Source organism: Lytechinus pictus, chromosome 3 (genome assembly GCF_037042905.1).
Source record: "Lytechinus pictus isolate F3 Inbred chromosome 3, Lp3.0, whole genome shotgun sequence".
NCBI lineage: Eukaryota > Metazoa > Echinodermata > Echinoidea > Temnopleuroida > Toxopneustidae > Lytechinus > Lytechinus pictus.
Genome location: NC_087247.1, coordinates 45739841 through 45811929, shown reverse-complemented (window position 1 = coordinate 45811929; position 72089 = coordinate 45739841). Strand labels below are relative to the sequence as shown.

Genomic DNA, 72089 nt, shown 5'->3' with positions numbered 1-72089 from the left:
ATTATGTCGGCTTTAAAATTTTATTATGAAATGGAAAAATATATTTATGAAACAAATATCAGAGCAAATAAGTTCAGAAATAAATGGTTTCATTTCAGAAACTTTTTCGAACAAGCTGGCAATCTGTCACATTAACATAATTATTACCAGTGTTTATTTCTTAGTAATATGTATCAGACCCCTTTTTCTTGCCAAATTTGCTTTGGCTGTGACAACTTGATTGTACAATAAGTCAGTTTGACTACATGTATATGTATTATTATTATGAATTATGTATATACCATGTTTATTTAATGTTTGTCGGAAAATTGTAAATGTTTATACCATGTAACTATACCTTTTTGAAAATAAAGAACCCTGTGGAAGGGGGAAAAAATTGAAAAAAATAAAATAAAATAAAAATGATAGAATATGATGACAGTTATTTTTGGGAAGAGTATCTTCGACAATATTCATTGTTTCACGGTTCAATGAACATTTATTGAAAACAAAATATACGATTTTCAAATATCATAGGCAAGTATTGTTTCATTTTGGTAACTGAAAATGATTTTTTCTCAACTTTTTCGTTATGTTCATGACCAATTAACATGCTTTAATGATTCAAAGGCGTTTAATTAAACAGTCACACTTGAATGAACATGTGGAATGTGATTAGCTCTTTTTCACGTTATTGGCAAAAGTGCAATTTGCAACTATGGAAATCAGTCACAAACCTCCTTGCATGGTTCATTTGATTTGATTTTTATGAAAATCCCGATGTTAAATGCCTCAGTGAGCACACAATGTTCGAAAATTATGCAAATGAGAAGAAAGTTCAAGGCATTGGCCCCATTCTGTGCCGTATCGAATGGTTATTTTGGTGTGCGCGCCTTTTGGATAGTGTTACTCTGAAGCCCGGCTGAAGCCATGTGCGAAGTTTCATGAAATAACTGTTGGCAGAAGTAACAAAAACCGTCCATGAAACAAACCCTCATATTTGTTAAAATTTTGACTTCCTCTCTCATAGACTTGTGTACATTATGGGTGCATATGTTTAAGAATAAGTAACCCCTTATTCAATATGAGGGAACATATTTTCAAGGCTGTCTTTAGCAATGTCCTTTGGCAGTAATCTTTATCAACCTATGGGCAGAATTCTGTGCAAAAATGAAATCGATTTGTTTATTTATGGATGAGTGAGCACGCATCAAAGTGGGAAAATTGGTATTTTCAATGTCACAGCCTCATTTTAAAGGGTAATAAAGTGAATATTGGGGGGGGGGGCAATTTCGGTTTCAAATGTGAATTTAATTGCTATTGTTTTTATCATCCATCATTTCTATCACCACACACTTTCCGAACTTTGAACCTTTTCATGGTTGAGCGAGCACATTCGAAAACTTAGGAATGAATACTTTTTTTACTGCATTAAAGTATTCTTTTCCTAACAATCTCTCATGATCAGTTTAATTCATGGACAAGTCAGTGGTGGATCCAGAATTTTAAAATGGGAGAGGGGCGTATAATTGGGGGAGCCACCAACATTTTCAAATTTTAACATGATCTAACAAGTTGTAGAGGATACTACCATAAACCCCTATGATGATACGTCACAATACAGGGGCCGCGGAACAGTTTTCAAAGTGGGGGGGGGGGGCTGACCATGCAAAAACTCACAATCGTGTGGTCATTTTTACATTTTTGTACATGCTTTTGGAAAAAAGTGGGGGGCTGAGCCCCCCCCCCCCCCGCTTCCGCGGCCCCTGCAATATTGTGCTCACTCAACCATGAACATACGATATCAAAATTGTGTGTGGAGTGTCTAAATGATGGATAGTACAACAGCATTAACACCATAAATTTCACCTAAAAACAATATTTGCCCAAATTTGTATTTGCACAATTTGAAAAACGACTCTTTTGACTTTCAAAAATTGTCATTTTTAATTCAATCTTTAATTACTCATGCATGACTCAATTGATCAATCTCATTTTTCCCCAGGAGTTGCTTAATGAGTGCATAAAACCACCTACGAAATATCATATCTCAAATTAATTCCGTTCAAAAGTTACAGCAAATTGATTTAGGGGGACTTACTTTTTTTGTTGTGTATAATTATATAGGGGTTGCTTTTCTCCCGACATTTAGGGTAGCATATTTATATATTACGCCATATAGTTTGCATTTCTGAACTTGTTGGACACGTGTGGTTATCAGGCCATATACACTAAGCCTTAAACATCATATAAACCTCCCTATATCATTTAGATTCATGTTGGAAACATGATGTTTCCAGGTCGTCCATCCACCTGTCCCGTTCTCGCAATATAAACTAATGTCGTTGCTGGATCAACTTCAAACTTGGTCCAAGTATTATAGGAGTGAAGATGATCTGATTAGATTTTGTATATGGGGTCACAGTGGTCATATACGTAAATTCGTATGTGCACTCTAATATGTTTGATCTCGTTTTTATTTCTTAAATGTCCACCCCCCCCAAAAAAAAAACAACAAAAATAAATAAATAAATAAAATAAATTAATTAATTGATTAATAAACTAATTAATAAATAGATAAAAAATAAAAATAAAACAAAAATAAAATAAAAATAAATAAATAAATCCCATTCAGATAAGAAAAGTATGTTGACTTTTTCCCTTACCAAACACTTCTTTCACATGAGGCAAGAACTTGTCATAGAGTGCATCTCTTACATCTGTGATTGCAAAACGACGATTGTTGATAGAATGACAGATGATCACACCATCAAGTCCTTCACTTGAAAGCCGAAAGCTGTCTAGATCATTGTATGGTAGCTGAATAAATTTAACTGCTACATTTGGGAGACTTTTGACTTTGTTTAAAAGAGCCTCGATATTGGACTCCAACGCTGACGTACAGATGCCAACTGTCACATTCTCCCTCACACCTTGACTGATATTCTATTAAAAAATGAGAATAATGTATAGAATTAAACGATTCAGTTCCCAAACTTTGCATAGTTCGGGAAAAAATCAACAGATTTTTTGGAAATGGTACAGATTGACGGTGTAGATCTCATATGCTGCATGTCATCTTTGTTTCTCTTCTCTCTTTACGTAGACGTACTCATGATAATGTAGGTTACAACATTCCGACCCAAACTCATTGTTTTATTATTAACGGATAATCATTATTACGCCAAACCCTTCTGTGGCGTGTCCTCAATTTTCCCTTATATTCTCTTCTATTCTCTGCTTTCAATACTCATCTTCTTTCTTAATTCTGTACCTGCATTCGAACATGATGATCTTGATGAATGTCTGTTATAATGCATACATGCAATGTCTTGGTGCTTGGGGTGCGAGGGTGTAAGGGGGGGGGTGTAAAAGGTGTGTGTATTATATTATATCATGTAGTCCCTAAACCTACAATTTACCCCTTTTTGTGCGGGCTTGATCGTCAAAAACCTCACTTTGCTCTATTCGAAATACAGATAAAAATCTAGATATAGTACATCGTGATTATGCAGGCCTAGATATCATTTTATTATAGCATACGATTCCCTGGTTTCATTTTGAAAGGGGTTGATCAAGCCCAGCATACGCGACAACATGAAGGCTTATTATGTTAAGATAACAATGTGCATTATTGGTGGAGTATTATTTGTCGAGCACCTGCACTTTGATATAGCAAATTCTAGTGCATACAACATGTAGGCCAACATTCCAACAATGTGGTGTTCGGAGAGTCGAGTCAGTAAGCGTACATTCGCATACATGACTTGAGATAAACACTCGTGAACAGTAGTTATATTAAAACAATTTAAAAACAGAGCAAAGGAGAAAAGAAATCAAATCTTCACCTCGTCCATATCTTCCGACAATATTATTTCCTTCGAATCTGCCAACAGTCTGCACACAAACACAAACAAAACAACGCAGATAATAATAGTGCCTTGTCAGTCATTAATTTTGTGGCGCACTCAAAGATGGTCGATGTCGAGAGGGGGAATCCCGCCCTTTCAAATATGAAAGACAAATACAGACAACTAACATCATGTTTCATCATCGGAAGCGACGCCAAGATATTTTGAGGAGGAGGAGGGCAAGACGGCTTAAATTTTGTTTCTATATTGAATTACAGGGGAATATGTTACCTGACACCCCATGACCAAATGTAGCTATAGGATAAGTTTTCTGCAATTGACTGAATAATAATGTTGTCTTTAAAATGTTAGAAAATTACCATATTTTGAAAGAATGATTCTCCGTCTTCATACTGATAAACTTTGAAGTTGTAAATTATAATAATAGATGAGATATTAGATTTTATGCTCGGAAAATTTGTGAAAGTTTAATTTTTTGCGGGGATATATATAGGGACTTGCGTTCTATGGTAAACAGATCGGTTGCTTGATCGGCAACCTAGGATGGAGGGACATGTGTTTTATGGTATATTATCGCATTCAACTAAGTGCTGCAACTATCATTGGATAACATTTTTCATTAGCTCAATTCGCCTATCTATTAGCATATGTGAAATTTATATGTTGCCAATCTTAATTCAAGAAGTTTGAAAATACGTTAACTGATAATGTTAAGGGAATTTCCATGACAATTAATTTCTTACATTCTATGTATATTTGAAAGTTACGTATTTGCCTTAATGTATGTAATCAAAATGATTAGTTGATTAACCTATATACCATATAGCATCGCTTGTATAAAAAGCCATACAATGGTACAATAAATTATTCTTATTAACAAAGTAAATTTGCATATTATCTCATTAAGCCGAACCAGTATATATATATATATATATTGTTATGTATAAGTAGAATTGTAACTGCAATTACATTATTTTATTTAGTTATTTCCTCTTTAAGGATATTCATAGCATACAATGATTAAGAATATTCCAGAATGTCTCAGTAAAGCTTTGTTAGGCATGTCTATTTAATAAGCTGAGTAATCTTTGTTATTTATGGAATGTAGACAATAGACTAGTGGCAGTGAAAAGGCCAATAGGATTAGCTAGGTTGTTAACATTGTTAATTCCACTGATGTCATTCAAGAGTCTTTTAGAAGTGGACTATTCTAGAAAGAAGGATAATGTTCTTTTTAAAGACAATACTAGAAGCTTCCAGAATAGTAGAAATTCATCTATATAAGCTGGCAGTTTCTTCAGGGACATCATCATATCAGATCAGAACTCAGAGTTTCACACCAGACTTTATGTCCGAGCATAGTTTATTTCCAACTGGAATACAACATTTATCTTCTGTGGAATTGTTTGCACGCCATCAATGAACTGTTTGCAGTTACTTTGAGAGAGGAATTCTCAGTTCTCATCGAGATCATCAAGCTGTTTTAATGAATGCTTTTCAACCCATGGATTGCTGAAATTGACTGTTAATCATCATCAACATCGTCTTCACGGACATTCCAACTCGTTACAGTGACTCTTGTTATTCATCGTGCTTCAACGTCAATTTCATCATCGCCATCATTGTGAACTTTAATTTAAGGAAACTTCGCCAACCAACTTGGATTTCATCTGGATTAAATACAGGACTATCATAACTTTGGATTGCACACCTGACACTTCAAGAGATGTAAGATCATTATTATTTTTTATTTGTTTATAGTGTATAGTTGATTGTTTCCTGTAATTAAAAAAAGGAAATCAAATTAAAAACTAAATTTTCATTGTTATTTGTTGCTGTATCGTAACAATATATATATATATATATATATTACGACATTACGACATACCATTTGGCACTAGCGTATGAGGAGGGGGTTTGGGTGAGTTTCAAGACCAAAATAAAAGAGAAATGGAAAGGAAAAAGGTAACATATGATATTATTTTCTGAAAAAGTATGCCAAAATCTACCCCCCCCCCCAAAAAAAAAAAAGATTTCTGTCTTAAAAAGGGGGCAAGCGCCCAAAGCCCCCCCCCCCCATATGTACGCCATTGATGCCACCCGTTTGAGCATGGCAGCCAAAATCATTAAAACGGATGAATATAATGAGTTTATTTTCTTCTAATCATACAATCAGATTTAAAATGATACCTGGATCTTTTTGCTTGCTTGTTTCATTAGCTCACAACTTTTAATAAATTTTCCCCAAAACGCCCCCCCCCCCCTAAATATATATTATATGTATGGGGGGGGGGGGTTCATTACGACTCTGCCATTGGGCATAGATATATTCCTCGTAGTATAGGCAAACCAATGAAATGTTGTATTTTACTTGTCTTAAGCCGTATTAATTTATACAAAATAGCTTTTGCTACATATTGATTATTGTGCAGAAAAAAACTGATGAAAGCATTTAGCCATGGTTGCTGAGGTATCCAGTAGTTCCTTCCTTATATTATGATGAACATGAATCAATAAAAGAAATATTGAACTTCAAAAAAATTTCCAGGTCATACAGAGTCGTCGAAAGTAAAAGGAATGATATTAGTATTTCACATATAGAATTATTGGGCTGATTTCTCAACATCATGCAAAATGGGTGTCGTAGATTATGTTCGGCTACTATGAAACAGTATAAGGGGGTAAGGGGAGCCAGGGAGAGGAGGCAAGAAGAAAGAGAGGGATAGATAGAGGATAGATGACATGAGAGCAAAGTACTCTTGAACTCGAAACAAAATTGACGCATGCCGCGCAGTGGCGGGAGGTCGCCAAATCTGATGCAAAAATGGAGGAAATAAAAAGAAAACAGGACGTCAACAAAATATCGAGAGGAGGGGTGGCACAGTGGTGTATGACTTCAGACTGAAATGCGTATATTCCTGCTTTGTCTCCATGGGCAATCTGCAGCTGTCATGGCCGGATTAAAAGATGCATGGAGGAGAATTCCTTCTTATGTCACGAATAGTCTGCAAGATGCCTTCTTTGGATGATAATTATGCTCAAAGTAGATACACTATACACTAACAATTCATAGGCTACCATTCATCCATTCATGTACATGTATTATGGTGTATCCGCACACGGTGTGTGCTCACAAGTACTTAGGAATCTGCCAGTGTGTTGAAGAACATGATGGACGAAGGATGAGCATCAGATACTATCCCAAATATTATTAGCAGATAATGGCTCGGAGAAATATACAGGTAAGTCAAGGGCATTTTCATTGCGTTCGTGAAATAAATATCTAAGCAAATAAATTATCCTGTATCTCTTATTTCCTCTACATAATAAATTGCACTTAGTTACTTGGAGAGATAACGCTAGAAATGTACCTTCACTTGCCATATAATCATGTATATTGTCCCATTTTACACGAATCTTTGATTTTTTTGGTAAATGAGCTTTCTTCTGGAGTAGTTTTGTTCGATATCATTTAAATGTGGCCATAATTCGGTTTGAAAACAAATTATTCTTGCCACGTTAATGAAATTTTACTAATAAAAAACTAACTGACTCACGTTCCATAAAGTCAATACTGATAAAAAAATCAGTTCTTCACATAATATGTCGTGTAGTGTGTGGCAAATGGGATAAGTAAGCTTAAATAGATTCTCCAAAGAAATTATGTGACAACAATTTTGCTTATAATTGTATAAGAAATTTTCTAAATGTTGCCAAAATACTGCCTAGTACATCACGCGTGGATAATACAAATTTTGTCCCACTAATTTTTTCTAAATGCAATTATTATTCACCATGCTCACATTTTATATTACTTGTCTTTCAGTATCACTGCGGGTTCAAGTCATTTTACTCTGAACATCAAATATTTGTATTACTCGCAAACAAAATTATCTCGTTTATGAAGAGAGAAATTATAACCAGTCAATAGAATATAACAAATGGATTCAACCTATAAAATTTACGAATGAGTAGATGACAAGCCTGATTATAATTGATGAAAATACACACAAAAATCTGCTTGGTCGATGGTCATTCGATCATACAAGGCATGGTGAAAATGAAGAGAGATAGAAGGGGATGAGGTGTGAGCAAATACAAACTCACACGCACCGCACACCCACATTTTCTTCAACATATACCTCACAACATGCAGGGTCTATGCTCATACACATCCACGCACCCACAACGTGCAAAACATATACACCGTCAACATATGTCTCACACAAGTATCCACATTCACCCTCTAACCCCCCCCCCCCTCTCTCTCTCTCTCATACCCCTTTCATAAACCTATCCTCCAATTAGCCGCCTAATAGTAATGCGGATAATTCAATAAAAAATGCGTTCACAAACTCCGAAAATTATCCGCATTATTTTTACGAGCGCCCGTCCTGAAAAAGGCGGATAATCGTCACGACAACTGGACACGCCCCCTCCGATGCGGTTGTGTTGGAAAAGGGTGACCTTGTGACCGCACCATGGCAATTATCCGCATTATTTGGAAATGCGTTCATAAACTCAAAATCTTGTCCCGATGCTGCTATTATGCGGATAATTGCAGCATCAAAATAATGCGGATAACTCTGATCCTCCTCCGATTTTACGACCAAATTATGCTGCTATTAGCCGCATAATTGGGTTTATGAAAGGGGTATCAAACACACACCCGCATTCCCAATTTATCCCCTCACGAGCCCCTCACCCACAAAAGCATACACAATACTAACCGGCAAGTTATATGAGTAAAGGCCGAGGCCACCAAAATAGAGAATTAATTTGAATGCATATTTATACAAGTACATAGGAGAAAATTCCGAAAAATTTGAATGTAAAATTTAAAAAAAAAAGAAATAACCTGTGTTACGAAATGTATATGGGTGTTGGAGATTATTAAACCACAATAATCACGGTAATGTAAGCTCTGACAAATCTCACTAAATTCACCATCTGTTCGTCTCTTCTTTCATTGTCTGACTCTGTATAAATCTAAAAGTTCTCACCCATTATTTTTATAGAGAGCTAAGTTGAGCAAAGCATCCTTGAGTTGGTTTCTATCCTTCTCCCAAGAACAACATTCGTCCTCGGCATAGATGGGCTGCACGCGACTGCCAGTCTGTCCTTGATGTTGCATAACGTACACAAGGGCAGACGAGCAAGACCGTGGACTTATGCAAAACAAATTTGTCCTCGGCGTGAGGTCAGGCGAAGTCGCACGCGACATAGCCTCTTGTCGAGGCCCTGGCAGCTGCTTCCCGAGCGAAGCGAGGGCTTTCCTAATTCGCGAAGCGAATTAGGCCTGGCGCGAGCCAGGGCCTCTTGACATCTGAACTGAATTATATATTCATGAGGAACGTCTTCCTAATGAATATACATGAGTCATGATATTACCGGTCACCGAGTAAACCAATGAAATGTCAGAGCTGTTTCGTCTTGGGTTCGGAATACTATATAGTAGTACACTATTCTGCAGGGGATTCATTTAATTGCGGGACACTAAAGGGGATATAACCAGCAAAATGCTACAAGTAGTGGTACTACTACTACTACTACTACTATTACTACTGGCCGTAACAGACCCATCACCGCCCCGAAACTTCCCGGGAGATACTGCTCAGCCGCTGGTCAGACTCGAGTCAACTCCCAGCAACTCCACTCCAGCTTCCCTCACTGCACTGCACAGCGGAGATCGATAATCGACGCCCCGGATCGACCGGTGGAATCGCATGAAATATTACTTTTTTTTCCATATCCTGTGGGTAGATTTACAAAGACATCTCGTCCTTTCAGTGCAGAGTTAATTTCATCGACTTGCAAATCCTTAAATCGGTCAATATTCAGCATTTTAGAGGCATATTCAGTGCTCTTTGATATTTCGTCGTCACTCTTCGCCAAGAATCCAAGGGTTGCCATTCAAGATGAGCTCATGAATATTTAATATGACGTCATAGCAGCTCGCGCTCTCATTGGATGATTTTCACCGACCAGTTTTTGGTCGGTGAATTGGTAAAAACAATAAAAAACAAAAGAAAGTCGGTGAAATTCGGTACAGATGTCCAGAGGCCCTGTCTCGCGGCGCTCTGCTTCGCTCTCTCCCGTGCTTTGCCATGTTCGCTCGGAAAGCAGCCGACAGGGCCTCGACAAGAGGCTACACGCGACAGAGATCTGTCATCGCTTGGCGAGGTCGCACGCGACTGGGAGACTATCCTCGCTGTTACGTAAGCGAAGGACAGTGCTCTTCACGAGCGCGGTCCAGGTTATAAAGTCTGACCTTAGCTGGGAATGTTGAAAGGACTCTCAGGCAATAAGATCATGTAAACATCCCGCAAACGATGCCAAGGACTAGAAGGCTTTGCTCTCACTGAATATAAATAATGTAGATAAAACAAACTGTATGTATAAACATAGATAACATTTCTCTCAAAAGATAAAGGAAACAAAGTTTTTAGTTGTCACAATAGATGAAAATGTAAATTGGAATGAACATATACGATATCTAGAAACGTAGGTGTGCTTTACGAAATGAAAAATATAGTTCATATACCCTTGTCACACTATACAATTCGTTAATATATACCGTATATTACATAGGTTATGTAGATTCGAATCAGTGATAGGTCAATACGCCATCACGTGACCATAGCTGCGAGGATCACATTTGTTATATTCTGGGTTTTGACGTCACCTCGGTAAATATAACTGTGTTGTGTTGTCAATTGCGGCGTTATATTCACTAAGGTGACGTCACTCGCTGCTTACAAGTTGCGTAATCAGGTAGTTTATTTGATGTACGCGCTACTGTTAACGCGTCGATTGCATTAAGAACGCGCTTGATGTATTTTCAAAGGAAATTCTATTATGACGTAGATGGATCAGAGCTGTAGCAAGAATTTCAGGTTGGAGCCAGATGATGAATGCAATCTCTGATGGCGAATCCACAAAGACTATATAAAATAACAGATATTGCCTGGTCTATCGTTTTAATAAATAACATTTCAACTCCCCTCCGAAGGTTTTTTTTTCCCTCGGGAGAATATTTTCCCTCAGCGCTGCGCACTTCGGGCAAAATATAATCCCTTGGGAAAAATATAATTCCGTCGGGGAGTGGAAATGTTATATTCAAACTCTAGGAAGGCAATATCTGTATAATATTTCGTACTGCAATATAGTTTGGGCAACATGTGCAAACACCAAAATAAATACAATGTACTTGTTACAGAAAAAAGCCATTCGAATTTGTACTGATTCGCAATATTATTTTATCACACAAATCCATTATTCCAATATTTGACGTAAATTCACTTCAAAGTTTACTACTTGTGTTCAAGTTCGTAAATAACATGTTGCCACCTTCATTCCACAATACTATGAACACATCTATTCATTCTTATCCCACCCATAACTCTTCAAATTTTCATTTAATCAACCCTAAATTGCTTATTGCACAGAGATCCATAAGACATCATGGTCCTAATTTATGGAACTCTCTTCCAGAGTCTATCAAAAGACTATCGTCTCTTTATTCATTTAAAGCAAATGTCAAATCCATGTTATAATCAGAATATTTGAAGTGAATTTTCTGTATCAATGCTTTAGTTTTTCATGAAATCCCCCTTCCCTTGACTTAATCATCACCTTTATCTCCATCATGACCACCATCATCTCCATTGCTTTCACTTTACTATTGTTTTCATCATCCTCATCCTTATCATCTCCATCTTCATTATGAACTGATGTTTTTGGTATAAACATATACACATTCTGCTGTATCAGTGCATTTAATCAATTTAATGAGTTTTAATCTGGGGTTGTCATTTTTTTCAAGCAATCTGCTTATGATGACAATACTTCTCCTGTTAATTGTAAATGTTTTAACATGTTGGTAGTGGATAATTTTTTTGTGTTTTTTAAATAATGTTTTTAGTACATTTACTCTATGATTCATGCCAAAAAACAGTAAACAATATTACGTTTTGTTTTGTTATGAAAAAATATATACTAATTAAATGAATGTATGCAGAAGAGAACATTAAATCAAATCAAATATTGAGAATGTTGATAGTATACAACAAATACAAACTCGTGACACCTATTTAAATCTCTCAAATTCTCTGAAATGTAAGGCAAGCGGTTGGAACTGCGCTGTTGAGGATTTTATTTTCATCCCCGTCACAAAAGAAGAAGAAATTCGCCACAATGTGTACAACGAAAAAAACCTATTAAACATTAGAAACAATAAGGTATCAGAAACTGTTATATTTATTTGGAGTGCAAGGTGTTGGAATAGATTTAGTGCCTTTATATCATTAACAGGCCCTTCTTTTCCCATTCCCCTTTCATGAAAGTGTAAATTGGAGTAACTTGTTTAAAATGTCTGGTGCTTGTGGCCCTTGAATGTCTGCCAATAATACAGTTTAAAGGTCAGGGGCGTCACTGTTCAAGAATTGCGAGAGGTCAAAGTGTTTCGTAGTTCATAGCTACCTCATGCTGCAGATGCACTAAGAGTATAAACATTTACATGTTCCATCTCTTTCAAGATTTATGTGGTAGTTAATCATTATGTGTACGACGAAGTGACCAAAGTGAAGATCTTTAAAATATGTACAGATAATTTTTCGAAATCAATTTCATACAGAACAGAAGTCCAACGTACATTGAAAATACAGTCACGTATGTCCTTTTAGGTATGGACTAAAAAAAATATGTTCGACACTCGACAGAGACTTTGGGAGTAACATGCCTCCCCTCGCCATTGAATATGAGTTAATTTGCCTTTTTTCAAGGCAATGCTCATTCACTCAACATAATCAAAGATTATAGGTCTACATTACAAAAGGGCTTATTTTTTACATTAGTTATATTTATGTAATCTGTTAGTAGAAAAAAATGAATAAATTAAAGCGATTTTGGGATAGCATTATAGGTATCAAGATAAATGGCAACAAATTGAACTTTAAAGAAGTAATATCAAATAGGAACGAATGCTTTAACATCTTTAAAAATGACATCTTAGAATATTTTTTTGGTCGTTATAGTGTTTTGAGGTTGTATTGAAAACACAACCCGTTCGAGTCCATCTGACATTACATGGCCACCACAGATGTTTGCCAAAAAACTTCAGTCTTTTAGTGCGTTTATCCAGAATTATACTCTTCACTTTTTATATTTTCAGGTTTTATCTACAATGTCCCCCAAGCGTCTCTTACTCTATGTCATTACATCTTGGGGTATCTTAGCATTCTGCTGGATCTCCTACCATTGCCATTGGATCAGAGGATCTTCCAGTGGGAGTGATCGATCAAAGGTTCGTCTTGTTAGCAAAGAGGAATGTACTAGGCTCCTTCAAGATTACGGAGATATTTTGAGGATAATGCAAGAGAGGGGAGCACATGAAAGGGAACAAGAAGGGTATAAATCTGAGCTCAAATTTTGTGTAGACCAACCGGCCTCTTTGATCCAACCGAATACCAGGTCTTCAGAAGACGGTGGTCAACAAAAGTTGATTGACACCAAACTTGTGATTCGTGAAGCTCTTCCTAGACCTCATTGTGTTAAACAAGTCCAAATATGGGGAACTGAACACCGACAACGTGGAATCGAGCCCTGTCCAGGACTAGCATGCGGTATCAATTTGGTGATCGACGCCAATTATGAGACATTAAAAGATAGTGATGCCGTCTTGCTCTTACCCAGGACACTCTGGAATTGGACTAAAATATTGAGTCATAAACGTAAAGGACAAAAATTGATATTTTACTCCCACGAAAGTCCACTAAATACACAAAAAGGAGTCCTTCCACCCAAAGACTATATCAACAGCGCTTATGATTACATAATGTCATACCGTTTCAGGGAGTCCCACTTATATGCTAGCTTTGCTTACTATGACACCAGTAAACCATCGATTAGTTCAAACGAAACAAGGAATTGGGCTGCTGGTCGGAAACGACAGGTCGCATGGTTGTCCTCTAACTGTCAGTCCATCTATCTGCATTGGAATAGGACTGGGTTTGTCAAAGAGCTATCCAAATATCTTGACGTGGGCATGTACGGCAAGTGCGGGGAGCAAGGAGCTTGTCCTCCACGTGTAGATAACTTCTCCGAAACATGCAATGGTGTACTACGACAGTTCAAGTTCTATCTCGCTTTAGAAAACTGCGCTTGTCGAGACTACATCACCGAAAAACTGTGGAATAATGCCTTCAAAAACGACCTAGTCCCTATTGTGTTTGGACCTCCTCGAGCGGACTACGAGGCAGTCGTTCCACCGGATTCATTCATCCATGTCGAGGACTTCGAAACGATCCAAGATCTTGCGGACTATGTAACCATTCTTGATCAGAATGACAATCTCTACAATAAGTTCTTTGAATGGAAGAAACAAGGATCCGTCGAATTCACAAACGAATCATGGCTTTTTATGCCTCAGAATATGTGCCAGGTCGTCAGTAGACTATTAGATGACGAAAAAGCAGCAAGAGCGGGAAAGATCAACAAACCAATCCTGCCGGATTGGAAAGAATGGTGGCCTCAGTCTTGTCGCAACATTTCAGGGTTTCCCATCAAGATTACGTAGGTGACAAACAATGCAAATCGTCAAGACGTAATTTAAATGGAGTATCTAATCGATTTATAGGCATATTATCATGTGGTGAACAGATAATAATTTGTATGTTTAGAAATCTGTGATTATAATTCATTTTTTAAATATTACTTTATTTTCATTCCATGTAATTTCCAATAAACAGTATAATATATATCTAAATCTAGAAATTCTGGTTTGAATGGTTAAGAAGAGTCATTCACTGAAAACTTAATGAGGCATTATACAAGTTTATAATCATAATTATCTTGTTTATTGTTGCTGTTATTTGTGCTGTTGTTACCAAACTAGAACTTATGAAAGACTGCCAATGTTTATTAGAAATGAATGAATGTCCTGTATGTGTTTGCACGTGTGTACGTTGGTGGGGGTGGGAGTGTGTGCATGTGGGAGCTTTAAGCGAAATAGAATACGAGTGGCGATGGTAACATTGTGAACCATAATTATCTTTGTCTCAGCTTGGTTTAGTTTTCTTAGTATATACTTGTTCACGCATTTCATTCAATCATTAATTGCTTCAGTGGTTTGTACATAATTTGTAGACTGTTGTTAACACAAAATGAAAAGTTGTAAATTTTGTTATAATTATCAACCTTGAGTTTATGTACTCGGTTTTGGATTAAATTTTACTTTGATAATAAAACATGTTGAAGAAATTGTGTACGTATGTATATTTGATTTGATTTATTGTTTTCTTCTGCATCCATAACATTCGTATAATACATTTTTCATAACATAATATGCTAGCATTTTTGGCATGAATCATAAATAAAGAGTATTAAAAAGATAATTTCAGACAAAAATGATTAACTATATGATATTCACAATTTGCAGGAGAAGGATTGTCATCATAAACAGATTGCTTGAAAAAAATTACAATCCCAAACTTATACTAATTGAATAAATTAATACATTTATAAAGCAGAATGGGCATACATTTTCAAATACGAAACATGACTTCATGCAATATTATAGTATGAAGATGAAGATGATAAAACTGAGGGTGACGGTGATATGATGATGTTGATGATGATGATTATGATGAAGGCCATGGAGATGATGGTGGTCATGATGAAGATATTGGTAATGACTAAATCGAAGGAGGAATAAATTCACGATAAAAAGGATATGACACAGAAATTTTACTTCAAATATTCTGATAATAACATAGATTTAACGTTTGCCTTAAATGAGTGAAGAGACGAAGATTGTTTTACAGGCTCTGGTAGAGAGTTCCACAAATCTGGACCATGGTGTCTTATGGATCTCTGCGCAATAAGCAATTTAGGGTTGATTAAATGGAAATATGAAGAGTTACGGGTAGGGTAAGAATGAATAGATGTATTCAGAGTATAAAAATTGTGGAATGAAGGTGGGAGCATGTTATTTACGTAATTAAACATAAGTAGTAAATTTTGAAGAGTATTTATGTCAAATACTGTTAGAGTCTTTAGTTTATGGAATAATGGATTTGTGTGTGATAAATATTGGGAATCAGTACAGATTCGAATTGCTTTTTTCTGTAATAAGTATATTGTATTAATTTTAGTTTTTGCACATGTTGCCCAAACTATGTTGCAATATGATATATAAGACAATATTAATGAATTGTAGAGTATGACAAGAGTTGTATGTGGAATTATGTTTTTCATTTTGTAAAGTATACCAACGTTTCTAGAAATACTAGTAGTTATACAACGTACATGTTCATTCCAATTTAAATTTTCATCTATTGTGACACCTAAAAACTTTGTTTCTCTTTTCCTTTTGAGAGGAGTATTGTCTATGTTTATATTGTAAGGAAATTCGTTATCATGTGAGTGTGTATGCTTGAAATATATAAAGTTTGTTCTATCTATGTTGAGTGAAAGCTTATTACACTTAAACCACAAAGATAGTTTTGGTAATTCACGGTTAATTATATCTACTAAAGTTTCTAAGCTATTATGTGAACAAAAAATGTTGGTGTCATCTGCAAATAATACATATGATAATAAAGGTGTTACAGAAGTCAAATCATTGATATATATTTTAAAAAAAGCAAGGGGCCTAGGATTGATCCTTGTGGAACTCCGCATTGTATTAACTGAAAATCAGAAGGAATATTATTGTGAATTACATATTGTTTTCTATTGGACAAATAACTCTTAAACCAAGATAGTGTAATTCCGCGAATTCCAAAATTTTCAAGTTTTTTAAGTAATATCTGGTGGTCAAGAGTGTCAAAGGCTTTGCTTAAGTCCATGAATACGCCTATTATATGTTCTTTTTTTGTCATTGCATTTGTGATTTTATCGTATATTTGTATTAAAGCCTGATCAGTCGAATGTCCTTTCCTGAATCCATATTGGTTAGAATTTAGAAAATGAAAAGTATCTAGAAACTTATAAAGTCTATTGTAAATAATCTTCTCTAATATTTTGGAAATGCTGGGAAGAATAGAAATAGGCCTGTAATTTGTTATTTCATGCGGATTGTCTTTTTTAAAACAGGATTTACCTTTGCAATTTTTAGGGAATCAGGACATATTCCGGTGCTAATCGACAGATTAAAAATATGACACAAAGGAGAGGCAATATAGTGTATGATCTGCTTAAGAAGGAAAGTACCAATTCTATCAATTCCCTGTGATTTGCTTGATTTGAGATTTTTTGTTATTTCAATTAATTCCTGAACATTTGTTGGGTTAAAGAATAAAGAAGAGTTAATGGGTGTGGGAAGAAATTTTCCAAAATTTTCATCAGTTCTGTCAAGTTTGTTTGCCAATGAGGGTCCTAAGTTAACAAAAAAGGAATTAAAGGTATCAGCTACATCTTCTGAATTTATCGCAACATCATGAGCTGTGAAATTATCTTTGGGTAATATTTTGGGTTTCTTGCCAATCAAATCATTTATAATCTCCCATGTTGCTTTCATGTTTGATTTGACTTTGTAAAGCTTCTCGGAATAAAATAATTTGCGAGAAGCTCGAATTGTATTGGTTAGTCTATTTCTGTAAGTTTTGTATTTATTTTTGTTTTCGGGTACGTATGGATCTTAAAATTGCTTTAGAAATCCATGGCATTTTTGCCTTCGTTCTTTTGACCAGTGGTATCAGAGGAAAAATTTTCTCGTAAAATGTCTGCAATTTATTGTTAAAATTTGTGTATGCAATGTTTAAATTAGACTCATGAAATACATCCAACCATTCTTCAATAGCAAGATCCCTTTTAAACGATTCAATGTTATTTTCTATACATTGTCGATTTGAGTATATTTTCTTTTGGAATATCATTATCGCAAAATGAAAAAACCGGCAAATTATCCGATATATCAGATATTAACAATCCGCTGGTAATATCTCTGTTTAATATATTTGAAAAAATGTTGTCGATAAGTGTTGATGAATGGCTATCAATTCTGGTCGGTTTATCTATATGGGGATAATCGCCAAATGAATGCATTGTGTGTAGGAATAAATCATGTTCATTATTTTGGGATAACAGGTTGATGTTAAAATCACCCATTAAATATATTTGTTTCTCTTCTTTTCTAATAGTATGAAAGCACGTTTCAAGGTCTTCACAAAATAAATTTACTTTATCATGAGGGGGTCTATAAATCAATCCAATAATTATAGTTTTGCTTTTTGGCTTCGTGATTTCTATGAATAAAGTTTCACTCTGTTTTAATGATATTTCTTTCCTTACTTTGAATTATAAATGTTCACTGATGTAAAATGCTACACCTCCTCCTCTTTGATCTTCCCGGTCACGCCTAATGAGATTATAGTTTTCCAAACTGAATATGTTAGGTGAAGTATTGTGAAGCCATGTTTCCGTGACACCAATAATGGAAAATTTGAAATTGTTTAAAGTGAAAAGTAATGATTCCAATGACTCAAAATTTTTATTCAAACTACGAGCATTAATATGAAGCAAACTGAATTTATGTTCCATGTCTCTAAATCTAGAAGTAAAATCTTCGGTTGAGTAATAGTTATTATCAGATGATATATTGTTTGTATTGAAAATAGAAAAAATGTCCATGTCATTACTCAGGAGGATAATTTGATATTACCAAAAAAATTAAGATTATTGGTATGATATGTGATTTGTGTGTAAATTTTCTGTGTCATAACAGCAAGATGGTGGTAGTAATGGTGATGAGATGAAGAGAGGATGAAGTTTAAAAAACTAATAAAGGATGAATGTGAAATCGAATTTGCTGTTGGTGATTATGATGATGATGATGAAAATGATGACAATGATGACAATGATGATGGAGGTGATGATTGGAGAATTGAAATCCTACAACCGGAACCTGATAATGAATATTCATAATCGAAATGTAATGAACACTCTTATTTCTGAGTGCCTCAGCCATGATTTGTATGCGAAGGAACCTTTTAAACACAAAGTATCAGTGGCACTGTAATAATAAAGATACAAAATAAAGGTTTCGATCCTATCGAATAAAAATATACATTTATATATATATTGATATAATTGGTCATCGACATCACGAAGTGTCTCAGAGGTCAGAGTCAATACAGAATCAAAGAATAATTTTAATTTGTTAATTTCTAATGAGATGTCAATTGTTGAATATCTCGTAAAATTTCAGTCTTTTATTTTTCTTGATCGATCACTTGTGTTGGTATTCAAAATAAAAAAAGTAAATTCTAAAAGCTAGAAATTAAACACAAGTTTCTCAAAATTAGTTCATGACCTCTGAAAACATAAGGATGGCTCGTGAAAAGGATGATAAATTAGCACATAATGTCATGTACAACCAAAGGGTGGTGCCATAATGGATATACTGCATGCGTGCTGGTATAATCACATAATGCATGTTTGCATATAGGGCCTATACACATAATGGCTGCATACAGTGAGTATATCCATTGTAAGCTGTAAACGGCGTGAGAAACAATGAAAAAGTATAGTTTACAAACTAAAATTACATCATACCCAAGCAGTGAATTAAATATTTCCAATAGAAGCATAAAACCTCAGTCACATTTCCCCTACGGCAGCAGTATACGGCGAGTCGAAATCAGCCGTTTTAACATTTTTGTTTAACCAGCTCCATAATTATTTGTTTGTTTTATTTTTTTGCCATGTATGACAAGAAATAAATTGACAGAATATAATGTTACATTGATAATAATAATAATACATTGGAACTAAGGAAACACAAAAAAATGTTTGAAAAGCAGAGTCAATTAACATCGTATGTAATACCTCGGTCACATTTGCTCTACGGCGGCCGTACGGCGAGTCGAAAACAGCTGTTTTATTCATTTTTATACAAACCACCTATATGTATTGCTCGTACATAAAATGTTAAAACGGCTGTTTTCGACTCGCCGTACGGCCGCCGTAGAGCTAATGTGACCAAGGTATTAGTAACTCGTTTAACTAAAAAATGGCTCAAAATAAGCACTCATAAAAACCAGAACAAAAATTAAATTAATACAATAACCAAAATAATGCCGCTATATCATAGTACGATACAGACATCACTCATATCTTAAATGTAGGTGGTTTGAATAAAAATGAATAAAACAGCTGTTTTCGACTCGCCGTATGGCCATGCACCGTAGGCATGGTAGGGGAAATGCGACTGAGGTATAAAAAAAACATAGTCATGTCATGACAGACTGTATGCATCGGAACGTGATTCTTTCAAGCAGAAGAATAGACTGAATTGAATATTTCAGTTGCCTAGATACATAATTATAATGGTCGTGGTGGAAGAAGCATTATATATCCCTTGTAGGAAACACTGTATGATATAATCACGTTTTGATGCATGTAAAAAAAAAAAAATTTGTACAGGGTCTATGTATTTTGATTAGACTGATCCTTTATACTGCATGTATACCTAAAACAACGCAAAATTACTCATATTCTTACAATGTACATGTTTTGTGTGTGTGTTAACGTATCGCTTAAACAAACACGAATCACCTTAATATCATTTTCGGTGATTTTACTTTGGATAGAGGTATTCGTAACCTCTAAGTGAACATTCTTTTTATTTCCATTTGTTTACACCAAAACGTGTTTTAGCCCATACATCGATTAAACAAGTAGGACTTGATATTCAAAATTCTTTATCTTTTCATACACTAATTCTTAACTAGTTTTCACTTAAAAATAATCTGAAGGAGTTACTCCTCTCAATATACTCTTCATAATTTTACTTCAAAATAACCTGCATAATTTTAACTTACGTGAAAATTATCTTAGTTATATTGACGATGTAGGCATATATATTTACATTCATTATCATATTCACATAAACGCAACAGGAGCATAATTTTATGCTTCTTTTCTCAAGACAGAATTCCGAATGATTCATTTCAAACCATTATAATTCAACGGATTAATTATGCAATATAATCTAAATAGACTCATGTGGTAGTGAGGGTGTGTGGGTGTGTGTGTGTGTTTATGGTTTGTTTCTAAGATTATTTCTTTCGTTTCTTGTCAAATGTGAATATCATTTTGTATGGTAAAAATGAACGAAACAAACACATATGCCATTGAAGGGTTTTGTTTTTGTGACTAGAGCATTTGATGGATGCAATCGGTAGAACATGTAAAATGGGGCTTTTATTGTAGGTTACACTCAACTACACATCCCGTGTACAACAATTCTACTTCCTCTGTTACAGCTAAAATACTAGTAGGCCAGCTACATAGTTGTCTGCAGTGATAACAGAATATTGTTGGCGAACGATCAATGGTAAGTACAGAACAATATTTCTATCAATATTAGGTTGTAAATACAGAAATGTCATCATGATGGAACCTGTACCTACTTCAACTTTTGCTTATGACACAATGTTATCGATTTGTTGACTAATTGGTTGTTATTAATAATGAGGCTAGTTAAATTAGCCTCATTTTTATCTCATCTACTGTGAATTGGAATTCATTACATATTTCACATAATGAGAATTGTTTCATTTTAGAATAAACTTTAAACGTAATTTGATCATTCCACTCACATTTTCACCGGTGTAAAATCCGTATTTCATACTCTGAGTTTTAATTTGAATCACATATGAAATGTGTGATCTATTAAAGTTTGAAATATTTGGGTAAACAATAATACATGCGGCCATGAGACAATTATTCTTTGACTGTAATCCATATATATGTGCCAGAACGTGAATGATGTGACCTGTTGCTCGATTTCTATACCTATTATAGCACTTTTGTTCACTCATCTGGTTTTGATCAAATGCATCAAAATATCTATAATCGTGTAGGAATTTCAGTAAAAAAATTATGGTTGCATGACGTGACAGGTAACAAGATATCAACAAAACACGACTTTGTTGTGAATCAATACGTTAAAAAAAATCGGACATTGACTTAATTGCATGTGGGGGTGATTTTTTTCACTGGGTAATCAAGCGTCATGGGGGGGAAGGGGTTACCGAATTGCATATAGGTTCAATTTTCAAGCCCCGGTTACCATGGTTATGTCTTTCGCATGGTGAAGTTAAGCGTCATTCCCAGATGGGTGTACATAATCATATCTGATTGATGGGCCTAAACGCGTGGAATAAATAACTATACACACGTACAATGAGCTGACTCCGGGGGATTTTTGTTGTACTTTTAAATCAAAATTAAAGGATCTAGTAGACACCTTTTTAAATTCTTAATGTCTTATTAGTAATTTTTTTTTTATCCTTAAACCCACCATGGGAATGTATTATATTTCATAATTGAACATTTAAAATCACATTACACGTGTTTACATATTTCTTCTTCAAAAAAATATTCCAAATCAAATTCTCGACAATCTTTTCCTGTGTTATTTTTTATAAGTATATATTTATAAATGCACCAAAAGGCAATTGTACGGATCGAATCTAATCTTGTTTCTTTGTGAGCTTTAAGAAGATGCATTTCTGTTATTTTGTAGGTCAACATTGTATTCAAACTTAGCTTTTGTTAGTAATTTGATTTTTTATCGAAATTCCACAAAATGAATGATCTTCATTGTGTTTTCTGTGTCCAGATGATGCGCCATGGCACCAGGTACAATCATAGCCGTCTGTTAGTCAGTAAGGTCTAAAATAAAACATTTCATAACCAAGGTTTCAAGTCTGACCAATGTAGACGTTATAGAACTGCCTGACAATGATCTTGGATTCGATCATCTTTCAGGATTTGATGGTGTAATAGTCTGTCATTCTGTCAGCACTTGTCACTTAGCAGTGGATGATGTTGTGGACATTCTATTCGACAAGTTCCTGCTCACATTCACGAAAAACTCTGGTAATAAAAAAAATGCAAAAAAATTGTTGGGGTGTGTGGGGATGTGCGTCGTTTTCTGTATGTTAACGAATTAAGAAGTCTTTCATCTATATTTGGTACCCTGATCTCCTTCTCTTTCATCTCTCGTTTGATGGATTATAAATTTGGGTATGGAGGTTGACGGTTACAAAAGTCATCGATATGAATTGTGGGATTCTAAAAAAGAATTATATGTTTCTAAAAATTAGTACCGATGAATTTATCTTTGACTAGTATACTATTTGACTGGTAGATGGATGAAGTAGCCATTCTTGGATGAATAATTTTGAATTGGTATACTGTATTACATTTTATTTCAAGTAGTCAAACCTGGTTGAAATTGTACTTTTTTACATTCTGTATGCAGGCGCAACTAATGTCTGTATTATTGTTCATGATTTCCCTATGGGACCATCCGACTCGTCTCTGGAGGATCATGCTACGATTAAGGGTGCTTATACGAAGAGCTTCCAGAGCAAACTATCCTCAACCTTTGATCATGAGCATGGTGATTGTCCTCATAAGTTATTGGTCTGTGGTAGATTGGACAACCAGGTGGACATGGATGAAGCAGAGTGGACACAACTTGAAGACTTTGTGAGACAGTGTCAGATGCAGTCAGCATCCGCAGAAGCTTCCAAGAGGGCCAGCCACGTCAGATTGTTCAGAATGTTTCTGATGCAACTATTGATGGTAATCTTAGCAGGGACGTTCCTTGTGGTTGTATTGACTATCAAACTGTACCGTAGTTTGGGGACTGCTGGGGTATCAATCTTCATAATATCATTGATTAGCATATTATACCATTGTTACATTAAAGATCAGGCATCTCAACTCATAACGAAATGTGGATTTGGGGTTATTATGGTAGCAGTAACTTACTTTATCTATCTTCTGATTAACAATGTGTGCAGCATGTAGTTAATCCGAAATGTATTGTAGGCCTACTGCGCAACTGACTGCTCTTAAATCATAATTATGAAAAATGTTACTATCTCTCAAATCTTAATGAACATGTACATATCAAAGACGAAGTAGTAAACAATAACAATGTCTTATTAAATATCATTTTGTTCCCTAACCCATGGAAGACTAGCCTTTTGCCAAGGCACTCGGCTCTGATATTTGAAAAAAAATGCGTCTGAATACATAGATTAGCATCCGAGGCGCGGTCCAGCCATCACTCCTGTTAACGCACATTGCCCTAGTCTATTTTCCAAACCCTATATCGGGCGGACAAGTAGCGCGCAAGGACTTGCCCAAATGCTAATGAAAGACAAGCAGCAACAGCTGGAAATGGAATATCGACCTATATTTTCCTTTCAATGTGTACTTTTGATTGAATACATGTATGTATCTTTTGTGTCCCGATTTATTTATTTTCATTATTTTTTACAGGGGATGCTGATGTAAATTTGACAAGCAAAAAAAAGGTTTCACGACAAAATGAAGGTCATTTTGGTCATGAGAAATTTGACAAGCAAAAAAAAGGGTTTCACTCCAAAATGTACGCTTCCCAGGGCCATGATGAAGACCCTTTAAATTGTTAAATTTTCAAAAGATTAGCATCAAAAGGAGTGTGAACCAATTGCTATACGTCCGCAGCCTCTTTCTTCCTGTCACGCCTATATAAACCCAGGAAAAAGGAACAAACAACAAGAACCTCTCTTGTATTTGAATTTATGCAATAACGAGAAAGAAAAGTTTAAAATTAATATTGATTTAAGATAGCATGAAACAAATTTCACTATAGCCTATTTTTTCAAATTTCCTGCACTTAATATTTTCAGCTGTTTTACATTGTAATTTATGGTAATTTTGTAGTGCTAATTTACTGAAAACTCGGGGTTTATTGGTACTTTACCAAAAGGTTTTGAGATTTTTTATTGATATTTTGAACACTACTTTGAAACGAATCAGGGATTACAATTTTGTAGATTTAAAAGTTAATCGCAACATGTGTAATTTGCACGAATACCAATGTCGTGATGGTGTTCATCCATGTTAAAATAGTGTTATTATAATAAGATTATGAGAATGTTATAGGATTAATTATGTACGGACTATAGGCCTTGAAAAAGGGCCAAATGCATAAAATTTGCCCTTTCTGTCGTTTTCCCTTTTCTTTTATTTTCCCTGGCCATTATTGTTGGAATTTGCTTGAATAATAATGCATAGAAATAAGATATTTATTAAGAGGGTAACTAGGGTTAGATAGCACTTTGCTTATGTTCGCACGAGCGCCAATCATTAGTTGGGTTTGTTGATTAAAAGCGGAGCGTTGTGGCCCAGTGGATTCGTCTTCGGACTTTGAAACAGAGGGTCGTGGGTTCGAATCCCAGCCATGGCGTAATTTCCTTCAGCAAGAAACTGATCCACAATGTGCTGCACTCAACCCAGGTGAGGTAAATGGGTACCGGTAGGAAGTTATTCCTCAAGAAGCTGTGTGCGCTATGAACGCCTAGCTTAGCCGGGTAATATAGGAGCGCCTTGAGCACCTAACAAGGTGGATATGTGCTATATTATTTAAAAAAAAAACAATAGCGACATCTCTCTGATCGGAAGGGTAATTCCGGATTTACATCTCGGTATTCTATTCATGATAAATGGTCAGTGTTTGATTCTTACAGTTCCTTGACGAATCAAAAGCAAAGCAAGTTTTTATGCTAATATTTATAAGTGGTATCATTTATGCAATGGTGTGAAGTAATACCTAACCCTCTGCTTGTTTCTATGCTCAAATAAAAAGCTTGGAAGCAATTATCATGTTTTATGAATTCAGTATGATAATTATGATATAGTTCTAGATTAAAAGATTTGGACACTGAAAATCTGATCAAGATCAATATCGGATGTAAAATAAAGTTACGAGAGCTTTTATCTCAAATTCTACACAATACGTCATGGTCAGAGAGCCAAGGATATACACACAATTTACACTATTCATTTAATTCAGTGGCCTAACTACGAGGGGCACGTGCCCCTCCCCCTATCGGCTGGACAAAAAAAGAGGGAAAGGAGAAAAAGAGGGAGAAAGAAAGAGAATAAGTAGTAAAGGAATATATATATACAGTGCGTCCCAGAAAAAAACTAAACCGAGATTTATCGATGATTTATCATAATTTAATCACAAATACAATAGACAAGTGACCTACCATTGTAAAGCTTAGAATCTCCTCTTTCATCTGAAATTACTTAGATTATTTCTCATTCACGCATGAGTGAGCAAAAACAATTTGAAGAGGGGATACCAAAAAGTCACTTGGCGGGCTGTATCTGGGCTTCAAATAGAAAACCACATTTAAAAAAAAGTTCAATATCTGCTTTTTAATTTGATACCTCAATTACAGAAAATTGTCAAAAAATAACAAAGTTCTGGTTATTTGAAATAAAGCTTGAATTCCATAAAATGAAGAGGTTTTACAGGCTAGCGTTCCGAGTCACTCGACACTCCGTTTTGTTGACGATCAGCCATGCATTTTTGTTTAACCGTGCGATAGCTTCTGTGGGAAACCGGTGAAAACACGTTTATTTAATGAAATTATGGAAATACAAGCATTGTTTCGATGGAACAGAACTTTTTTACTTCTTGACCATTTTCTGTGATTAAGGTATCAAATAAAAGAGCAGATATTGAACTTTTGAGGCGTGTGATTTTCTTTTAGAAATTCAGATACCCCCCGCCAAATGAGTTTATGGTATCCTTTCTTCAAATTGTTTTTGCTCACTCATGCGTGAATGAGGATTAATCTAAGTAGTTTCAGATGAAAGAGGAGATTCTAAGCTTTACAATGGTAGGTCACTTGTCTATTGTATTTGTGAATAAGTTATGATATGTATATATATTTATATATATATATATATATATGTATATATATTTATATATATATGTATGTTTATATATATACAGTATATATATATGTGTGTGTGTGTGTGTATATATATATATATATTATATTATATTATATTATATTGTATTATATTATATAAGAAACATTTTTTTTCATAACTTTATGAAACATAGGGCCTGTGTGTTCATCATTCCTGGTGCTCGCATTGTCTGTTTTTAATGAGATATATAATCCTGTTGTACTAAAAAAAATCCGTTTCAAGTCAATATACACCAAAAATATTTCCTCGCACTTATTATTGTTTTATGTAGTGACATGCTTCCAGTCCGTGCTTACGTTCGCCCTAGTGAATTGGTGAGATATGTCTGCTCTTTGTTAATTCCTAAAAACAGTCCCTAAAATGTTCATTTTTCTGGTCTGAATGTCTAAAATTTTCAGCTCTCGCTCTTATCGTGAATTCTTACAAACAAGCCTTAGAATTAAGACTTTCGAAGCGGGGATACCCAATGGGGATTCCCCGGTGACCTCGTTGACATCGAGCGGCTTCATTACGGAGCTGGATACGTGCACGCTCGCCTTTTGCTTGTTATTGAAGATCATACCAAGGAGACATGACCACACAACGTAACTGGTGATATACCGTCATCAGTTGATCACTGGGCAATTGATATCTGAAATTCTCTGAAGGACGGAATATATTAAATAAATGGTGAGTATATGAATTCTATGCAGCGGCGGAAAAAAATGATATCCATGCACTGGAAAAGAGTGTCAGATCAGTGATGAGATTAATTGCTTCCTTGTCTGCATTTCTAGTATTGGTGTGTATGATTGGAATTTGGAAATGGAATCCAATTCAATGAATAGGCCTATATATAATCTTTTTGAAGATGTCTTATCTATATTAGCCAGAAGAAGAGGCACATGACATGATGTTTAACTTACATTTTAGATAATTGCAGGCCTAAAGACAAAACGAATGTAGAAGCTAATATGTATTGCCTAATACTTTATTTGTGTGGCGTTTGGGCTTTGGCTATTTGGTGCGAACAAAATGATATTTATATATTCTCATAACGAATTATATACAAAAGCAGCTACTTCCCTATGGGTATTAATAATCATGTGTTTAACTGTAGGCCTATACGTTGTCCGTGATTCTAAAAAAAAATATGTCGAGTGGCAACATTATATTGTATACACGCCCGGTAAAAAATTCCCAGTAGTATCTCTGTCACCTTTTATAAGTTTTATCCTAATTAGAACTGTTATGTTGTATGCTTCGGTCAGTCGGTGTAAAAGTGATATGTGCATTAAGCCTATAATCCATCGTTATTATCACTACTATATCATGTATATTGTTATTCTACTTATGAATAGAAGTGCAATATGGTCATAATTGATAATAACGATGATGATGATAATGATGATGATTTATAAAGTCCTTGTTGCCCGATGACACAAGCGCTGCTATTATTATTACCATGCATGCATGGCTTTAGCTGCGCATTCGATGAATTTCTTACCTATACCGGGTACCCGTTCATTCACCTGGGTTGAGTGTAGCACAGTGTGGATAAATTTCCAAAATATTTTAAAGCTTTCCATGTGGTTGTTTCTTATGATAATAAAGATGATAATATAGTCTATTTTCACTAGTGTATTCAGGGTATAAACTTCCTTATTCAATTTCGTAACTTTGCAACCAAAATTATCATAATTGCTGTAATTTTTGCCATAATCATGTTTGTCATGTTATTATCATTATTATTATTTTTTATTATTATCATTATTAATATTATTGTTATTATTATTATGTTACTTGTGTTACTATTATCATTTTATTATTCATAATCATAATACATGTCTCGTTCTTCCTATTGTGTTATAGTCTTACGAAATGTTCAAGGAATGGGTATACATTATTCATTGTGCTCACTTTCGTTTGTACATTAAATGGTGTCGTGCATGTTTTGCTGATTACTTTACTAATGATCAGATAAGCAATGATTCCTGTGATTTCGGTCATTTAAGTTTCTTTTGGGATTTTTTGTTTGAATTGCTTTGTTCCTTTGTTGTTGGTTTTTTTTTTTTTTTTTATCTTTTGCTTATTTTTATTTTTTCATTTTTTGTAGATAATGGCCAATCCAACCGGAAAAGAGAGAGAAAAGGCTGTAGCCATCTGTTCGTCAGCATCAAAGTCCAACATCAAGGCTTTCATCACAATGGTTTCTAATATGAAAAACACAACAGTCAAATTCATTCAGCTACCATACAATGATCTAGACAGTTTTCGGCTTTCAAGTGAAGGACTGGATGGTGTGATAGTCTGTCATTCTATCAACAATCGTCGTTTTGCAATCACAGACGTCATGGATGCACTCTATGACAAGTTCTTGCCTCATGTCAAACAAGTATTTGGTATGGAAATATCACTTTCCTCGTAAATGTCTCTTATGATAATGATGATCATACAGTCTACTTTCACTGGTGTATTCAGGGTATAAATTTCCTAATTCAATTTCGTAACAGGGCAACTAGAAATTTAAAAGCTTGAAATAGAAATCATAAGTGCTATAGTTACTAGCTTTACAATTGACTGATTGATTTTATTTATTTTCATGCACAAACCAATGTTCCATAAGAATCATCTTGTTACTCACATAAAATTTTCATAATCCAGAAAATATAACAATTTACATGCTAAGATTCCAGGGGCTAAATTGCGAATTAAAAAACTCAAACTTATGTGACTCGAGGATGTTTCGCTAACGACTTTGGTTGCGTATTTATTGCCAAACTTTGATATCCTGAACATACTCATGCAATATGTATGCTAATAATGGGCCTACTTTATCTATGGCTGGAGTGCCGATTGGTGAAATTGGTTAATGATGAGAGGATTGAGAATTTAGTGCCACTGTCAATATAATACATCAAAACATACAGTGTTATCTGAAGATTTTTTCCTAAAAGATGTCAATATCATAGTAATTTTCAATCAATTAATCTGAATCTAGAATGAACAACATATGTTTTCCCAATATTCTCCAACAGGGAAAAGCAATGTGTTTGTCATCGCTCATGACTTCCCTTGGCCCATGAAATCTGCCGGCTCTTCGACTGCAGACCAGCATGCGAAGATCAAAAGTAGTCACATGGAGAGTTTCCGTGACAAGCAACCAACAACTTTCGAGTGTAGCCACCGGGCCATAATATGCGGCAACATGGACAAGCAAGTTGACATGGACAAAGGTGACCGTGAACAACTTGAAGTCTTCGTGCGCCAGTGCAACGTTCAGGCTCAGAGCAGGGGGCCTAAACGCATCGTAAGAGTTCATGGATTTGAAGTAGATTTGAGTGATCCTAAAATTCTTGGCGGTCTAGCCGTGTGCTTATTACTGTTAATTATCTTCTGGCGATATATCAAACCGTTTCTGTATCGTACCGTTGAGGTGGTTGCATACTATTTCTTTGTTTCCCTCTTTGTACCTGCCATCTGCAGGGTATACCATGACCGCGGGAAGGGTCCTCAGGTATTCAGAGATGACAAGTATTGGAAAGCGATTCTATCCACATTGACTGTTGGTCTCATTTATACCCTGGTAAGAATGAACCGCGCAGGAGGTGTGCTAGCTTTCCTATTCCCCGTGATACTTTTCGCTGGCATGGTATACCAGAGATGGAAGCAAGGGGCCCGAAAACCAAAACTTCCGAGCCTCCCATCTCGTGGAACTTTCCAATGGTCAAAGCCACCATTGTGGAAGTTCCCTTACCGATTCTGGCGCCACTTTATTAATGCTGCCATTGAATATGCTTACAGTTTGGTTTAGATGTCAGCTCATTCGGTTCGGTTATATTAATTACAAAAATAATTACAAGTTCGAAGACTAACAATGTGAGTTAACATTTAAACAAGAATAGACGAACAAGGGAAAACGATACCAATTACTTTATTGAATTTCGTGAATCAAGCTGCATGGTCTATCATCTAAACATAAAAATAGAAATAATTACAAAAGAAATACATTACTAGTAATTGGATTGCGCAAAGCAGAATGAATATGGCCTATACGTTAACATTGTAGATTTGGAAATGCGATAATAAGCATTTTTGTTCGATTACGGGCGTTATGTCTGTATAGACCCATGCACACCCTGTAAATGTAGCTTATAGACCATGCATTTAAAAAAGAAAGAAAATTGATTGACTAGTATGAAAATTTATAAATTTGCATACTGAAGTATGCAAATAAGCCACTGATAGAATTGAAAACACAACTAAATCTATGTCACTTATATTTGTGTCCCATGGTATTAGTAAATCTGTGGTTTGGACTGATACAGTTTTTGTCTCGCCTGAACGAAGCTCGGCAGAGACCTTGTAATCATTTTTCCTAATGGTCTGTTACAAAAATGTTAAAGTTTTTATTTAACTTGCTCTCATTTCTTTATTTCTGCATCAAATGTGTTCTTACTAGGTACAAATTGATCCTGGGTAATACCACATTTGTGGTGATGAAAATGGTGAGGTTAAAGGTCATCTATGTGTCAAAAGGTCAAATCATGAGAGGTCATGTACATCATTTTTTGGTTACAAAAATGTTAATTTTTTTGTTTGACTTTATATTGCTCTTATTTTTGTGTTTCTGCATCATTGTGTTCATACTTGGTACTACTGATCCTTGGGTAACGTCCTTGTTTATAAAGATACCACTCCTCATTAAATACGTGCTATATCAGTGAAAAAATCTGAAGTGTTAAAACAAGAATTGAACCATAAGCTTTCAGCTGCTTTTTAGTACAATCAAAATAACCAAAAACTTGCTGTTGATAATTAAATCCTAACATCACGCAACATAAATTACGTATGATGCTAGTTATGCGATACACTTTTGAATCAGCATATAATCTAAAGTGTATTTTTAGCATAATTATATCAGTTTACAAAGAAAACGCATAGTGAAAGTATCAAGTATATTCTTGTCTCTGCTTGAATATCAGTTTAATTTCACAGTAATTATAATTATGATAGCTTGGGTAAACGACATACAGATATTGAAAGTAAAATCTTGAAGATTGTTCGATGTGTATTTTCATTTAATAACGTTTTGGTTTGATTATATTTTATTTCACATTATTTTATTCTTCATGAATTAAAACAGATATACTTGGCAGGGCATCATGCATTCTAGCACGCTTTTATATTGATTTGTTTGTGTGGATATTATTGTATGCCTACTTCAGGCGCGCTGTGAACATCAAAATGTATACATGTATATATATGTAGTTCCCTTTGTACTATATCCTAGCTTATTGTAACTTCGTCAAATGTTTTTCTTTTTGATAAACTTGCTGTTGATTAAAAGTAACAATATTGTTTACAATGTTTATATATATGTGTGTGTGTGTGTGTGTGTGTGAATGTGCGTGCTTACCCACACTGTCCAATGAGGTCTTACACTAATTTGTATTTCACATTTAGAACAGTGATTTGAGAACGTTCTCGGTGGAGGAACATACTACAAATGGTCCAATATCACAAACTGTTGTATGTACACGGTATATACAATTAGAGAGAAGATCACCCCCCCCCCCCAAAAAAAAAAAAAAAAAAGTGGAGGTCGCTTCGGACAAAAAGAAAACTGATAAGCATAATGCTCAAAGTTTCATCCAAATTTAATGTAAAATAAGAAAGTTAATTTTAAAAAAGCTGGTTAACCGAGGATCAAATGAAATTTTGCTATACAAACATATTTACGACATAAATGAATCGGGGGAAGTCTGTACCTCGACCGAAAATTTATTTTGATGAAAATAAATAATGCAGAAACTTTTATTAAATAGAATATAGGATAAGAAGTCAGGACATTTCAAATCACAAAAAATATGCCTACAGCAAGACACAAGTAGTATATGTATTTGTAATATATAAAAATATATATGTATATATACACACATATATATATATATATATATATACATATATATATATATTTATATATACATATATATATATATATATATTTATATATATATATATATATATATATATAAATATATATATATATATATATATATATATATTTATATATATATATATATATATATATATATATATGTAGTTATATATATATATATATATATATATATTAAGCTTTACAAAACTACATTATAGACATCGATATAAAGCATAAGTAAACTGGTATAGGGGGTGTTGGTCCTATGACACGTTCATAATTGTTCTCGAGAATACACATTTTGAATCACAGGCAGGACTGAGGTCCATAGGTCGGTGAACACACTCGTCACCAAGGATTTTTTTAAAGCCCTATATTTCCAAGTTTTTTTGTTTTTTTTTCATCTAAAGAAAAACTACCAGTTTACTTATGCTTTATATCGATGTCTAGACATCGACATAATACGCCCGTCTGAAATGCGGAAAATGGAGTTATTAGTCAAGCAAGAAAACTGGAAGGTTGCAACTTCACCTTTGACCTTCTGACCTCAAAATCAAAAGAATTCCTGGGATCTATGCTAGTATAATACACACCAAATTATATGAGCCTCGGTTATGTTAAAACGAAGTTATCGCGTTTACAAGGAAAAGTTAACAGACGGACGGACGGACGCCGAGCGCGATACCATAATACGTCCTGTAGGACAGGCGTATAAAAATCTGTAAACCTCATAAAGCATTCCCTGGTCAAAGATCGCATGAAAATCCAGATACATATGGCGAAAAAGACCCTACACGTGATTTTACCCTTTATAGATAATTCTTTTCTGTATCATATTAGTCGTTCTTTTACACCCTTATTACACTATTGTGCATATTGTGTCTCATTTCCATAAAAGTGCCCTATTTGTTAATTGTCAGTGGCCTCCAAGATAATCAACGATATATGCATGAATCTTTTTGAAAACGGGTTGCTTCATGGCCCCCTCCCCTTCTTAAAGGGGTACTCCGGGCTGATAATATTCATATATAGATAAATAGAGTAATATTCACACAGTAAAATTCTGAAAATTTCATCAAAATCTGATAACAAATAGTGAAATTATTAAATTTTAAAGTTTAGCCAAAATTATTGTGAAAACAGTTATACACCTTCATGAATATTCATTACGTGTACCTATGATGTCACATCCCCACTCTCATTTTTCTTAGGTTATTACATGGAATCATTACTGTTTCATTTTTTATATATGTGTGAATGATATTTCTCCTTTATAATGAAATAAGTTGCAGCAATGAATATCTAGTGCACTAAATCAGTTGCCAATCCATTGTTTTTAGTTGTCAGTTGAGGGGAAAATACAAAAGAACGAGTGGGGATATGACATCATCAATTTGCTCATTGAATATTCATGAAGACATGCCTTGAGCTGTTTTACTGGAAATTTTTTAAATGCCATCACTTTGTTATTCTTTGTCCGATTTTTATCAAATTTTCAGTGTTTTGACTGTCTGATTTTTCTCTATCTGTCCAAATCGTATCATTCTCAGTCTGGAGTATCCCTTTAATTCTATCTACATTACATACCTCTCTGATCCAGACGCCTTTATCGCTCTCTTCCTCAGTGCCCCCCCCCCCCCCCGAATACATTTAGACAAAAGTTTCCACCAGTCAATGATATTCTAGTATAATAATAATTATAACGGTATATTTACCCAGGGTAGCCACTTCAGTTCCGAAAACTGTTCTCCCAGCGGGCCCTGCTATTATCGTTAACCGGCTAAGCTATAGGCTACCTATCCAGGTGCACACAGCTTTTTGAGGAATTACTTCCTGCCGGTACCCATTTACCTCACCTGAGTCGAGTGCAGCACACTGTGGATGAATTCCTTGCTGAAGGAAATTACGCTATGGCTGCATGGGATATTAAACCCACGACCCTCTGTTTCAAAGTCCGGAGACTAATCCATTGGGCCACGACGCTCCTATAAATGGATTACTTTTGTTACTGTCGGTCCTGTTTGATGTATTTGCATGACTTTCTTACGTAAGTCATGCTTGTTTAGGTTTCAAAAAATATAGATATACATTGTGTGTTTTATAATGGTTAAAGCATTCCAATTTTTGTCAGATGAGGCAGTTGCTCCAGTCTCATTCTCTAAATCATAACCTAATTGAATTATCTATGTATTCTTTTTTTATTCATTCATCCGCTTATTTACTCATTTTCATAAGTCATAGACTACATACATATAAAATAGGAAAAGATGACCCTTTTTAACTTCTGATAATGCAGAGGGGAAGCATATAGGAATATTACATTGATTTTATGATAGTTTCTAATTTAGTGTTGCTAATATGAGATTGAATCAAAGCAAACAAAATGACAAAATGAGTGAACACAGCAAGAAGCCAAGTACAAGTCAAACAATCATTTTAATTGCAATTATCATGATAATACACATAAAACTTCTTGTCACAAATGAATTCACACATTTTGCAATATCCTACATTTATATATAATAAGTACATCATTAACTGTGTCATTAACACTTACCAGTGTCAAATTCATAATTAAAAATCAGAGCAAATTAATAAAACTTGGGTCAAATTTATGTTGTAAAAAACATTGAATGGCAATCACATAGGTTTTGTAATTGGCAATCAAAGCATACAGATAAATCATAGATTGCCCTTGTTTTAAAACCTAGAATTCAAGTGAAATAGCAATGAGGTATCAATGCACCAATGAAGGGAGTAGAATGATGACCAATAATAACATATTTTCAATATTCTGGGATGCTGCTCTGACACAAAGTTGATGTAATTCCACTTTGCTAAGGATGGTATCATAATGAATATAAAGATGTAATTCACCGACGAAGAACACATTTTTTCACAGTAGAATCTGCATATATTTGAATAATCATCTAAGTTGTAGCACTATTCAGAGCAGATAATTGTAAAGTGTTATTTACCTTTTCTGTCTAATTTCATACAAATCCCAAATATTGTTGTGGTCCCTAAATATTTGACTTGGGGTAGACTCACCTGTATACTAGTATCCTGATGGTCAACGGAATAAAAAATGGTAGAAAACTTGTGTCAAAATGTTCATGCACCAACCATTAAACCATTAACCAGGAATACGATTCAAATAAAATGGCTTTATGTCAGTTGCAGAATACAATTAAAGCAAGGAAACTTCATACCCAACACATTAAAACTTTATGTAAGGTTTTGATTACAAGATGCGCTGAAGAAAATCCAATAAACATATACCCATTAAATATTTCAGGGGCATAGTCATGTACACTGCAAAAATTGAAGTGCTAATTAAGCACTTACAGTGCTCGTATAGTGACTGCACTACGAGTGCTGATTTTCTATTTCAAATTTAAACTAAAAAATCAGCACTCTTAGTGCAGTCACTATACAAGCACTGTAAGTGCTAAATTAGCACTTCATTTTTTTCAGTGTAAATGATACAAAAGCCTTTTAAAATATGATCCTACCCTGTTTAGACTACAAATGAATTTAAAAACTGTGATTCTGCACTGAAAAGTTCATTTTTTTGCGTTTTCAGCAAATGTGCCTTCAAAGACACATACAATACATTATCATTCAACATGTACAAGGAAAACAGTTCATCTTAATATACAAGATAAATATTTCTGATTACAGAGAAAATATATATCTTTTTTAAAACTATAACAACATAAACACAGCCATTCAGAAATTGAGAAAATGCCTGCATTTCCTGTTCAAGATCAGAAAGAAACATCTAATACACCAAATATAAAGTGGTGATACATGTACTCTGCAAAACATGTAAAAATAATAGCACATAAAATGGATTAAAATTTATCACAATTTAGCAATAGCCTCCTTACATTTAAATCCACAATTCTTGATTAAAATGTTACGTATTACTATCACCAAAACTAAGCCAATATATCCTCCCAATCACAAAGATAAATCAAATTTTGCTAAGGCAAGTTTTGAACATGAAATTTGGTGTGTATGATCAATTGAAATTGAAATTATAGTTTGTTATTAAAAAAAAAATAATAAAATAAATTGTCCTGCAATAAAGTCATATGATATCAAAGAGGCTTTCATGTCCATTTGTTTACACCAAGTTCTTACATGGAAAACATTGTCACTGTTTTAACAAGATCATTATATGTCTATATTCTCACAAAATATAAGTCTTAAGCAGTCTCATGGATGATTCCTCAGATATTGTTCTATCATGGTATCAAAAATTGAAATTCAATCACAAACTTTTTAAAGCCACAATACAAAAGCTAAACTCAAATTGTTGATTTAAAAAAATCCACTGAAACACTCCCAGATTAGTGTGTGAAAATGGGGATGACATTATTTAAAGCACTTGTTTCAAAAGAGACCAAGAATACTGACATGACAAAATAATACAGCACATCAAACATGCTGTGTACAATGAGCCAGAAAATATATGTAATCCCGGTTTTATGCTAGTTCTGCTATCTCATGCAAAGTCAAAGGTCAATGATATTCTATGTGACTTTGATAAATTGCGCCTTGTACATTTCATGAAGCAAATTAAAAATACTTACAATTCATGATACGCAAACACAACTGACATCCTTGAATCTGATTAGCCAAGAATTAATTTTTGAATGAAAGTCACTTGCTAAAAGACACTTCATGAATTCAATGACACTGTTAATGATAGGATTTGGCAAGAACATGTTTGGTGGTGGGACTAATTCCATCACAAATGGTAGCCAACTGGTGGTTATTTGCAACTCACAAAGATATAATTATACACGTAACATACATCTACAGTATGAGCAACACACTTAATGTCATTAAAATTACATTCAAATCTACTATACTTGATTCTTGCTACTGTGTAGGCACAAGAATTGTTGAACAGTCTAAAATGATCAACATTTCTAACTCTGAATTCTGATATTCAAAGTGTGCATAATTCTGATGACAATCGTCTAACCATCATTAATGTTTAAAAATATACATTTTTGTAAAACATTGTATAACCTTTCACTGTAAACCCAAGAGAACCCTGGATACTAGGAATGACTATAATATAAAGCTTAATAATACGATGAAATACTAGTATCACTCTCACTATTGTATGACTTTTAAACATGTAACATTATGACCCGTAAATATTGGTCCATCAAATACATGTATTTGATGTTAATCTATAGATAAAGTAATGTTTGTGATGCTGGTTAATTCCTGTTGATTCTGCATGAATTTGTGTATACTAGTACATGTATGTATATTAAAATTAGGGCAGGGTTGTACACTACTACCAGCATTTTTCTCCATATAGACCTCAAATAACAGCAATATGGAAAGATAACTCACAGCAGCATAATGTGTACATATTAAAGGACATCATTCTAGCTTTACTCTTCACTTACTTTATGTACACAGTACAGTGGCTAAATCGTCTGTCTGTTGAACCAAAGGTCGTGGGTTCGAGTTCACCCCGGTTAGATGACTGAAGCCTGCGTTGTGTGTAAACAACTCTACCTTGTTCCATAGATGTGGGCTATGTTACAATGGAAAAGTCCATCCTTCGGACAGGAGGTTAAATGGAGGCCCCTTGCAGAGGAGAGTCACCACCTTTGCACATTAAGAACCCACTGCACTATCCATATAAGAGTAGGGGAGTCCCCTGTGTAGTGGTCCACCTGCACTCCCTCAATCAGTTATATTGGGAGGAGAGACCCGCTGATCACAGTGATTCAGTTTGCTTTTCGCCCCCAAGGCAGAGGTGACACCAAACAAATAATAATAATCTTCCACAAGACTAAAAACAACTCAGGCCAATTTTCATTTTCTTTTCTAGATAGCAAATTCTGGAATAAAGTACCAGTTAATATACAATTGAAGAAATCAAGAAAAAGTTTTAGGAATTCTCTAAAAAGTTATTTGTTTTTATAAATTCACACCATCAACATGTAAATCTACACTAGATAATCAATACAATTATGATACTTAAAAAAAAAATGTTGATGATCACCCTTTACAAGGAATGTATTGCAATTTTAATGTTTGTTTTGTTTTGTTTTCCTTCTTAAATGTGCATTTTGTAATATTTGTGGGGCCAGGCTCAATAAGCACTTGTGCTACTTTCTGGTCCCAATTACCATGGTATTCTTATACATGTGCAACTGTTATGCAATTTGTTTCATAACCTGTAAACGTGTGAATATTGTTGGTAAATAAATAAATCAAATATCTGATAAGAGTTTAATAATAACAATAACACAGCACTTGATACCATCTGGATATTACATTGTGTCTGCATAAGTTTTTGCTTCAAACATCTTTAGATAGTACAATGTCAAAACATGCACACCATAACCATGAAATATCATATAGATATACAAATCATTTTACATTTGTAATTACTTTTGTGGTAGGCAGTATCAGAAGTGAATAACATTATAATCATGCTCTCTGTAAGATGCCAACGACGTAGGCCCCAATTCTGAACTCGGGTTTTATCTAAATTCTGGTCAAAAGTTAATTAAAGGTAGCCAATTGTGACACATCTAAGACCATTAACGTTCAGTTTGCGGAAACATGACGCTTAGTTCATTCGGTTCAGTTCAAGTATCTGGGAATAATATTTAATATATTTTTCATCATCATTAAATGCATCAACCAACTTTAACATGCATAAAATTTCAGAATATACCAATCCAGCAGAATATTGAATGCCCGTATTGAATGGTTTCAATGATAAGTTCCTATAAATTGAGTAAGCTGCAAGATCATTCTCCACTCCCAGGGGGATATTCCAGTCAGTTGCTGTATGAGCTGTTCACATTGCTAAGCAAATACAATGATTTCTTTATCCATGTAGAGTGGTGATGTGAAGAAGAATAATAATAGTGCACATCAGATATATACACCCTTGAAATTTTATAGTTGTGTGTAAAATGGGAGAATTAACAATTTCAGCAAAAATATATCAAAAGAGCTTAGATAGTCAAACAGACACATCAGGTAATTTTCATTACAATTTTTTTTTTCTTTCTAATTCAAGCACAAAATGAAGTATTCACTATTATTCTAAGAATAATCAATAAAATAAAAAGAATATGGTCAGTGATCAAAAGGCACAGGAGAAAAGTCTCTACTGGAAATTCAATATACATACATATTCTAAAATTCAGTCCTGTAGAAATTTTGGTTGTACAGCTTGAATGTTCAGGAAGAAGTTTCTATTAAATCCTAAATGCACTGATGGACAGGAATAGCAGATTGGAGTAACAAATATCAAAAATAATAATAATAATCATTCAAGTAAATCTGAATTTTCCCTACTATATTTTTAAAGTTTAGGTGTAACTACGTTTAGTATAAAAACTTCATATCAGTTCCAGATAAAAATACTCTAAAATGGCAAGGGCAAATATTTTGAGCACATGTGTACCAATAAATGAACAGACTGTGCATAGAACTAGAAGGGATTATTATTATGATGAAACCTTCAGGCTCTCAGTACAAAATATACAAAATGTGCAAAAACATTTTTTCCTTCACCTTTATGACCAAACGACATGTTCAAACTTGAGAATACAATCCTGTCACAAGTCACATTTTCCACATAGTAATAGTTGAAGTTGGTCTGGTTGGTTTCTAATGTCATCGATAGGAACCACCTGTAGCATGAACAAGAAATGAATTCTTTCCTTCAAGTCATTAATTTGTAAATTCATGTCTTCCTAGTCTGATCAATCATTGACTTGATTTTATAGCACACTGTATTCACCTTAAGATAGTTCAGGGATCTCACTTTCATTCAAACTTTCACATGGTTGAAAAACTTAGTATATAAAAGACTTGGTTCTGTTGGCTAACCTCATTACAGATGGATTCCTGTTGAGTACATTAAGATGAACTACAGGTCCTTCAGATAATCCAAAGTTCATAATGGTAACATCCAAATGCATTCATTGCTGCTCAATCAACAATGAGTTTACTTCATAAAAAAAAAGTATCCAGCTTCATACACGTCTTCTCACTTTCCAACATTCAAAAGATGCCTTCCTTTCCCTGAAATGCCAATGTTTTCAACTCCTTGTGACCTTTTAAAGCTGCTTGACCAAATTTGGCTATATCAAGACACATAGCAATCCTTTATGAAGTCTTCACATGCATCAGTGAGTGTTTGGATTCACTATCAGTGACTCTGTAGGACAATCTGTAAGTCTTCAGGTAAGTTCAAGATGATAGCATCCATGTGTGCTCCTAGCTGTTTGATCAACTCTGGCTTCACCAAGATACTGTTGTCCCGGACACTAGCCTGCAGGGCAAAACAGAGCAGTTTACATATTAATAACTTTCAAATTTCAATTTTTCTTTTTTTTTCCAATTTTTATTAAATCTGTTTCATAAGTTCAGGAAACCAACTTCCATATTTAATGAGCTGTGACCTTTGACCTGCGGACTCCGAATTCGAACTTAGCCTGTATTTTGGTGTCATTTACCTACACACCAGATTTTTTTTTAATCCATTAATTATTTTTCAATTTATTGCGCAGAAACCAACTCTCATATTTAATGAGCTGTGACCTTTGAACTGCGGACTCCAAATTCAAACTTAGCCTATATTTTGGTGTCATCTACCCACACACCAAAATTTTTTGTAATCCATTAAATATTTTCGATTTAATGCACGGAAACCAACTCACATATTTAATGAGCTGTGACCTTTGACCTCACCTGCGGACTCTAAATTCAAACTTAGCCTATATTTTGGTGTCATCTACCTACACACCGAAAATTTTTAAAATATTGTTCGAGTTATTGCGCGGAAACCAAGTGGGGGACGGACGGACAGGGCCAACGCTTAATGCCCCCTCCTGACTTCGTCTGCGGGAGCATAAAAACCATATACTGCAATTATAAATACTTGCCATATAGTGGCATTGGCAAGTCCAAAACCCTTTTCTGTATTGCATACAGATAATATCAAAGGCTATCATTTTATCTACTAGTACTTCAGTCCTTTGATAAGTGAAGATATAACAATAATATGGACATAAACCCAAGCCAACTAACCATCTTCTCTCGAAGCTTCAAGAGTAGATCAACAACCTCCACCTCTTGCTTGTCTTTCGCCCAGTCAGCGATGTCTGCCTCACAAAGAGTCTCTAAGTGGAGAGCTGACAGCTTACAGTTCACTTCCTCCTGACGCTGCTGAAACCAACCCTCAAAATTCTTTGATCTAAAGAATTTCCTGTGACAAGAAGTAGTTCAATATGTTGAAATCAGATGCGTATGATTCTATATTATAATCTCCTGATAAAAGGATACTGAAATGTTCACAAGAGACTCGATTCAAAAGCGTAGGATGTCAAATGAAGAAATCATTGAAAGAATATATTAATGATACTAAAGATGTTTTCAATATGTGCTGAATTCCAATATTAAGTAAATAATAACCATTGGTGAAGGTAATGGGAAAACTATCACAGGGTGAGCTGGATGTAGTTATCGTTTTTTAAGCACAGCTGACGAAAGATAGAGTCATTAGGGTTCCATCTTGCTCGCCTAGGAAGTGATAATATATCTCATCACCTGATATCAAGATGTGATTACTAGCATTATATTCCACATTTGAAAATATTCAACTACAAAGGAAGGAAACATTCTCTACAGGATATAAAAATAAAAAATAAACTTTGATTCATAGAAAAGCACTAAAGTCGATGCTTTATTATTATTCCGAGCATGTATGTGAATGACAATGAAATTGCGCACACACATCTAGATCTTGCCCGAGCAAGGAAATTGTGATGTAATAAAGAAATATATCGTCACTGCATGTGATGGATCAAAAAATCAAAGGGAATATTAAAAATAATCACTTAAAACATGTTATAACTCTAAGGGCTGAAGTGATCCAAGAAACACAACAGTTCTAACACTATGAGTGTTGATTGATAGGGAAACTACACTTCATCATGTAATTGACTTTAGATCTGAGAACTAAGAAAGTATAGTAGCAATTCTGAAACGCATGTTTTCAAGATTCAGTAATTGCAGAATATGAGAGATTATATCAACAAAGCATAAAAATGCTCCTTATCTTCTTAGGACACTGAATTCAAGAGGGTAGAATTCTGAATTTGAAAATAATCACACAAATTTACAAAACTCTGAAAACAAAAAGGTGTAAAAAATGTTCTCAAAATACTCTCCAAACAAGGCAGAACTTGAAAACTAAAGTATATAACTACAAATTTCAAAAGCCAATTTTGAACTCCAAAGAGATATTGAATGTTTTGCCATTACTATTTACAAATTCTCATCGGCCATCATATTTGTTGTGTTAAATATGACTATGCAATAATCACAGCTGTCTACATCTAAACATTTGATCAGTAAACCATAAATTGACTCAAATTTATAGTTCGAGAAAAACTTATGATGATAGAACAGTAATCACTTAAAATTCATACCACAAAACTAATTTTTAAACTACAAGCACTGAATGCATGAAGTATGATGACCTTTCAATTAATTGAACTACATTTAGCTCTGAGCAAAGTCAAAAGGTTGACTGACTGAGAAAGGAATGATGTATATTACTTAAATCAACCTTCCTGTAATGCACATCATGTATCCTGCCATTCAACATTCCAAATCAACAATCTTGTTCATTACATCAGACCACCTGTCAATCTAAATGCGAATTTCACCATGTTCGAATGCCTGCACATAGATTATACTTTAATTACATCAACAAGATAACCTCTCCTTCATAAGCACTAGTTTGCGAGTTCAGATTTCAAAGTACAATATACTAAGATGTCATAAATGCATTAAAGTCCATTGCTTAATAACAGGGCTGTGGAATATATTTATGATGTATTTAATAAGGGAGATTTGTATTTTTTCTTAAAGAAAACAGTTATCTAGCATGACCTTATACAAAAAATTATTTTACTTGGTGAGTGTGAAAAGTAAGAAGTACATAAGAAACAAGTTGATATCAATGGTTGGGATGTACTTACTTGTAGAGTCCCACCCAATCTCCTTTGAGTCCTGATGTGAGTTGGGGTCCAGAATGTTCTAATGTCTTCAGAAACTCTTCAGCATCAAATGGCTTTAACCTTGGGGGATGCTATATAGTGATATATACATACAATGTATGCATGTTACAATACCTCAAAACAAGGGTAACTTATTAAATGTATGTCCCAGCCTTCATAGATAGCAATCATGTGTCCCATCGCACAAAAACTTGCAATTTTTAAACAAAAGTTCCATATTAATACAGCTTAGGTTTCCATAGCAAACAGTTACCTATTTGGCACGAGCTGATAAAGCTACAATATACCACAAAATTGGCTTGAAACTCACCCATTATGTTATCATAAGTCAACAGCAACCTATAAAAACTTGTTGCTTGGGGCCTGGGACAGATTGGGTCATGACAGGTTTCACAAGAGCACAAATAATTGAAATAAAACTGTCAGATAAACCACCCAACCCACAGCTTAATTGGCTCATATGTCAACACACCTTCCAGGGAGAGATATTCCTTTGAAGAGGCATGAGACTAGCTACATATCTTTCAAGTGGAATCATGAAACTCTGTGTAAGCTCAAGGAGATGTCTCCGGAGCATGGCATCCTGGACTTCTGTAGGTCTCCTTGTCTGCATGCCCTGTGGGTAGTCAATATAAGAATCACATTGGAATTCTTTCAGAAACATGCAAATGATAAAGGCAGTAAGAAACCTTGTTCAAGATTCTAATAAAATAAAAATAACTTTTCCAGCTTCTATTGTATAATCACAACTGCAAATATTACACAGTAATATGCTGTGTTTTACATACAAAGCAGTCATTCATATATCAAAACATTTATGGTAGAAAATGTATGTCTCAATAGCATTCAACCATACCATAGAATTATTCAGGTAGGCATAGCACTCTAAGGCATGGAGTACAGTCAACCAAAATTATTTGTCATTTTCGTTTTAAAGTTAATGACTTTCAGGTGATATGATATGATTACACATTAGGAACAGATATGATATACCATACCTCTTATTCTATCAGAAAACATTTCTCCTTTTGGCAACATTAATTCATCCTTTAACAGAATCTATTTTTCATGTCACTTCAAGGATTCTTGACCAAATGAATTGTTCATGCTCACAAACTAGCAGGGTTTTTTAATGTCATGTGCATTTCTAAACTTGTGTTATACCAAAATGTAAGAGTCCAGTGGAATGCACTATTGAAGGTGTCTATTTATTCAAGGTTCAATTCTCTTGGAGAAGTTTGTAATGTCATGGACATTACACAGGGGCGGATCCAGCTTTCGCCAATAGGGAGGCCAAAACTTTTTGTTTACCCATATTTTCACTGATTGGCCGCTCAAAGTTGATTTTTATTTCTTTCTTTGAAGGAGTAGTCCTAACAGTCACTTCTTAGCTTTATTCTCACAAAACATAAATAAGTAATAATCTCATACAAGCCCTAATTGAATAGTACGAGCGCAAAGCGCAAGCTAATTTTTTAAGGAAATTTCATGCATTTTGTCCTGAAAATTGAACATTTTGAGCAATGATTGTGATTGTGAACAAGATGTGTATGTAACTAAATACTTACTACTTACTAAATACTTTTCTTTCTGTTTTTCAGCGTTTCTCTCAAGTTAAAAGGACATTTTTTGGGGGGTTGCCAAAAAAAAGGGGGGCAGGCGGGGCCGGCTCGGCCCCTCACCCTTGGACCCGCGCCTGTTACATCACTCATCTTGTCAGAGATTTTGATTGACTTACCTTTGCTAATCTCTTAATAATACTCTTGTCTTTGTTCAGGAATGGTTTATACTGTGTGTAGACACCTATAATAAATAACATCAAACAATGAATGGTTATCAGTTGCAGAAATATCTCAAAACACATACAACCAATGGTTATTGGTGAATCATAAGAAAAATTACAGTAGAATTATTAAAAACATGATCTGTAATCAAAATGAAAAAAAAAATGCCGGCCATACACTTCAACTCAATACAAGGAATATGAAATTCAATGACAGAATGAATAGCAATATTCTAAATGTTTGCGAAGCAATACTCATTCATACCATGTATCAGGTGTAATATAAATAGTTCATTTTATCAGTAATTCTATTTTTTCTCTGCTTGACTTATTCTCACACATCTGTCTAAATATTTACACAAGGAATTTCAGTATATATTCTTTGTCTTTTATTTATTAGTCACCTGGCTTTGACTCTAATGTCTTGATACTCCCTGGCTTCTTTGGTTTCAGAGCTTTGGAATTCTTATCACCTGCAAAATAAAACAAAATAAATTAATACTTTATACATAATATCAATTGTTAATTGTTCACTAGTTTATTTCACGTAACACCTAAGAAAGCTTTGATACTTGTAACCAGAGGATAAAAGGCTTCCTGTCATCCCAGGTAGTTGTGGTAATGAAGATTACTGCCTTACTAAAAAATGGAACATCATTATGATCTGAGCTTGGTATTGAATCTTGATCCACTGAATCATAAAGACCACTGCCAGATCAACTGACCTATTGAAACTCCTTTTCATAATGTGCACAAAAGTGAACAAATCATTTTTGTGTCTGAGCAGTTTAATACTACATCCAATGTCTAAAACAATGGACTTCATCAAATATTAATAATACAACAATATTTCTTTTTAATAATACAAAGGCTACAACTTCTTGTTACTAATACCTTGAACAATCTACAACACTATTTCCTGGAATCATTTTTTCCACAATGCCTATTTGAGGTGCAGTTTAGGTGAACATGTGGCATTCGTTAACAGGAACTATATCATATTTCATTTTCCTATTCAGAAAAACAAAGGGAAACTTTCAATCATTTATTGATTTTGATTTTCTATATCTGATCATCTGATGACAGTTTGATATTTCATCCTTTGCTTCAAGTATTGCATGGTATTCTTGTACATTATGTCTCTGTTATAAAGCTGTTTTAGCAAAATCAGTATTCTTGGTAACTTAGTAACTTTTTATCTCACTTAAACAATTTCCACATTAATGACAATGAAAAAAAAAAAAAATCACATTCTATTTTTCAAAATAGAAATCTGAAATAGAAATACTATGAAAATTTATTTTGCCCAATTGATTGTTGACCCGGCAGTCACTGTGCAGCATCAGATTGACATTGCTCTATCCCTAAACTTGCCGAACGCTTAACAGGGTAGCAGCAACTCCCAACTTTTAACTTTTTTTTGTCTAATGTGGCCATGAGTTTTTGTGGTGGATGTGGCTTGGATAAATTTACAATGCAAGCTATAAACCTTCTTAGAATACAATATTAGGATCAAATCATCTGATAGACAAACTAAGAATAAATGACAATCCAAGTTCATAAATGTAACTTGACAATTCTCTGACAATGCTTGATACCCATCAAAACAACAATGCTCACCATAAGTTGGTTCTCCTATCCGTACTATGTGTGGCCAATGTTGTAATGTCTTGGCGAAGAATGGATTCGTCACTCCAAGAATTACTGAAGGCCTATAATAATAAAAGGTTGCATAAAGCAAAAGTTATATCTTTTTAAAAATCATTCTTCATAGACATCACACAACACAGTAATTTTAGCAATTTCTCACTGGCGTACCCTTCTAACCATGAGCATTTCAATGAAATGTATCTTATTTCTCATGCCCATTGACAACGCAGCATAAAAACCATTCCATAAAGGTTTCCTTGAAAGACAATTAGCCACTCCAAGTAAGTACAATATAAACGATACAGCTGCTTTCCTGCAAGGAAATAAATTTCAATCATAATTGAGGGACTAAATATAGAATGATATTGCATATATCAACTCATAAAGAATTACATACAATTATATGTAAACATGTTAACTAATAAAGCTCAATACATACCCACTAGAAACCAAATAGGTATGATATCCATATTTCTACAGCTTCATTTACACCTAGTATGAATATTTTGCATGATAGTATACATTTTCTTTCATCTTTCTATGAACCTTCACTATTTTTTTAATCATATGATTATACAAAACTAAAAATGATTTAAGATCTCTTCTAACCAACATTTTGGTTCCACTTACGGTGCTTGTGTTCTTGTTGTATACTCCTTGAATTCACTGTCATGGATGGTGAAGTACGGTCTGAAATCACACATAAACCTTAGAGGTGATATCATACTGACCATTGCATGGACTGTATCAGCACACATACCAGGACCTGGTGCCATCACAACTAATGTCTTTTATATAGAAATAGAAAAGTAAAATACAAGAGAGATATAATACAAATCATATTAATCATCCTTGTTTACCCCTATGCAATCTGCTAACCCTGCAACCATTGTCACATTCCTAGAATTAGAATTTTCCTGAAAATCGTTTCACATGCTCATTAATATTTATTTATTTATTGTAGTATTCTTTATTTTTAGTATGATAATAGCTCTGATGCTGGACTTGTGCTCTGTGTTTTCTTGAGAGCATTTTGTGCTCTAGAACTATTCTTAAATCTAACAATTATATTTAATACTTTACTTAACCTCAGGAGGTGTTCTGTTAGACAAAGTTTTGAGGCAATACACAAGAAATCAAGATTAATGCAGTTTGGAAATAATATAGTCTGCAGAAAAAAATTGTACTTATAATGACCCCTCAAAAAGATACTGACTTCTAAATTGTCCTACTCCCATTAGGTTTATACAGGCATCACCAAATTCATGTACCAATGGGTAAGAATGTTGCTTACAAAGACTTGCTTAGGAAGTAAATGTTAGGACAATTCTGGCTCGCATTCCGTAAACATGATTGCACGTTTGATTTTTAAAAAAAAATGTGAATCATGAATGCAAGTCACAATAAAAGCCAAAGAATTAACAAAGGAGGTTTGAATCCTTGGTTTTAAAAAGGATGGTTTATGGTGATTTTATGCATTATCATGTTTAATTCAGTGCATATCTTGAGAAAGAATGTGTGCTTTTATCACAATGATTGTTACTTAAGCCTTGAGCACATAATCAATGAGGATTTGGTGCTTTAGAAATACTCTATATCATTAGTAGTAGTATTAAAGTTACAGCCAACTTTTTAAAATTTAGTCCACTATTTTTATTATTTAATTTACATAAACCACTCGCTCATTAATGTAGTTACCTCAGTGACAGGCATGAAGTCAGTGAACCGTGACAAAGAGTATATTCATTATTGGGGGCTCTGAACAACACATACAAGCTGAATGAATTGTAATAAGTGCATGAAATCTACATAAACCCATGGATCAAAAGTCATGTTTCTAAATTCATGCCAATGGGATAATACAGCCTATGACATACCTCTCCAGTCAAGACAAGCTCCCATAGAAGCTGTATGTGAGGTATAACTGGATGAAGGCATCTGAACATCTCAGGCTCACTGATGGAAGGCACAACTGTAAGAGGCGATCCCATCAGCTGTAATCAAGCATACAATGAAATAAATTACAGACTTTATTGCTTTTATAATGAAGAAGAAGAATGGAGGGGGGATAATTGAATAGAATACCTTGGGCATATTACTTTTGATTTGTGCTAATATGATGAAGTTTAAGACTGCAGTAAAACTACTTTGGTTCGTTCTTCAGCATTAGAAAGTGCATCCATTTAAGTAATAATTCAATGAAGAAGGGTGGTCACTTTTAAGGGGTTGAAGTACTGTCATACATAAAGTAGTACGTGTGTGAACAGTAGTCAAAGTCTAACAGCCAACTGCTATAGAACAATGTTTCTAAAATGTTACCTTTTAAGAAATATAGGACCCACACACGTACACCACAACCTTTCATATCAAACATAATGTGCTATTCACTGATAAATTTGCTATGAGCCATTCAGATGAAAGGATTCTGTTAGCTTATAATAATAATCGATGGCAATCTATTTGTTTCATGAAATGCTCCCAAACTGTTTCCTTACCTCTACCTGTCCCTTGGCAACTGCTGCAGCACTGGGTTTGTCTTGCCTTGATGGGATACGAACTTGAAGGACACAGCCCATAATGGGTAAGTGAAGGGTCTTTCCTGGGCAAGGTGATGGCCATTGGTCAATATCATGGCAAGCTGAAAACAAGAACAGACATAGAGCAATGACAGGTGTTCTCTAGACATTGTGATAGTCATTGGTCTGTATAACACTAGCCCCCAAACAGGAATGAAAATTGAATAAAAATAAGTCGGTGAGAGTATTAGTAAAATTTACCCACGTGTACAACTTACACTGTACACCTACCTTTGGAACCATTATAAAATACTTGAAGGTGATGGCAAAGTGTGTGGGACATTGCACCAAAGCCCACACAAATCAGTGTGTATTATTTGTTTCATAAATAATGCGGAACATTGATATTTAAAAAATAACCCTCATCTCCAAACCATAATATGCCAAAATATATTACCTGTCACCTGCATTCATTCATGTAGGTAAAATTGGGTGTAGTCAAAATTAATAACTAGTCACATGAACATTCTAAACCAATCAATTCATCAGGATCCACTTTGTCATCTCATAAAACAAACTAAGAAGTGACATAACGCACTGTAACAAATTTTACTATGTAGTTCATTAAACATACGTACCTGCTTCTATTGATGGTTCCCCATTGTCAAAATACTCTGGAGCTACCAGGCTAGCTAACTGGGTGAATAACGATGTGAAGGGTAATCGACTCAAGAGAACTAATGACTGAAACGAAAATAAAAACAAAAGAATTCCCAAGAAAATAATTAACATGTGTTTAACTTGTTACACATACAGTACATTATATGTACCAAAACAAACTCAGTTAAGAACTTAATCAACTTTTGATTAAATTTTTTTAGTAAATATCATTGTTCCAGTAGGGATGTATCTTTGAAGGTTTCAACCTTCATATTTGTGAAATCACTTTTCATAGACACCTCGACCTATTAAATAGAACACGTGTTCATTTCTTTAAAGTAACAAAGATACACACACAGGGTTCAAACAGATATTGGAAAACAGAATTTCATGACTTTTCCATGATTAAATTGCTGCTTTCCATGACTTTTCCATGATTAAATTGCTGCTTTCCATGACTTCCCATGACGTCCCGGGAGTAATGTAGAATTTGGATGTCACAAAACTGGGAAAAATGGAAATCATGAACACCAACTATAATAGCAGAGTATGATCAGAGTATGAGAGTTGAGAGACAAGACAAACTGGAAAGCTGCCATAGCCAAAAGGTAAATATATTTCCATGACTTTTCCATGGCTTTTCACAAATTTTCCAAATTTCCTGACTTTTCCCTGACTTTCCATGACCATTTTTCCATTTTTCCAGGATTTCCCATGACTGTGGGAACCCTGCACACAGCCTATGTCTAACCTTTGGGAATCCAGGCCTTCATATGAAAAACAAACATTAAATCTACATTCTGCATTCAGTTTATCCTTTTTTTATGTGTGTGTGTGTAAGCATCAGTCTTGTAAAATGATGTAGCATCAAAATTACAAACAAACAAATTTTTGTCATTTACAAAAAAAAATAGCTCCATGTTATTCCCATAAGGCAACATTACTTTCAAACTAAGTATGCTTTAGTGTCATTTATATCTACAATATACATGGAACTATGGGGTACATGATGGAACACTTAAGGGGACAACCTATTCCTGAAGTTCCTAATTATATAAGAATGAATAAGAATAAGAAGTATTTTTTATCAATATGGGAGTACTATGGACGTAGAAATTTATTTCTACCTCTTTGGATTTAAAGTACATACATACATCCAATGTTTCTGATTATTAGATAATGAACAACATTTTCTTTCAACCTAATAAGGTTTTTACCATAAATAATTCAAATATATATCAACCAGTAGATATCATATTAATTTCAATAGTGTATTATGAATAACAATATATGAATGATATTTTGAAATGCAAGATCAGTTACTTTTGATTCTATGAAAAATATGTCAAAGCAGTTGGTTCATACAGTAGAGTTAAAACAGGAAACTGGATAACCCTTTGACCTCAACAAATGACTGAAAGTTTGCATTGCTGGTTACCATGTTATATAAACTTAAACTCATTCATAAACCACAAACATTTGTTGAGGTTTTTTGTACAGGACCCAAATCACTTGTTTTATTGATAAATACCACAAACAGATGTTTCATTGACCACACTGACTTTGAGTGTAAACACAGTTTTGTCAATTTGTGTTGATGGTTGCATGGGATCTGTCTGTGTCATTGATGACCTTTTCTTCCAACCCTGATTTGTTTGAAATAAATATATGCAACAGCCATACACATACATTGTATGAGAACAAATTCAAGTACAATACATAATCATGTGCATACAATGTACGTGTACATGTATGTATGTATATTATATGCAGTCATTGAATGTGTCACTAGAAAGACATGTCTTCAAAAAGAAAAGTTGACGACAACACAAATAGCTTATTAAATATCTAAAAAGTAAAAAGTAAAAAGTAAATTTTTGTTTCTCAATGTAGAATGTATCATATGGACTGTATCTTATTTATTTATTCACTCATTCATTGTTCATGTTTATACATGTATATTGTATATTCTTATTTTAATTGCATTGGTGTATTCTTGATTTCTTTTAAATCCAATCAATTTTTGTATAGCAAAAAAAATGCATTATCTGTATGGCCTACGTGTAGTTTGCATATTGATCAAGTATTTCCCCCTTTTATAGAAACAAAGGTTAAAGGTTTTATACAGAAAAGTGTATTCCCCTCCCTTCCTACATGAAAATATTTGCAGAGTTACCTGTACTAATAAGCAGATATTAATTAGCTGCATATTTTTAAAATTTTATTCATTCTGAAAAAAAAAAGAAATACTGAAACAGAAAAGAATGAAAAATTAATAATGAAAAACATCCAAGCTCCAAAATACAATATACAGTATGTATCCTAGAATTCCAAACTATCCTGCGCTATCTGACACCCCTTGTTTGAGTGGGATTCAATATCCTTTGGAAATCTTAAAGTGGATCCATTATTTGCTGGAATATATTACATTATACTTTATAAGTGGACTGCAGTATCCAATATTAAGAGAGCTTAAAGAAGACGGTGGTGCATAAATGCATCCATGATGTGAAGCTAGATGACTGTAAATCAAGATTATGTTTGTCACCTGCCTTACATGTGTGCGCTGTTGCCTTCAGGCGAGATGCAATTACTCTCCATATCGACTTTCTATGCCAACCCAGCACCATCAGTATGGTGTGTATTTGTTAGCAATACAACTAACCTTTCAAATCTTGAAAGCACTATTCATCACCATGTGATGAGATTGAAAAGGGCATAACACCAATTTTAGCAGTGTTGAAACATTACTGCTTCAATACATCAGACAATGTACATACTATACGTACTACAATGGCATTTTCTTATTAAAAATATTGTATTCATTTTTTAATATCATGGGAATAATAATAATACTTAACATAAGAAAGATGATTTAGTTTGTAAGCTCTGATGAAAACAGTTACCGGTAAGTAATCTTCTTGAATAGTGCTATGTCATGGTATCTTTTATCAAACATCCTTGTGAGATTTAGTGTACAGAGAAATTGATGTTAAAAATTTAGTGTTAGCCTGCCGAATTCACTTGAACAAAAGAAAATTTTGCTTCATAACGTTTTTTTCCCCCCATCTCAGAGTTCTGATCCTATTCATTATTCCAACTTACCCCAATTGGTCCTTTTTTTTTCAAGTTTAACAAAAGTAATTGCAGTGGGCAATGAATCGGAGAGAAAGGCTTTTAGCTTGCGGTTTAAATTGCTATCATACTGTTTCAATTCTTTCTTGGGTTAGCCTACACGTACACGGACATGTACATGTATGCTGCAAACTAAGGGAAATATACCTTTAGATAGAAACCCGGGGACACTGAAAATAAGCAAGAAACATATAAACATGGACAATATTATGATTACTACTATTAAACAAAACAGGCCAGTCTACCCTCAATAAAATTAAATAGTATGTTGCTTAACTTCTAAGAGGCAATTTATTTTCAACCAGAATCAATTGGGAGAGAAAAAATCATACATACCACTACAGTACAAGCACTTAAGTTGTAATTTTGTTTGATTCTGTTCACATAAATTTTATGATCATTAGATCATTGGAATCTATGTTTAAATTTCTCTTGTACATTAATCAAATCAATTGCATGACAGCTGGTGGAGAGTCATGGAAGTTTTCACATAGTATTGGTTTTAGCATTAAATTATCATTCTTACTGTAACCTTCCTGACATGTCATGTAGATGATATATTGTAATGCTTAACTGGCAGATTAATTTTACTGCTTTATTATTCATTTAAAACTGACATTTGAATAACTGCATTTGTACAGATACTACAAACCCATTTAAATTCACTCAAAACAATAGACTGATTAGCATTGGAGCAACATCAACATTAAAAAAAAAATTAGAAAGAATTATGATATACATGTAGGGGCTATTCATCTGAAAGCTCACATTGAATTAAAACGGATGGAGACAAGACTGTTTCAAGTCACCTTAGAAGAAGTTTATACATGATACATCCATCCACATCCCTTTTGCTACACAGTGAACCTACATTATGACAAAACATGTTCCAATAATTATCCAGAATTCTGGAAAACTTCCCTGTAGAAACAGACGCGATGTGGTTTGTTAATAAACCGCATCATGCAAAATATGGTTTCTCATAACCACTTCTGGGAGGTGGTTATTGCCATGTTTATCCATTTGGAATGTGAGTTAATCGGATTATTCGCACTGTAGATTGGTTTGTAGGATGGTTTAAGGACGATACGGTTTTTTGATTCCAGAAAAGATGAACCGTTTTTAACGATTCTCTGTAGAAACATGCCGTATGGAATGAATAGGCCTAACAATACACTCAATGTCTGAACTGGGTCAAGACTGTGTTCAATGAAAAATAGATTTGATTAAAATGAAAGCTGACAAGAGCACCTTATGGTTCTGAACCATTCTCTGCATGCTTCCAGCCCACTGCTATGCTCAGGGCATACCATTGCTAATGAGTTTCATTCAATGGGTGTGTACATAAAGCCAGGAATCAATACATGATGGGCTACTGAAAGTGGGCTAATTTTATTTTTTTAAGTTTCTGATGAGGGGGAAATAAAACTATAAACACTTCACAGGGGAACAAACGTGACATCTACTGAGGGCAAAAATGCTGTATGCGCCCCCTGTGCCCCCCCCCCCCCCACTCTCCACTGTGTGAGGCATGTTGGTACAGTAACTTTAAGGGTGTGTGTAATGTTGGTTTCCATTTTTAATTGGCAACATGGATCATGGTTGAAAACGTCACTACAAAACACAGAACACAAACGCTATCAGCAATGCACTGTCCAGTGTTGAAGATTTGAAGCTGATTATACCTTGATCGTCTTTAAATTTTCCGCTCTCGTTAGCACAGCTTGCTGCGCAGTTTGACCCATCATAAGAAAGGTCAATTCTGACACATACTTGAGTAGGCTTCCACTGGGAGAGAAAATTCTAAGACGTTTCAAAACCCAATGATTTTCAGTGTTGCATTCACGAGACTGAAGGTCGTAAAATCTGAGCTGATCGTGTTTCCAAACGTACCTTTTTTTACTTTTAAATTTTCCTCCAAATTGCGATCTGAAAGACGTTTACTTTTATGACAGGGAATGGGGGACATTGAACACCCGTATTTTTCTCATTATATCTGCATTTTATAATTACATTATCAATCATGATTCATATTGAAGTGTAAATTTAGAAACCGACATCGGTTTGTGCATGTTGCCTTAAGGTCAAATATGTACATGTAGGCCTCCAGCAGACCAGGTGAGCTAGACCAATAATAATAATCATAATATGTCCATTTATATAGCAGTTACTTGTGCATATACTCAACTGCGATTTGATACTTGGTATCATATTACCCCGGTTGTAGCTAAGCCGCCATATTAATAGGTGCTAAAGCGTTCAAGGAATAAATCCTATTGGGTACCCATTCACCTCACCTGGGTCGAGTGCAGCAAAATGTGGATAAATTTCTTGCCGAAGGAAATTACGCCATGGCTGGGATTCGAACCCATGACCCTCTGTTTTAAAGTCCGGAGACTAATCCTCTGGGCCACAACACTCCAATTGATATATATAAAATAATAAGCCTAACTGGAATGGTGATGAGACCAACAGGTATTGACAAAGTTGAATTAGACAAAGTGGCTTATTATCCACAAAAGAGTCACAAATGGAAACATAGTTTCACAAGTTCAGCAGTCAATTAGAATAAGGTGTACTGATGCCTTTTACAAATGTTCAATAACACAGATCTTTCTGTAACAGCAGATCCTTATCAGTTATGTACACAGACATGCATAATTCAGAATGGCTGTATTTCATGCCTGTTGGTCATATATTTATAGAGTTATGATTCAGCAGATCACGATACCATTTCCAATACCAGTAAATAACATCATGACATTTTCGTTACAACAATACTGATATCTGATTAGGCCTAGTACCTTATGAAGAAATTCACTGTCATTCCCTTGAAAAAAAAAGCATAATCAATCTACAACAAGTGGAATGCCTCTGGCCGTCTCACCTGCATCACGCGATTCAATATAGCAGCAGTGCTGATTTTGAAAACTACTATAACTCGCACAAGATGTTCAGTGATACTTGGTTACTCTTATTTCCACGTTTTATGAACTAGACCAATACACTTATAGAGATATGATGGCAATTCAACAAATACCCCCAACGTGGCCAAAGTTCTTTGACCTTACATGACCTTTGACCTTGATCATGTGACCTGAAACTCGCACAGGATGTTCAGTGATACTAGATTACTATTATGTCCAAGTTTTATGAACTAGACCAACACACTTTCAAATTTATGGCTGTAATTCAACAAATACCCCAATTTGGCCAAAGTTCATTGACCCTAAATGACCTTTGACCTTGATCATGTGACCTGAAACTTGCACAGGATGTTCAGTAATACTTGATTACTATTATGTCCAAGTTTCATGAATCAGATCCATAAACTTTCAAAGTTATGATGGTAATTCAACAGATACCCCCAATTCGGCCAAAGTTCATTGACCCTAAATGACCTTTGACCTTGGTCATGTGACGTGAAACTCATGCAGGATGTTCAGTGATACTTGATTAACCTTATGTATAAGTTTCATGAACTAGGTCCATATATTTTCTAAGTTATGATGACATTTCAAAAACTTAACCTTAGGTTAAGATTTTGATGTTGATTCCCCCAAAATGGTCTAAGTTCATTGACCCTAAATGACCTTTGACCTTGGTCATGTGACATGAAACTCAGGCAGGATGTTCAGTAATACTTGATTAACCTTATGGCCAAGTTTCATGAACTAGGTCCATATACTTTCTAAGTTATGCTGTCATTTCAAAAACTTAACCTCAGGTTAAGATTTGGTGTTGACGCCGCCGCCGTCGCCGTCGGAAAAGCGGCGCCTATAGTCTCACTCTGCTATGCAGGTGAGACAAAAATTGACAATTTGAGGTGCATTTCCATTATCACTTAAGTCAAAAAATTTATTAAAAACATGAAATTACCTTTTGAAAGTAGCCTCTCCTTGAAGTTTTGTCCTTAACTTGCCGAAAGTAGACATACCCGTATAAATGAGCAGCATCAATCTGATATTTCAACAGAAGATAAAATAAAGGAATAAATTGTGTATTGTACTAATCTGAAAATGGTGCATAAAAAGAATAAAGCAACTGTACATGAATCTGCACAGTACCTGTTAAAGCTAATGAATGAGACAACAACAAATATTTGCTTGAAACAAACAGGAATGACATGAATGGCTCAAGAATGCCAGTAAAACCTCCATGTTAATATGTCAGCTTAATAAAAAAAATATGAGGGATGGACATTGTCTACAGAAAATTTAATAAAAGAGATATCAGGATTAGCATCTCATGGACTTAAAGTGTGTGTAATTGCTCGATTTTTAAAAACAAATAGAGGAAAGGTTTTAGTCTTAGTCAACATTCATCTCACTTTTAAATACTGAAAAAAAATTGAATCATTGCCCATTCAGGCATAATTTCAAAAACGCTTTAATTCATTTTTTCCGGCATCTTTTAAAATGAAAATACAGAGACATTAAAAATGAAGTTAATCTGAAGTGCCATAAGGAAAGAAGTCATATTTCATTACCATCAACTGTGCGACAATGCAAACGGCACTATTTGGCATACTGTATATAGGGTAATTAACCCTCCATCAATTTTGTATTTAGGTTTGCCATGATTAAAAGATATTTAGGTGGCAAAGGGGTTAATCTTTCAGTAGCAGTGAAGTACCAGAGGAGTAATCTCAGCAAGTTCTTGACCTTCTCTCTGTGGTGGATGAGGACATTAATAATACAGCAGCCATAATTCACAGGCACACTCTTACCCAAAGGGGATTCCACCCCCATGAGGGAAAAAGTCATGCTAGTTCAAGCACAGCATGGTCATTTACATTCAATACAGTAATACATGTACTGAAAGTTCCCCTTCCCTTTTGAAGAAAAATAATTTTCCTTATCATGAAAAACAAATGTATTGTACCATTTGTATGTAACCATGCTTCACAAAAATTAATGCATGTGTGTCTTATTCAATGCACAATGGAATTATCAATCAGTTTATGCTTATTTCCCATTCTTCTACTATTGTAATATTAGTATCTGCATTAAACTGCTTTGAAATGGCTTTTAGGTGTAATTTCTTTCTCACAAACGATTCCACACATAACTGTATACACAAATCTCCTTCCCCTGCAAGGCAGACATATTTTCATATTCATAAAAGAACTGACAGAAACTATGATGCAAAACAGCCCATATCTTGGAAGTCATCCCACTGCAATCAAGGATCTAGATTGCATTTTATAATAACAAGATCCTTCCCTTAATTAATTGAGTTGGACGCTGCTACTGCTGGAGCAAAAAGAGTGGTGCTTTTATTAGAAATTCCATTTTACAGAGCCTGGAAACCAAATCCCCATTCAATATTGATTGCCTGCTGGAGGAATCAGGAAAATATAAATTGCCATGGCACTGCTTGGATAACACATGTTTATCTTAACATCCAAAGCCACTTCAGTTTGCCAGTTTGCTAGTGACAGTGTTATTGTTATGAATTTTGAGTAGTGGCAAATGTTTTCAATTTCTTCAAGTATATCAGTCTATGAATAAATAATTTATCATTTATTCCCTGTTCTGTCAGGTTTTGATTAAAACTGAGCACTAAATCCACTGAGAATCAGGGAGTTAATTTTCAATTACAAAAAAATCCAATCAATGTACAAATAGAGCTGTTTAGAGTTTGACAATTTTTCCAAGTAAAATCTTGTGATTTCCAGTACCAGTACACATAAGTACCTCTACAGTGGAGAACACATGCATCATCTACCAGCCTGATACATGAAGATATTTTGGCAGAAACCACTGAAATTTTTCATTCATCAAAAGTATAAACATGTATGGTGTCAGAGAAAAAAAAAAGAACTAAGAATAAATTCATTGTTCTTATGAGAAGTCCAAGGTGTACTTGGTTGTACAATATACTGTACAGGTCTAGAATTCAACTGAACCAAACACAGATGGATGACTTGCATGCTCACTAGATTTATGACACATCATTGGTCCGATTTTAGCCAAACCAAGCCAGCTTTGCTTCCCTGATTGAATTTACCAATACCCTTTATATTTCAAAATGTAATTACTACACATAGACATTGATTTCTAATTGGCTTCCATCTCCACTTCATCACCAACTGACAATGTTATCTCACCTGTAATGTAGGAAGGCAATGCTTGTTGTAATCTGTACTTCTTTTACTGTGTATGAAATTTCTTTTGTCTGGGCAACGTCTTATCCTGAAGCTAAACTGGGTATCTCCCATACATCCTGAAATTAATAAAGTATTGAAACACATATACAGTTTTGAAAAAATCTGAAAATTCTTCATTTCCAAAGTTTTGATTTATTGCCAGATAAAATGAAAGAAAGTTTTTTTTTCTTTCACATTTTGTTTAATCTGCAATAAAATGTCTGGTCTTTATGGGTAAAATTTAAATCTAAATGCCTGAAGTAAATAATTCAGTCCCCTATGATTTGTGCTTTTTTGTATAAAGCAGTCCTGGTATAAATCCACTTCTTAAGCATGAACTAGGATGATAATGTAGGATACAATTCATGTGCTATATAATATATACATGTGCATGTAGCTAATTTAGAATAAAATGTGTAAGAAAAAAATAAATAGTCAATTTAAAAAAATCAATGAAAAATGATGCAATTATCCTCAACTACTCATACCTGGCCAGGTTAATTACCCATATGCATCATTCTCAGCAGTAAAGTCTTTAATATAGGCTCATTTGAATAACAAACAAATTCAATATTCAATACATTCATGTTGTAGTAATTATGTTACCCGGTACCTTTAACCTTTCCACTAAAAAAAAGTTTAAATTTCTACACACAAATAAAATTATTGGCTATTTTATTCTTTATATATTACAGCAAGAATAAAATGTTGTATTGATAAACAGGGTAAGTACCTGTAGGTACATGTAGGGATATTCTTTTGAAATCCTTCTTGTAATCTGCATACACACCACTATTCATAAAAGCTCTATTACACACAACTGCTATAATATCTCAAAACCTGGCACCTCTATCACATTTAAGCAGTACACTGGAAAGTTTTTTTGGGGCTCAAGCACGCCAGTAACCCTAATACAGAGTATGGCGCCATGCTGGTGAACTAAGTTTGACCAAAGCGCGCATGAGCGGTACAGCTGCTCCTACCAATGATCTCCCCCACAGATCGTACGTACGCAGAGTTACCACATCGCACATCCAGTGCGGTCTGAGTGAAACACTTCCGGGTTTTCTTATGATGATCGTGATCAACACGATAAGCGATATCGATAGCCAACAAAAAAAAACATAGGGTAGGGTGGGGTTACGCCAATGCAACAATTTTTTTTAGCCCTAATACTTATCTCAAAAGGTATAGAGACTAACCAGCACCCAGACAATGGAAGACAACAGACAGTGCTCGCCAGTTCACTCCCCTTTATGTAAACATTCATATAATGTAATAATGAGCACCACTTATGGCGAGATCTACCAAACCATACAATAAGAGATGCTATTAAGTTGTTCTTCACATCTTACCTGAATTTGAATCCGGAAAAGACAGGTAGCATATATTCATTTTCTGCAAGAGAAAAGACAATAGACTGATTTTGTGAATAGAATTGCTTTAGGAATTGTTAATTTCACCTTCAGGAATTGAAAAAAAAGGAATAGTTAGTATACTTGAATGTACAGCAAACTAGGAGGTACAATGGATTCAGGTCCTGTCTGAAGATATGATTATACATAGGGCGTGTTTATGCTTCCACTTTTCAGGCCAGAATCAGCGTTTTCATACGTGATTAGTCCAAAACATGGGTGCGTCCATGTTAACTTTCATTTAAAACTTACAAAAAGGTGCATAACAGAATGTTGTTTGACCAGAATCAGGGTTTCTGGGAAAGTATAAACAGAACCACGATCACAAACGTGTTTAAATGATGTCATTTGGTACATGCTTCCGGTGAGATGAAAATCTGCAGGCAAATACAGTGGCATGGTTCTGACAGGGACTTACCTCCACGGAATTACTCTCATCTCCCTGGTTCTACATGTAATAATGACTAATGTACATTTGCATGAGTGATTATTATTAAGTACTATCACTATTACGACTCCTCTAATTTGTCATTGCGATGACCAGGGCAGGATGATATGTCGAGGGATTTACAAAAAACCCAGAACATGATTTATGAGGAGACATCGCTGAGCCAGAAGCCCCAGTAGCATAAACAAATAGATGTCTTATTATTTTTTATGTATACTTAAATATTCTTTATTTTGTCTTACTATTATTCTCACCATGGTGATAATTCTATGGCTATGTCAAGTAGCTCCATGCAATTACTAAAAGATTTGAAATTGTTTAAATAAGTTTAAATAATAGTCGACCATACAACACTGGGAAAAAAAACTTTCGAAAAAGGGCACGCCCAATTTGACCTCGCTTGCATGCTCAACGAAAATTATGATGCAAAGCCAGCTGCAGATCATGATTTCACCTCTAAAATTCTAAGCATATACAGCACTCCCAGAACCACGTTTGCAATAGGTGTTCTGAAACGACGTTTGAAAAGCATTTGAAAACGCTGATTCTGTCTCTGCAATGGAAGCATAAACACACCCACAGACATGTGTCTTCCAAAGGAAACAAATGAATCAACTTAGTTTCTCTCCCACTCTCTCCTTTCCTTTCTCTTTGTCACCTTCATTCAGCTTTCTTAATTCTCTTTCCCCGTCATTTCCACTCATTTTCAGTTACAAGTAACTAAATTTATTTATATATTTTATTAATCACATGATACACCCCTTTATACTTATGAGTATTTTATTATTGTTTAGTTATTAATATATATTGTAAATCAACCATTGGAATTGGGACAGGAGGCTTCATGCCACAGTAATTAAGTTAACTTTTTCTGTCCCTGGCGTTCCAATGGTTGATATTTCTTATTTTGTATTGTTTACACTGAAATGTATTTTTGTATATTATTTGCCGAATAAATAATAATAATAATAAAAAGAGATCTCTTGTCTTATTCAACTTCTTTATTTCCCCAATGCTGTTTTTCTTTGGTAATGAAGCAATAAAATCAATAAATGTAAAACAATATGGTGTATGTATTACTCTGCACAATTATTCTTACCTCTTTTTCTGTAAGCTTGATGTGTGATGGATAGATGAACTGTAATAATAGGAAAGAAAACATGGTTACAATCATAGGCATAACTAATGATTCCTACATGTATATAACATAATTTGTATATTTTTAGTATAATGTGTATATATTGTGAGGTACAGGTAAATTGTAAAAAATGAAAATACATTGTATATATCTTGAAGCAAATACAAACCAATGGCGCCATCTCGAGTCCTCAACTACTCATACCTGGCCAGTTTCCTGACCCATAAATAATGCTAGTGCAGAGACACCAATCCCAAGAACCTTCTGATCTGGAGATTCTCCCGCCTGGATCCCCTAGCAAACTGGAGACTCCAACTTGATGTGCGCAAAGCACACATCACGAGCGCGAAGTCCCTTACGGCCGGGGTCCAGGTCTCGCTAAAAGGGTCCAGGAAGCTCTAGGATTCTAGATGCTCTCTCATGCTATCTCAGGCTAATTTTTCAATATTGATGGCAACAGTGGCGTAATGAGCCAAAAATTTTGAGGGGGCTCGATATGGTGTATCGCGTAAAATTAATAAAAAGTTGCGAGCGAAGCGAGAAAGCACAAAATTCGACACTTTAACTTTAAAAATCCAACTTTGTGATAGATTTTGACATCATATTAAAAAATGATATCATATTTCACCCTTCTCTCTTTCCTTTTCTCTTTTGTTCTTGGTCGTGATTTTTTTTTTTTTTTTGGGGGTGTACGCCTTAGAATGGTACTTAGTAATTAACAATTCAATTAATCAAATCACACACGTAGGCCATAGGAGGACCTAAGGAGGGATGATGCTAGCTAGCTAGCTTGCACCGCTAAATTTACGAGTACGAGATCGCGCAGGGCGTTGACGCTCTACTTACATTTAAAGGGATGGTCAGGGCTGAAAATATTTTTAGCTTAATAAATAGAGTAGAATTCACTGAGCAAAATGCTGAAAATTTCATTAAAATCGGATAACAAATAACAAAGTTATTGAATTTTAAAGTTAAGCAATATTTTGTGAAAACAGTCGTCATGAATATTCATTAGGTGGGCTGATGATGTCACATCTCCACTTGTTCTTTTGTATTTTGTTATTTGAAATTAGATTTATTCAAATTTTTTCCTCAGAGAACTAGAAAACTTGGATTGACAACTGATTTAGTGTATTAGATATTTATTGCTGCAACTTATTTCATTATAAGGGAGACATATTATTCACACAATATGAAATAATGGAAAAATTTATGATTTTATGTGATAACATAAGAAAACGGAAAGTGGAGATGTGACTTCATCAGCCCACCTAATGAATATTCATGACGACTGTTTTCACAAAATATTGATAAATTTTAAACTTCAATAACTTTATTATTTGTTAATCGATTTTGATGAACGTTTCAGCATTTTGCTCAGTGAACTCTACTCTATGTATTAAGATATAAATATTTTCAGCCCGGACCATCCCTTTAAGTCTTAACTTGAATATCGGCTTGGATATGAAAATTTGATTCCAGTTAGTTTAAAAAGGTGTTTGGGCAGGAGAAAGATAATTTTAAGCAGGAGAAAATGCATCTTAAGCGAGAGACACAGGGCCTGGGCGGGAGATAATAAATATCGAGCGGGAGAACGGGAGATTTTGCGAAAATGGGCTTTCGGCGGGAGATCTCCCGCCAAAAGCGGGAGAGTTGGAGTCTCTGCTAGTGTAGTCTAGTAAAATTATGATGACATTTCAAAAACTGAGCCTTGGTTAAGATTTCAATGTTGATGACGTCGCCGTCGCCGCCGTCGGAACAGCGGCACCTACAGTATAGTCTCGCTCTGCTATGCAGGTAAAGTAAAGTAAAGACCAAATGTCTACGTCTTTGCAATAAAAAATCCCATTTGATGCATACATGTATCTTATTTAAACTTACAAATATTTAATGGGCATAAAGGTGATTAATACCCCCATCCTATGCTAATACCATGGCAGTTTCCTACACTTTTAGAAATATTTCTAGCATGTCTTCGCCCAGGGATGAATATTCGTGCCAACTTTTAATCAGCGATAACTTATTCTCTTCAAGAATTCCAACAACCAATTCTGTAATATTCCTTTTCAAAGGCAAATATCATAACTTTTCATCTCTAAAGCTGCTGATTTGAATTTTGATACAGTACCATTCATTAATTCTGACAAACAGTTCTGAATAAAACATATTTCTGGTTTAATTGTCAAAGCTTTCATAACTGGCTGATCTGATAAGAGAGATACAAATCCTCTTCATTATTATAATTTTTTTTAATAAACATTCATTCAAGTGTCCCCTTTCTAGGTGAGCATTACGCCGATGAGATACATATGCTTATATTAATTCCTACACAAAGTCCTTAAATTTTTCCCCTTTCAGCTAAGTATATCAAAAATTTCAGCTCACCCTCGTGCTTGCATTAATGTTGCTTAGTTAGATACGCATCTTGGGATTACCTCTCCCTAATAATGACCCTATTTAAGGTCTAAATATCAATAATTTTCTGCTTGCATTAATTGTTTAGATATGCATCATGTTAATGATTACACAAGTGCTTTGAATATTCAGTTTTAAAATCTTAGTATTGAAAAGAAAATTAGGCTCACGCTCCGCCCTTGTATAGGACGATTTATTTATTGAGATACCTATCATCTCTAGGAATTCATAAAAAGGGTATTTCTAAATATTCCTTTATAGGTCTGAATATTTTCAGCTTGCGCTTCACACTCGCATTCATTGTTTATTAGATACGAATCATGACTATGATTACATAAAACAAACTTAGATTATAAAATATTCGTCGTCTTAATGTATTGATATTGAAAAATATTTGCACTCGCATTGAAATCAAGTTTCATTTTGATGGGCCGAGTGTTTACTAAGTGTAGTATATATGAATTATATATGTATATATATATATATATATATATATATATACCTGTATATAGGCTGATATAATACACTTTGGAAGGGGCCCGATTTTAGCACTTGCCCCGGGCGCCGTTTGTCCTAGATACGCCACTGGTAGAACCAAACAGAACTGCTGAATAACCATTTTTTTTTTTTTTTTGCCTGCTTTCTTGCTTAGAAAGTACCATCCGCCTGAAAAAGAGTTCTAGAAAGAAAAAATAATCAGAAAAGTGTAAATATTCTTTTTCAGAATGAACACTGTTAAACTTAAAAACAAGTCAACAGGACAAGAAAATTTGTACATTTCTTGAGTACTCTTGATAAAAAAAAAAGGAACTGATGGTAAGCTATTTATTTTTAAACTGTGGTCTTTTTTCACTCAGCTCAGAGTAACAATGAGGTCAAAACATTACAACATTGACCTCATAGGCCACAGTATCGCATATATGGGGTGGTGCATTCGCAGAAAATTGACATCTGCAGTAACACACAAATGCACAGCCACACAAGTCGCCAAGTGCACTGTCTAGTGATTCAATTTTTTTTCTCTCTCTTTTAATTATGAAATTGTTAAAGTGAAAGTAGTTATTGTTTATTGCAGTTTACATGTAAGAAAAAATCACAAATTAGATCTACATGTATATCTAAGGTAACAATTTTGATTAAATATCTGTGGATTTTGCACGATGTTTGAAAGTCTGACTACTCTGCCATCTACATGTATTGGCAACCTTATTGAGGTCCCAAAGTCTCCTAGAGTGTTTTTTTTTTTAATCTATGATGGGGGGACCTAAAGCTACACACTTTGTTTACAAGCAATAAAAACTAGGCCTATGTCAGTTTTAACATTTGAACAAATTGTCTTTTACTAATAATACATGTATGTTCAATATTCTAAAGATCCTCAACCAAGAGGATAATACCACAAAACTCACTAATACGAAAATCCTGCCATGTTTTCCAAACACCTCTTGATTTCCCCCCCCCCTCCCCCCGATGTAGAAGGGGTCCTACAGCTAGGCACTCGATTTATCATGCATAGAAAGTATAGTATAGAAAGTATTCCTGTGCCTCAATTTCTAAAATATGTTCATATTATTATAGGAAAATATAATAAAATTAAATTGAATATAGACCTCTAGCTCCAAAATTCCAAACAGTTGCTGGTTTTCTCTGCACGTAGTGATTTATTGCAGCCTCTGTAGAAAAACTGAATAGGAATTGTTCGTCACTCTGCAGTCAGTTCCACACACAGAGTGCACATTTTGCCATTAAAATTACATGCGAGATGAGTGGTGCGTAGCTTAAAGAGCCGCGTAGCTTTCAGACCCCTTACCATAATATATCAAGATCTAAACCAAAAAAGTAACGTTACTGTAAAACTACATAGATGCACTGGTGCTAATAATAAAATGGGTGTGCAGAAACATTGCTTCTATTTCAATGTGATTATTTCTACCCAATATTGAAAAATGTCCTTGTATAGCAACAAACCTCTGAATGCAGTGCATACTGCACTTTTTACATGTATTTGTCAAATATGGTAGATCTAGATATATTCTGTTTAGTCTCTAACAAGTATTTTGTACAAGTTCTAGAGGGCCCTAGACAGTAGAGGCACTGGTCCAAAAATTGGGATTGTCCCAGAAAACAAGGATATCCTCATATTCATAAACCAATACAAAACATGTCTTGATAAATTGAGATTGTCCTTGTTTATGGGGACAGTTTGTTTATTCACTTACCCCTACGGGACATAGACGGCAAATATGGGGATATAGCGTGCTAAAATAGATCAAAGTGACCTCAATTCACCCCCCAGATCACTCACACTATTGCGAGGTTAGTATTAGTACACTAACCTCGCACCATGAACCGCGTTTGGCAGTGGATTTCTAACTAGTGGGTCACGTGTGCTGGGATCTTACTTCTGGTGTCCACAACACACGACTTCTATGGCTTGATTTTTCCGTGCGCGGCGGCATGTAATGAACCCTTGGGTGCCCCCAGTTCACTGTCTATTTTTCACGCCTTGCCGTCTTCCAATAATCTTGTTAGGCCAAGTAAAAAAGGAAAGTAGTTGATAGTCCTCACGTGCATCTACATGTATTTTGGCCGCCGCATGAATTTTTTTACTATACTATTTTAAAAAATTGGCTAAAAAAATATCAAAAAGTGATGTTTCTCATTCGCACCTGCTTCCTTTTTTTATTGCCGCATCAATTTTCTTGATATTTATTATTTTCATGGCTGCTGAAAAGCGAAAAAATACACAAGATTGGCGAGCGATTTGCTCTCATGCGCTCTGGGATTTCGCTTGCAACTTCCTAAAACAATTGCAAAGTCCGATATCGCCGTAACTAACACACTTTTTACACCTTCATATGCAGTAGGCGTATAAAGGTTCATAGATAATTAAAATAAATAAATACAAACCGATTTCACCCTCTAAATATGGATTTCCTAGGGAAATCCATCAGGGTGTATAAGTCTCACTTATGCATGTATGGGAAGGGTTTCAAGGCTCCACGATGCAAAAGTATATGTAAAATATCATCACAGAGTCCTCAAGGCTAGTTAGTATACTAATACTAAACTCGCAATACGTGTGAGTGGGCTAGTCTAGATCTCTCTAACTTGACATGCTTGACTACTAGTTAGATCCACTCACACTATTGCGAGGTTGTATGCTATACGAACCTCGCACAACCAAAGTGCTTTTGTAGTGGATTTTAGAGTTGTCGTTAACATCGCTTCATAACGTGAATGATGTTAGCCGAAACCCATTCCGCTACTCACCAGGGCTTTTTCTGGTAGAAAGCGTTCCATTATCAATTTTTTACATATTTTTTTAATTTAAAAAGGACACAAAAAAGAGCAAAATCGCTTACCTCCACCTGGAAAGTGGCTTCGCACGTCTCTTCCACGGAAATAAAAGGAAGGTCGTTGGTGGCGCTAATACAGTTCGCAACCTTAATTCAGCTTGGTGGTATTTTTAAAACTAGATTCATGATTCATTGTATGCGCAATTCCAATAATTGTTTGATAAAATAGAGACCCCAATAAATGCAATAACTTAAAAAACATACTTTTTTATTATTTTTGCTGACGATAATACTTTTTGGAAAATATTTAAAACGATGACAAATTAAACAAAAAATATAGAAAATTCTATGTACCTTGAACAAAGCCCCACAAGTGCTACCGTTCATTTGTCAATTAACGTTCCACCAAAGTCTTTACAGTAAAAAGATTGAACACTTTGCCGACTTCGCGTAACGCTTTGCATCGATTTACGTGTAAGATAATTTCTGTGTCTAGTCTTTCAATTGTAGTGTCTTTGATATGAAGATAAATCGCGCGCCCTCTTTCGCTCATTAGACGAAAAATTTGAGAGCTAGAAAGGTAGCTCTCGTATTTTGTCAACGAGAAGAAAAATCAACGCCTAAATGACGCATTTTGAGGGATATTCATCAAATTATGAGGAATTGACTTCACATCGTTTCGTAAGTTTCGTAGGAGGACTTCATTCTGTAAGTCCTCGTATTAATTTTTCGTAAATTAACGTTATTTGTTGAATGCGCCGTGCCTTCAATTATTCTGTAGTCGGCGGCTGAGATGTAGCCGTGGGTGAGTTAGATCTAAGAATCTAAGTTAGATCTATTAGTTACTATTAGTTCATGTAGTTAAGTTAGTAGGATGGGGGATCGGGTGTCCGGACAGTTACCGGACACTTTATATTTTTGAAGCCTTCTTTTTTTTCCTTGGAATACACTAAAAATACGAATTCAATCGTTGTAATCATCTTCTGTTTTGTTCTCTATAATATTTCCTAACATTTTGTACTAAAAATTAATGAAACTTCGCTTGTAAATTTTTCCAAATGACTTTCTAAAATTGATCGTCCGCCACACAACCTGTCCGGACACACAACAACTGGGTATATTAATTATTATTAAACGTCACGATTTGAATTTCAAATTAAAATATTTTGAATTTGAATCTGTTGTGAACTACCAGTAATTTACAATGCAAACGTTTGCAATCAAATCTCAATCAATAACAACATTTCGGGTCTATTAGTAGGCTAGGCCAGGCCAAGCACCATTTCTGTCAGTTTCAAAGCACACACCCCGGGGGGGGCACTCAGTATATAATGCATAGTGGGTATGTGCCGCGGAGGGGACCCCCATTTTCACACTCAAATTTCCGTTCCGAGGCATAGCATTTTTGTCTTATTGACACAAAAAACAAAGAAGGCCGCTCCAAGGCATAGCAATTTGTTCTTATCGAGAAAAAAAAAAAGAAAGAGATCCGCTCCAAAGCTTCGCATATTTTTCATTACGTTGTTCCGGTCGCATTAATCCGCTGCAATTTTGGTGAAAAGCGGCCGCCGAGCGCTGTCCGACCATCGTCTCTGCGCTAGCGCACCCGGCGAAGGCCGCGCTGGATGCATCATGCACGCATGCCCGTTCCATAGGGGTACATACGCACGTACTCGCACGCTGGCGATCCGTTCCAAGGACCCCCGTTTTCACAAAATTGTAGTTCCGAATTCCGTTCCGAGGACCCTCCTTTTTACAATAAGCCCGCTCCAAGGCCCCCGTTTTTTGTCTCGCCCGCGGCACACCCCTACCACTTTTTTGGTCGAGTGCCCCCCCCGGGGCACACACACCTTTCACACTGCACACCCACACAAATACAAGTAGCAGCCACCAACAGCGGAACAAAGGAATGGGACTGCCGTGCAGTCTGCATCTCAAGATAATTCTCACTCACCTCCAGAGCTTGTCCGAGTTCTAGATCAAACGTCACAACACAAAAACAATTAAACCATTCTGAAAATCCATCCCACGGAAGGATCTTCCGATTTCCATCACTCAAATCTTCTGACATATCGTTATTTTCTGCGTCGGAAAGATGACGAAAACCAACTTTGTTATCCCCTTCCCGTAAAGTGGCCATTGTTTCTTTCTCTGACTATTGTTGTGATATGATATCGATCGGATACGTTATCTGTGCATGCGCAAAAAGCGATATGCGTGCCTGTGGTAAAAAACAAAAGAAATAGTGCATTCTATGAGTGAGGGACATCATTTACTTAACTGTCCCATTTGAGTTGTGCATATCACTGTTTTGTGAAAAATAAGCAAAACTTGAAAATGTCATAACCGTTTCTTATTTTACATCCGATTTTGATGAAATTTTCAGCATGTTGCCAGTTTGATTTTTCTCTTATTCAAATCAACATTTTTGTAGGGTGGACTTGACCTTTAAAGAAAAACGTTGATTTGAAATTCTAACAAGCATAACGATGAGAATTTCATTAAAATCGGGTGTAAACTATAAGAAAAAGTTATGACATTTCGCTAACAATTTATGCACCAATTAGTAATATTTGATTTGATTTGATTTGATGTATTAACAATATTCACATGTTTACAGGTTATAAAACAAATTGCATTAGTTACAATGGTAAATTGGAGCATAGCATGTGCTAATAGAGCCTGCATGGCCCCATGAACAAAAACGAAACAAAATTAAATTGCAATATACATGTACCCCTTTTAAAAGTCAAGTCCGTATAAGATATAGCCTATGTTGATTTGAATTAATAGAGAAAAATCAGACAAGCATAATGCTGAAAATTGCATAAAAATCGGATGTAAATCTATGACATTTTGAAGTTTCGCTTATTTTTCACAAAATAGTTATATCCATAAATAGTCACATGCAAATGAGAGAATCGATGATGTCCCTCACTCACTATTTCTTTTGTTATATATTGTTTGAATTATACAATATTTCAATCTTACAGATTTGAAAATAAGGCTTAACTGAACCGTAAAATGTTAAACATCGGTAATTCCACGGGTTCAGGGAGAAATAAAACTTTGTTTCACAGGACAATGAGGAGAAAATTATAATATTTCATATTTCATATAATGAAATACAAAAGAAATAGTGAGTGAGTGATGTCATCGTTCAGTTCCCTCATTTGCATACCGACCGGGAACTGTTTCGTGAAATTAAGCGAAACTTAAAAATGTCATCACTTTCTTATTTTACATCCGATTTTGATAACATTTTCAGTGTTATGCTTGTTGGAATTTTTTTAAAATTCAAATCAACTATTTGTTGGAGTGGACTTGTCCTTATTAAAGGAGAGAGTTGATCGATGTCCTTCACTCACTATTTCTTTTTCAAACGAGAGAATCGGTAATGTCCCTCAAGCTATTTACTTTTATCATTGTTTTATTTATACATGTTAGCCCCATCAGTAGTCTTGTACTGTTTTCCAGGGGGCCCTGTAAACAAATATTTACAATATAACAGACAAGCAAATTATACATAAGGAAAAAAACAAACAGAACATGCAAAATAATCAAAAGTGAATACATAGAAAAAAGAAGATGGTACATAATTAAGTACAATGTAGGGAAATAACGTTAATTCATCTAGATTTCAATCGGCATTACAATACAGGAAAAACAACCCCCTTCCCCTACATTTCATTTATTTAAATTCAGGTAAATCAATGTGATTGCTACTCATTGTGAATAGTATATACGAAAACTTACTTATGGAAAAGAAAATATGCACATCATCAATTATTTTCAATGAAACTAACAGAGAAACTCAT

The 72089-nt window shown here is 34.7% G+C and overlaps 4 protein-coding genes and 1 long non-coding RNA gene across 6 annotated transcripts in view; 3 read left to right on the top strand and 2 right to left on the bottom strand.

The window, feature by feature from the left end:
- Positions 1-4148, bottom strand: part of LOC129255567 (uncharacterized) — an 8488-nt gene extending 4340 nt beyond the window's left edge. The window contains exons 1-2 of one of the 2 annotated variants that reach the window (XM_064097162.1): positions 3828-4148; positions 2646-2925 (exon numbers count right to left, since the gene is read on the bottom strand). In XM_064097162.1, coding sequence (XP_063953232.1) covers positions 2646-2925; positions 3828-3836 — 289 coding nt within the window. In that variant the 5' untranslated portion in view covers positions 3837-4148. Of the gene's footprint in view, positions 1-2645; positions 2926-3253; positions 3335-3827 lie in introns of those variants that run through there. The other variant, XM_064097163.1, reaches the window with a different exon arrangement.
- Positions 4149-6671: 2523 nt separating this feature from the next.
- Positions 6672-16176, top strand: LOC135153612 (alpha-(1,3)-fucosyltransferase fut-1-like). Its single transcript, XM_064097161.1, has 2 exons — positions 6672-7093; positions 13024-16176. Exons 1-2 carry the CDS (start codon positions 7073-7075, stop codon positions 14425-14427), a joined length of 1425 nt encoding a protein of 474 aa, XP_063953231.1. The 5' UTR covers positions 6672-7072; the 3' UTR covers positions 14428-16176.
- A 4934-nt stretch (positions 16177-21110) lies between these two features.
- On the top strand, positions 21111-25656 carry LOC129256277 (uncharacterized). The gene is made up of 3 exons (XR_010293091.1): positions 21111-21189; positions 22480-22739; positions 23125-25656. It is a non-coding gene; the product is annotated as an uncharacterized LOC129256277 (long non-coding RNA).
- A 1240-nt stretch (positions 25657-26896) lies between these two features.
- Positions 26897-31983, top strand: LOC129256279 (uncharacterized). The gene is made up of 3 exons (XM_054894525.2): positions 26897-27317; positions 28744-29029; positions 29666-31983. The coding sequence occupies exons 1-3, from the start codon at positions 27315-27317 to the stop codon at positions 30439-30441; spliced, it is 1065 nt and encodes a 354-aa protein (XP_054750500.2). The 5' UTR covers positions 26897-27314; the 3' UTR covers positions 30442-31983.
- Positions 31984-34985: 3002 nt separating this feature from the next.
- Positions 34986-70520, bottom strand: LOC129255568 (protein DENND6A-like). Its single transcript, XM_064097159.1, has 16 exons — positions 70226-70520; positions 62519-62557; positions 60912-60954; positions 59518-59633; positions 57285-57365; positions 50249-50354; positions 49590-49732; positions 48972-49088; positions 47725-47882; positions 47065-47156; positions 45849-45917; positions 45400-45464; positions 44134-44277; positions 43623-43732; positions 41665-41842; positions 34986-40906 (listed from the first exon to the last, which is right to left on the bottom strand). The coding sequence occupies exons 1-16, from the start codon at positions 70409-70411 to the stop codon at positions 40784-40786; spliced, it is 1770 nt and encodes a 589-aa protein (XP_063953229.1). The 5' UTR covers positions 70412-70520; the 3' UTR covers positions 34986-40783.
- Between the last annotated feature and the right edge of the window lie 1569 nt (positions 70521-72089).

Coding starts and splice junctions, on each gene's coding strand:
- LOC135153612 (XM_064097161.1), top strand. CDS start 7,073: ATGGCTCGGAGAAATATACAG. Junction 7,094..13,023: donor TGGCTCGGAGAAATATACAG/GTAAGTCAAGGG, acceptor TTATATTTTCAG/GTTTTATCTACAATGTCCCC.
- LOC129256279 (XM_054894525.2), top strand. Junction 29,030..29,665: donor TCATGTCAAACAAGTATTTG/GTATGGAAATAT, acceptor ATTCTCCAACAG/GGAAAAGCAATGTGTTTGTC.
- LOC129255568 (XM_064097159.1), bottom strand. CDS start 70,411: ATGGCCACTTTACGGGAAGGGGATAACAAAGTTGGTTTTCGTCATCTT. Junction 49,733..50,248: donor GGAACCATCAATAGAAGCAG/GTACGTATGTTT, acceptor TCTTGTTTTCAG/CTTGCCATGATATTGACCAA. Junction 47,883..48,971: donor AGCTTGTCTTGACTGGAGAG/GTATGTCATAGG, acceptor TCTATATAAAAG/ACATTAGTTGTGATGGCACC.